Source organism: Lytechinus variegatus, chromosome 18, assembly GCF_018143015.1.
Source record: "Lytechinus variegatus isolate NC3 chromosome 18, Lvar_3.0, whole genome shotgun sequence".
Lineage (NCBI taxonomy): Eukaryota > Metazoa > Echinodermata > Echinoidea > Temnopleuroida > Toxopneustidae > Lytechinus > Lytechinus variegatus.
The window spans coordinates 22,910,277-22,971,224 of record NC_054757.1 but is presented as its reverse complement, the minus strand read 5'-3'; the positions used below and the strand labels follow the sequence as shown (position 1 = coordinate 22,971,224).

General features: G+C 36.4%; 1 protein-coding gene across 2 annotated transcripts; it reads right to left on the bottom strand.

Annotated features, from left to right (window-relative positions):
• Positions 1–2,294: 2,294 nt before the first annotated feature.
• LOC121432037 (putative neutral ceramidase C) lies at positions 2,295–26,678 on the bottom strand. Of its 2 annotated transcripts, none has more exons than XM_041629857.1 (17): positions 26,516–26,678; positions 21,822–21,974; positions 19,928–20,104; positions 18,614–18,741; positions 17,992–18,069; positions 17,393–17,615; positions 16,518–16,604; positions 16,108–16,212; positions 15,437–15,518; positions 11,649–11,761; positions 9,929–10,063; positions 7,938–8,033; positions 7,353–7,448; positions 6,074–6,217; positions 5,054–5,113; positions 3,809–3,891; positions 2,295–2,782 (listed from the first exon to the last, which is right to left on the bottom strand). In XM_041629857.1, the coding sequence occupies exons 1-17, from the start codon at positions 26,636–26,638 to the stop codon at positions 2,584–2,586; spliced, it is 2,082 nt and encodes a 693-aa protein (XP_041485791.1). In that variant the 5' UTR covers positions 26,639–26,678; the 3' UTR covers positions 2,295–2,583. The 2 variants fall into 2 exon arrangements, with proteins under 2 accessions (XP_041485791.1, XP_041485790.1); XM_041629856.1 differs by lacking the exon at positions 15,437–15,518 and adding an exon at positions 14,690–14,771.
• Between the last annotated feature and the right edge of the window lie 34,270 nt (positions 26,679–60,948).

Below are 60,948 nucleotides of genomic sequence, written 5' to 3'. Positions count from 1 at the left end.
CAAAGAGTTACGATGGATCCGATCAACCTCAAGTATATGGAAATCCATCAATGCCATAATTTTCTCGTAAGAAAATTTGCATAATGTCCATTGAAAACAAAGAGAAGCATACTGAATTGTCAGGAAAACAGTTAATGTATGAATACACATTAAAGAAAATATTTTGAACAAATTTGTATTTTGGATGTTGACGCTGCTGGCCTTCCATAGTTGTGGTTGATGATCAATCGTAACTCTGTGTAAGACGGGGCCCTGATCAGCCTCTCCAATTGTATATGTAATATTCCAATCACACCAAAGAAATTGACTCCAGGGGCCCTGTCTAACAAAGAATTACGACTGATCCGATCAATCACAACTATGGAAAGCCAGCAGCGTCAGCATCTAAAATGCATGTTTGTTCAAAAGATTTTCGAGATATGAATGTATATCCATGAATTTATTGATTTCTTGACAATTTGGTGTGTTCTCCTTTGTTTACAAAGGACATTTCGCAAATTTCCTGTAAAAAAAATTATGATATATAACTCTATATTTCCATAGAGTTACGATTGTAACTATTTGTTAGACGGGGCCCAGATCAAATAAAGTTATTACGTTGTTTTGATTGGCATAACATTGGTCAGTTTGGAGTTGGTTTCTTTGATGTGACTGGGTCGCAGAAAAATATGATCAGATTATAAAAAGCCAGTATCAAGATCTGGGTAATCTTTTAATTTTCAAAGTTTAAAATACATCATCATATAAAATGAAAGTACACTATGTTGTGGTTCAAATGGGATTAAAAAATCTGACATTCATGGGTAAATATACAATTAAATCAAATAAATTTAAAAAGTTAGGTCACCCAAAGTGCATCCTTCCTTTAAAACCACCTCAAACATGGTTCCATGACATTTGCTCTGGCGACAATTGATCCGATGGAAAATCTGCATGTATAGCCAAATATTAAACCTAACCTCCAAAACTAAATAAACCCTAATCCTTATCTTTACATCATTTTGAACAAAAAAACTGGGAGTTCAATCCCACGTTGTGCCAAAAGATGGGAGTTGCTGCTACCCTGTTTGGCAATCAACATTTAAGGGATAGGGCATCGTCGATCTGGCACTGCACAATTTTCTACAAATTTAGTGATTGGATATAAAAACAAAAAGATTATATCCTGAAATTCTTAGCTTATTCAATGCTCTTGAGGAATTCCGAATGGTTTATTATAAGAAAGATTTTTGAAAGACAGAAAGTTTATTTGATCGGGTACCTTGTGGACAAACTTCCTGGTCCAAGACACAAACCAAACCAAACGGTAATGACTATCATTGTTTGTATGGTATGTCACTTATATCTATTTCAGGGTAAAAAATAAATTAATGTCTCACCCTATAGATAATCTGGATTTCAGGATTCATTTTTTGACATTTCAAGCATATGAGTGAAACAAAATTTCATCACAAAAACTTTTCATTTACACTTATCATCTTGTTAGCCGAATTATTCTCCAGCAGTTCATAAAATATTTTACAAAATCCACACCATTTATCCACTTCAAAAACATATTTTTATGCATTTGCACGTATTGATATATTCCATACCAAGCAGTAGTCTTAATATCAACATAAAGTAAGGTAATTAACATTTCCAAAAGTAAATGGTAAATGTTAACCATAACAAAGAAATTAGTAATAAAATACAGATTTCATTGAATCCCCTGACATAACGTACCTTGTCAAAAGTCGCGGCAGTGACTTTCACACAGAACTCCACAAGCGACCTTTCATTAAAGGACAAGTCCACCACAACAAAAAATTTGTTTTAATCAAAAGAAAAAAATCTAACAAGCAAAACACTGAAAATTTCATCAAAGTCGGATGTAAAATAAAAAAGTTATAACATTTTTAAGTTTCACTTATTTCACAAAACAATTATATGCACATCTTGGCAGCCGGTATGCAAATGAGGGAACTGATGACATCACTCACTAATAATATTTCTTTGAAATATAATTTTCTCCTCTTTGTCCCGTGGAACAAAGTCTTATTTCTCCCTGAACATGAGGAATTACCATTTTTTAACATTTTGTGGTTAAGTCAAGTTGGTCCTTATTGTAAAATCTGTAAAAATCAAAATTTTGTATTATTCAAACAATAAAAAACAAAACAAATAGTGGGCGAGGGACATCACAGATTCTCTCATTTTCATGTGACTAAATTTTGCATATAACTAGTTTTTGAAAAATAAGCAAAACTTTAAATGTCATAACTTACTTATTTTACATCGGATTTTTATGAAATTTTCAGCGTTATGCTTGTTGGATTTTTCTCTATCGATTCAAATCGTCAATTTTCTGGGGTGAACTTGACCTTTAACAATGCTCACACTACTTCATCATAGATCAAACAATAATGAATGCAAGAAAGCTGCTGTGAAAAGATGTGTTTAAAGCAGGATTCATGCTGTAAGATGCTGCATACACTTTTGACAAGTTGCCTTATAGGCTTAAAAGCGTTTCACTTTACCGAGAGCTATCTGCCAAAACTTAAGTAATTTGTTTAAAAGTGACTGAAACATTTGGCGTTTTTTTTACTATGGTCTTTCATAGTCCTTAGAAACTACTTCAAACTCTGAGGAAGCTCCCGCATAAGGTAGTACTACTGTTAAGCGTTTGAAGAATCCGGAGTGTCTTAGACGATACGTTCCTAATGGTTGGTCCTCTGGGATATCCCAATAGATGGTAGCCCGGTTTGACATCGTGGCACCGGTGTGGTCAGTTTCCCAATAGAACCTATGGACATGATGGGGGAGAAAGTAATATTACCATTTCATTATCACAATCATCATCATCATCATCGTCGTCGTCATCATCTTCATCATCATCACCATCATCTCCATCATCATCGTCATCATCATCTTCATCATCATCGTCATCATCTTCATCAATCGTCATCATCATCGTCATCATCGTCATCATCTTCATCATCATCATCACCATCATCATCACCACCACCATCACTATCATCATCATCAAAATCTCTGTCTACTGAAATCTATTATTTCATTAAAGTCTGAGCAATAACTCACTTTATACCAGTAATTTGGCACAGAATTCTTATGAAATAATACAAACATATGGGTGATCACTTGGCTTCTATTCATACTCATTAAAGGTCAAGTAAACCCAAGGAAAATGCTGACTTGAATAAATAGAGAAAAATCAAACTAGGTTAGTGCTGAAAATTTCATCAAAATCGTATGTAAAATAGGAAAGTTATAACGATTTAAAGTTCAGCTTATTTTTCGCAAAACAGTGATATGCTCAACTAGGTGACTCAGTCGATGATGTCCATCACTCACTATTTCTTTTGTTTTTTATTGTTTATATTATACAATATTTCATTTTTTATAAATTTGACAATATAGATAGGACCAACTTGACTGAACCATATCGTAAAAAACTGCTAATTCCACATGTTCAGGGAGGAATTAATCGTTGTATCACTCAACAATGAGAAAATTAGAATATTTCATATAATAAAATACAAAAGAAATAGTGAATGGATGATGTCATTGTCTCCTCATTTGCATACCAGCCAGGATGTGCAAATAACTGTTTTGTGAAATTAGTGAAACTTCAAAATGTAATAACTTTCTTATTTTACATCCGATTTTGATGAAATTTTCAGTGTTTCTTTTTATTCAAATCAACTTTTTGTTGGGGTGGACTTGCCCTTTAAGTTATTTCACTACCAAATGTGGAATTCAATTTGATTTTTTTAATATTTGGAAATGGATCAAGACAAGAAAAACCGACCTTGTTGACCAATCTGTATCAGTCAAGATAGTTCGCCATAGTCGTCCATTCGGTTCTTGAACTTCAAGGAAGGTATCCTCAAGCTGTAATGGGGAAAAAATGATAATAAAATAAAAGTAATAACGAACTGTCATTACAATCATCAGTATCAACACAACCACCACTACCATCCCACAACTACCATCATCATCATCACCATTATCACCATCATCATCATCACATCATCATCAACATCATCCTCATTATCATCAACATCATTTATTTTCAGCATCTCCATTTACACAATAACTTTTAGCATTAATAAATAGATGAGAGTAAAAAAGGTCCATTTTTGGTTAAAATGCAAACTGCAATTATGTTCAATAAAGTTCAAATTATATTTCACTTAGAATCATCATCACCATCCTCCTTCTCCTCCTCCTCATCATCATCATCACAACGACTACAACCACCACCATCACCACTACAATTGTCATTGTTGTTGTCATCATCACCATCCTCCTCCTCCTCATCATCATCATGATCACAACGACTACAACCACCACCATCACCACTACAATTGTCATTGTTGTTGTCATCATCACCATCCTCCTTCTCCTCCTCATCATCATCATGATCACAACGACTACAACCACCACCATCACCACTACAATTGTCATTGTTGTTGTCATCATCACCATCCTCCTTCTCCTCCTCATCATCATCATGATCACAACGACTACAACCACCACCATCACCACTACAATTGTCATTGTTGTCATCATCACCATCCTCCTCCTCCTCATCATCATCATGATCACAACGACTACAACCACCACCATCACCACTACAATTGTCATTGTTGTCGTCATCATCACCATCCTCCTACTCCTCCTCATCAGCATCATCACCATCATAATCACGACCACCACTACCATCACCATCATAATCACGACCACCACTACCATCACCATCATAATCACGACCACCACTACCATCACCATCATAATCACGACCACCACTACCATCACCATCATAATCACGACCACCACTACCATCACCATCATAATCACGACCACCACTACCATCACCATCATAATCACGACCACCACTACCATCACCATCATAATCACGACCACCACTACCATCACCATCATAATCACGACCACCACTACCATCACCATCATAATCACGACCACCACTACCATCACCATCATAATCACGACCACCACTACCATCACCATCATAATTTGTCAATAAGCCTACCATTCCAAGGGTGTTCTGTCTTGGGTTTCCTGCCCAGAAAACAGCTGTCACAACTGAACCCTAGCGGTATGGAATAGGTAAAGAAAGGAAATATCAATTTTATTGAAAAAGATTTAATTCACCAAGTCCTTAGATTTTCCTCTTATGAGTGCAAAAAATAGTCTCTTTTAATTTTTCAAAATGAAATAGCATTTAATAGGATTTATATCAAATGACACATGGGGATGCTGTTGGCATGTGACATTACAAATAAAAAAATTAAAAGGCCATTACTCTGTTAATCTTCAATTGGTTTTCACCAAGTTTTCCCCAATAAACTTCTTTTTTTTCTTCTTTTTTTAACTTGTATTTAAAGGTCAAGTCCACCTCAGAAAAATGTTGATTTAAATCAATAGAGAAAAATCAGACAAGCACAATGCTGAAAATTTCATCAAAATCGGATGTAAAATAAGAAAGTTATGACATTTCAAAGTTTCGCTTTTTTTAACAAAATAGTTATATGAACGAGCCAGTTACATCCAAATGAGAGAGTCGATGACGTCACTCACTCACTATTTTTGTTTTTTGTTTGAATTATACAATATTTCATTTTTTACGAATTTGATGATTAAGACCTTATTGCCTGAAGCACAAAATGTTAAAATAATGGAATTCCACATGTTCAGGGAGGAATGAAACTTCATTTCACATGACAATGACGAGAAAATACAAATATTTCATATTTCATATAATAAAATACAAAAGAAATAGTGAGTGAGTGATGTTATCAACTCTCTCATTTGGATGTAACTGGCTCGTTCATATAACTATTTTGTTGAAAATAAACGAAACTTTAAAATGCCATAACTTTTTTATTTTACATCCAATTTTTATGAAATTTTCAGTGTTATGCTAGTTGATTTTTTTTCTTTTTATTCAAATCAAGTTTTTGTTGGGGTGGACTTGTCCTTTAACAAACTTTACATCCGGATGATTGCCCCCTTTAAAAGCATTATACTTCATAACATATATTATCCTAACCTGTTTATACTTTGGATCTACATCAATGTAAACATCACCGGCACTGGTTCCGTTCGGAAAGACATCACCCCTAGTGAACACCTGAAGACCTCGTTGGACGTTCAACAGGTTTGGAGGGCTAGGTCCTGCTCCGATGTTGGTCCCCTGGAAATGAGATGCAATAATATTCTCAGGATCAACCACAGATAATGCCTGTTTGCTGTTATGTTCCATAAGAGAGCGGTGTTGGCTCAGTCGGTAACGCGTCTGCCCGTCGAACCAAAGATCGTGGGTTCGAGTCCACCCCGGGCTGATGACTGAAGCCAGTGCGTTGTGTGTAAACGTCTCTCCCATGTTTCATAGATGCAGGCTATGTAACAATGGAAAACACTCCGTCCCTCGGATAGGACGTTAAATGGAGGCCCCGTGTAGAGGAGAGTCACCACCTTTGCACGTTAAGAACCCACTGCACTATTCGTATAAGAGTAGGGGGTAACCCCGGTGTCGTGGTCCACCTGCATTCCCCCAATCAGTTATATCGGGAGGAGAGACCTGCGGGTCATAGTGATTCAGTTCGCTTTTCGCCTCCCAGGCACAGGTGACGCCAAACAAATAATAATAATAATAAGCCCCCTCTCCCTAACATTGTGTTTGTCCTTTCTAATATAATTTTGGTAAAAACATCAAGTTTTTGGTGAGATGTTGCTTGCATTATAATCAAGATTTCATTTCTTTTCATCCAATACTGTATAGATATAAATCCCTCATTAAAAATATGTACAAAAATTATGAGGGTGTGTACAATAAAATCTTTAAATAATCTTTATCAATGATATGACATTTTGTTTTAGTTCTATTCTTTAAAGACAGCTTCACGTCGGTGAATAAAACATCATTATTTCATTTGACTGCACCCTAATATTTGCTTAACAAAAACCAAATATTCTGAAAATATGACACAATAAAATCTGCCATAACTTACAATGTCCTTCAACACATGTTCCAAGTCAATATAGACACAATGGGTGATTTCAAGTCCAATGTTGGCCTTGGTGTTAGTGTTGGACTTTGGATTACTTCCCCTAGCTCCAAAACTTATTATGAGTTTGTAAAACTGATCCAGATAACATTATTGACATCTCAACAACTAGTGAGTGAATTTTCGGGACCATCTTCATTTTAGGTTTCGTGTTACAATCGTGTAAAAATTGACCTAACACCAACACCAAAAGGTCAACACTGAACTTGAAATCACCCAATGATCATATAAAAACCTTTATTAATACATAGTTTTGTTAACCTGTATCAGAGCATCTGTTAACATGCTGTATTGCTGGATGTAAGCCTGCATGGTGTTTGGACCGTAGATAGTGGAAGCACCCTCGTACCGCTGGATCTAAAGACATGGATTTAAATAATAGATATTGAATTATAAACTGAGGAATCTTCATTATGCAGTAAATGTGGTGAGTGGAGTTTGTTAAAACATTGTAAAAAATAGCAGCATTGCCATTATCATTATCGTCATCAACATCATGATTATCATCATAATCACCATTAATATTATTATCATTACCATCATCACCATCATCAAAATCATCATCATCAAAATCATCATCATCACCACCATCATCATCATCACCACCATCATCATCATCATCATCATCAACATCATCACCATCATCACCACCATCATCATCATCACCACCATCATCATTACTACCATCATCATTATCATCACCACCACCACCACCACCATCATCATCATCTCCATCATCATCATCATCATTACCACCATCACTGCCACCACCACCCCTTCTCATTATCACTTCTCATCTCCTCCAGCATCATGTTATCCGTTATCCAAATATCATTAATAACTTACTTCATACTCCTCTGGTGTAGTGATATAATGAGTGTATGTATTAGACAGTCCAGTGATTACAATCTGATTGTCAGTAATGCCGGAGTCATTCAGAACCTGACAGAAGAACAAGAAATCATGCAATTATAATTCACATTTTAACTTCACTACTTCTAAACATTACTACTTCTAATAATAGTCAGTATTTAGAGATGCATAATGTCATACGAAAAGTTTTGTTATGCCTGTAAGGTATGTTTATTGTTTTTGTAGGGCTAATATTTAAATTTACTTACGTGATTATCGACCCGTTATATTCAAGTTGTGTATTCGCTGATTATCTCTTTACTTGTACGCATAATTAAATTTTCGTAACAACATTTTCACTTTCAGTTCCTTTGTTGTTCTTTATTTACTGAGACATCTTGTATTTTTCCCCCTTCTTTCTTAGCGCTTTGAAACTTTCATATAAAGCGCTTTATAAATTTTGTATATTATTATTATTACAAGTTGGTGCCATTTTCCCAAAAGCTTTATCGCCAAAAGTCTTGGAATGTAGACATATTTTGGAGAGAAGATCTAGTGTTTGTAAACAAAGAATTTCACAGGGTTAATTGTTTCTTAATGAGATCACTGAGGTACAGGGCATTCTCATTGATGCACTGAAATAAGAGTGAAAAGAGTGAGGACTTCAAATTAGGCCCGTTTCGGGTACACGTGTACACGCACGGTCAAGTCAGTGCACGTGTACTAAATTCCATCACCGTGTACACGGTAGCATCTGCATAAAGCTTGCGTGGGACTGTAAAGTCAGTGAACAAGCTCACAGCCTCACATTAATTCTTAGTTCTCAGACACTGCACATGTTTTAATCACTAATATGTCAATATATTTCAATTAACCTAGAGTGAGTTTACTTCCAAAATCGCCGATTTAATCCACATTTATTCTGGAGACTCAAGTTTTTGTACCACACGAAATGGGTATGCTCCGGTCAGTGCAGGGCCCTAGTTAGCGCCGACGTTCGTTGGATGCGCATTTTGCATACTGTACCGTACATGCATGCACAGATCGCTGCAGAATTGAGTGTAACTGAAGTTATCGATTGATTTTCATTATTTTATTGCCAATTTGAGGAGCGTGTGTTTGTAGGCTTGTAGCACATGTGTATGAGCGTATAACACGTAACTGGAGACTCTCGAAAGCATTCTTCAATCACTTTTAAAGCCAATTTGAGAATCACCAATTGCGACAGCGATCATTGCTCCAGTTACGTGTTATACGCTCATAAACATGTGCTACAAGCCTACAAACACACGCTCCTCAAATTGGCAATAAAATAATGAAAATCAATCGATAACTTCAGTTACACTTAATTCTGCAGCGATCTGTGCATGCATGTACGGTACAGTATGCAAAATGCGCATCCAACGAACGTCGGCGCTAACTAGGGCCCTGCACTGATTTACTTTTGCATTCTTTATTAATTTAATGCGCTGCTAAGCTGAGTAAACTTTTAAATTGCACCAATTTTTGTGGATTGATACTTCTAACTTCTCAGGTAAGCTTTAAAACCGTGACTTAGGCTACATGTAGGAAACACTGAAAACATACTGTAACTCACTCTCACTCAGTGTTTACAACGTGTACACGTGTACACGACCGAAAAACACGCCGTGTACACGTGCATCAAAAATGGACTTTCAAACCGGGCCTACTTCAAACTACAAGCCTTTATCGGAGACCAATGGAGACTTTGTTGGATCAGTGTCACATGTTCAAAGTTTTATTTGAGTAAGAAGAGCATTGCAGCTGAATTTGCTCCAGCGATGTAATCGCTCCGTTGTAAATTCCACACACTAATGTAATAACCAACTTCAACCCAGGGTGTAATGCTATACCCTATCCTAAACCTAACCCTAAAGCTAACATAAAACTCTATTACAACCCTCATCCAAGTGACTGAAACTTAATGACAATGGAACCCCTGAAAAAAATTCCCTGCTACTAACCCTTCCGATGGCATTCCTGAGTCTGCGTCCCGCCATGGTGGAGAACTCTCCCGGAGCGGCCAAGATGAACAGCTCTCCAATACGAAGAATCTGGGTGTCTACTATGTCAGGATGCCACTGCCATGGGGTTGATACCTGCGGAGCATTTCATCAAACAAATAGTTGTTACAAGCTGCTGAAATTGTTGAATCTTATTGGCTGATAACAAAATTGTATGTGAAAAATCACTATTCATATCATGAAATGCCACCGCTGAAGTGAGACAAAGCTTTGATTCTAAACAAGATGGATAACTATCAGTGGTGCATCCAGCTAGATTAAACACAATACCAGTAGAGGTGTTGTGGCTCAATAGATAAGTCTTCGGACTTTGAACAAGAAGGTCCGAAGTTCAAATCCCACCGCAGCACCCACATCCCTTGGCAAGGCGTTAATCTACATTGCCACTCTCGACCCAGGTATAGTAAATGGGTACCCGGTAGGAAGGAATTCCTTGAATGCTCGGTGCACCCGATCAGGATAGCCATTCTAAAACCGGGGTTATAGTATGCAGGCTTACAAACATTTGTATTAAGCGCTATATAAATGTTGCATAATATTATTATTATTGTACAACGCCTACTTAGCTTGTTGTACGCGATCAAATGGGAGGCTGAATGTCACACATTCGTACCGTTGCACACAAGACGTACCATCCAAAATGTACCGTCCAAAATGTACCATTGCACGGCTTTAGGAGGTGACGTCACAATGCGATTTCATTGAATAAGGTAACAATGCGCGTACAGCCCGCTGGCTAAATGCGCAATGCTGTCCAAGATCATGTGCGCTTGTGGGCCCGGCTTGTGGGATTTTGCTTTTCGCTTTCAATATTTTTGCTCCCTTTTCATAGATTACTGGAGGGAAAAACTTTTTTTTCATATTTTCGCTAGATTCCGAGGCGTTGTACAACACAAATAGCGAATATTCTAATTCGTGCAATGGTGCGAGATTTCGCATTCGGTGAAAGAAAGAAATGCTCTATTCAACTCGGCTAACGCCTCGTTGAATAGAGCATCTTTCTTTCACCTCATGCGAAATCTCGCACCATCGCACTCATGCCTATTCGCTATTTGTATATTACCATTTCAGGGGTCATATTATTTTTACATAAAAGTTGGCCTCTCAAAACTATTGGGTCTAGTCCGGCTGGACCCGCGCCTGACATCTCCTCTATCAGCAAATCAGATACAAGGATTTCATTAGCTTATAAAAGTTATCATTCTTCTTTCTTTATTTTGACCTCTTCCACTCTCTCTTTCTTTTCCTTGTTTCTTTCTTTCATTTCTTTCCTTCCTTCCTTCCTTCCTTCTTTTCTTTCTTTCTTTCTCCCTCTACACTTCTTGAACTATTAACAATTCCCCAAATTCATCATCTATTCAATCCATAATGACAAATACCTTATCACTAATCTTTATTAATGCTCATGAAAACTCAGACAGGACTTATCACTTTGCTCATGTTGCCCACAAATATCCAGGGGGCCATTTCATAAAGCTGTTTGTAAGTTAAGAGCAACTTAAAGAACGACTGGTGATCCCTTCTTACGTGCTAAACCATCGCCAATGAATATACCATTTACAACAAGGGATCTTCAGTCGTTCTTAAAGGCACTCTTAACTTATGAACAGCTTTATGAAACACCCACCAGGTAAGTACAAACTTGAATAATTTCATTCACCTCTCCAGTAGGAAGTAGAACAGGTTTAGGCTGATGGCATTCAATCATTTCTTGAGACGGTTCCTTGATCAAATCCCTCACAAAATCCCAAACAAGACTCCCATCGGTGTCACCTACACATATCAAAACATAGAAAATAAAATGAGAATTATTACTCATAACAGTTTAGCAACAAATCGATATGAAGCGGACATTTAATGATTGATTGCAAACCATTGAATCAAAGGATTATTTGTTGAAAAACTTACCTCTCAACAGAATTTTTTTTTCAAAAATTCTTCTTTGACATTATCTGAAGGACAGACATGTACACTCCGCCAAAATCAAAATGTTGATTCTTTTAAATGTTCAAAACTCTTCATAATGTCAATAAATATTCTTAAAAATTTTTGAAGATAAAGAAAATATAACGAAGCAATGATGCTCCCCCTTCAATCTCTAACAATCTTAGTTTTTTTCCATGAATTGATGTTACATTTACTACATAATATTTGAATGGCAAGATGAATATGTTTACATTATCTTCTCAAAGACTCATTTTGTATAAAATAATTATACTCATTCATGCACAGAAGTTAACTCATAAAGGAATACTTTACTGTCAGTATTTTTCACGTATCAACCCATTCAATCCTATATTCTGTGATTCCCATGCAAAGTTCCATTATGCTATGGGTTATTTGTATTTGTATTATTTTGAAGAATGAAAAATAAATTGAACTGAACCCATAGACAGCTGAATTCTGGAATATCCATACACTTTGTACAGGTACCTCCAAGTTCCTGTAATCAATTGGTTAACCAGTTGACTACTGACATTTGTAATTCCAATAGGTTTTATACAGGGCATACTTGCCTCCAGTAGGCACTTGGTTAAATGGTAAATGAGTACTCACTCTGTATGAAGGGCTGTAACATGATGGTTTGTTGAAGTATGATAGAAACATGAAGGCACAAATATGAGCTGAACATTCACATTATGATGATCTGTACAAACAAAGCATGGCATTGATTTAAGAACGAGAACAATTACATGTTTTACATTCAATGTGGCAGTTTTACAAGATCTAAGTTCATTTAAGCACATAACACTTTAAAGAGAAATGCCAGTAGTTGCAGTAAACACTGATTTCATGAAACAGTCTGTAAAACCAGGCTTAATTGTCAGTTTATCATCGAGGATCTACATCTGGTACAGTTACATAAACTGGACTTTGCGAAATCTTGAAATCAACGCTGAAAAATGTTCACACTGAAGATCACCAACACAGATAGGCACACGTGGGACAGTGTGTTATTATTGCTGGAATAAAGACCCGACGGAAGTGACCGAATCCGCACTTATTTTGCTTATTTCTCAGCAGTTACACAATTTCTTCCAGAATCCTTTGGCACATATTTTTTATTCATACAAACAGACACTTGCGTGGTCATTATATTAGATTCTGTAAAAAGTCATTTTGAGATCGTTACCAGAACTGGAATTTATCTTTAAACAAGTGTTAACTAGTCTTTATTTTTTAATGTTTTATATTGTGAAAATAAAAAAATTGCTTCAGGTCTGGAGTGAACCTCTAAACAGATAATAATAATAGGCATTTATATAGTGCCATCTATCTGGAAATAATCCATTTTGAGGCGCAGTGTTTGTTATTATTACCCCCGTTACCCCGGCTTTATCTCGAGCTGCCTTTCAGTGCTCAGTGCATTCAAGGAATTAATCCTGTCGGGTACCCAGTCACCTCACCCGGGTTGAGTGCAGCACAATGTGGATAAATTTCTTGCCGAAGGAACTTACGCCATGGCTGGGATTCAAACCCACGACCCTATGTTTCAAAGTCAGAAGACAAATCCACTGGGACACAACGCTCCAAAGATATTTAGCTTAAACCACAGTGGTTTAACTTGGGGCAGCTAAACCTCTATTTATGCTGAAATAATCTCTTTTTGCACCGGACTTAGCTTCCATGATGACGAATTGCAATAATCATTCCCTGAAAACCTCTAATTGTTCGAATACCAAAAATTCTGAAAAAAATTCATCTTCTCTGATATTTATCAATCAGATTGCCCAGATGAATTTGATGCACCTATTAGAAATATTGATGTATTGAGTGCTATACAAAAGTGGAATATTTGATTCAAATAATTTATTTGAATTAAACCTCTGATTGTTATACAGCCAAGGGCATTTAAGTGACATAATTACCAGTCATAATATGAAATGTAATTAAAATAACATAGAGCAACTTTTGTTACGACTGTGACATAAGTTGGTGATGCATTATGGGATATGGTTGTTGACAATATGTTAACAACATGTGGCAGTATGTGCATTGAATTGCTAGATGAATGTACAAAACAATACTTTATTAGACATGAATATCGTACAATAAAAGCACATGGCATAATAAATGATGACAAGATTCAACCAATACTGATTTTCTTTTAATTAATTAAATTCAATTCTGTTCAATTTTATTTAATTACTAAAAGACATCATTTTGGTAAACAAAATACTTTGAAGAAAAACATTTCATTCCTTTGTTTTGATATACAATTTGTAAACATTATGTTACGCATTGCATTATTCATTCCCTAAAATTAATCCCAAACGTTAGAAATATCAGTTGTTCTCAAGACAAAAGCTTTCGAAAGCTACAAATAAACCCCTATTCAAAGTCACTTTCCTTGAATGTCTCCTAATATATTCCAGATGTATGTATGCTTTGTAATCATTATCAGTCACATCATCATAAGCTTAATTGAGTTAATTTCTCTTCATGGCAAACACTTTTAATACAACCTGACAAAATCTTACTAGAGTGAACCTGCATATAATGAACACCCAAGGAAGACAAGAAAAGTGTTCTTTCTGAGCAGATTGTCTTTGTGGAATAGTTCCTTTAATAAATGTTTCAATGGAGAATATTATTCAATGGAAACCAAACTTGTGGTCCTTATTAACAGGTGGTTCTTCTATAAAGGTAGTCATTAAAGCAAGTTTGATTGTATTTGACATGATATGAATAATGGGGTACCTTGATTAAATGTGAAGAATCCCGGCCCATCTATCGTACCCCCAGCAAAGCTGTACCCCATGGCCGGGGAACAAGTTTTAACCTACATAATGAGAATGAACAAACACACAGATGAAACATATTCATGATCAGCCCTAGGTTTCATCTTATAAATATTGTGATTGATCCAAGTCACTCAACTATGGTAGGCCAACAGAGTCACCTGGTAGTGGTTCAGTGGTTATTTCTCTAGACTATAGATCACAAGCACTGTGGTTCAAATCCAGCTGAGGCCGTAGTTTATTTGTTTTTTTTTACACCTTTGAGCTACATTTGCCACTCTCAATCCAGGTGAGAATAAATGTATACCTGGCAGGAACAAATTCCTTGAAATGCTAAAGCTTACATTTGGCAGCTACCAGTATGGTAAATTTGGGGAAATGATTATGGAGTGTCAAAGGTGGGTGATTTCAAGTTCAGTGTTGACATTTTGGTGTTGGTGTTAGGTCAATTTTTACACGATTATAACACCAAATATAAAATAATGATGGTCCCGAAAAGTCACTCACTAGTTGTTGAGATGTCAATAATGTGATCTTGATCAGTTTTACAATTCTGGATAATTTCTGGCGCTAGGGGAAGCAATCCAAATTTCAACACCATCATAATTATTCATTATGGCTTAGTTGGCTTTCCATAGTTGAGCTTAATTTGAAATCAATTTCAATTCTTTGAAAGCTGAGTGAATGCACAAAGATAACAGTGTACCTTGGGTGAAAGTAAAAAATCCTGTTCCATCCGTACATCCGGACGCAAAGCTATAGCCAAGGGCTGGCGAACAAGTCTTTATCTATTCAACATTATCATTATTAGAGAATGATGATAGGTAGTATCAAGATAAGAAATTTAGTATTGATAAATATTGTTATTAGAAATTTGTAGGTATGAGAACATAAATAGGCTCTTTCATGAATTCCTCTTTGGCAATTGCTCTTGCAATTTTACTAGGATTTTATGCCCTTATTCTGAATTCTGGTTTAATGTAAGCCAAAGACTAAATGCAGTGCAAGGCTTATTGGAATAAGAACACTGAATAAAACTTCTTGTATAGAAGCGTTGCCAATTGTCGTAAATGCATATTAAGAATCCATAGCACTTGAATTGTATAGGATACAAGGAAAAGTTATCAAGCTTCATTAACAAACCAAGCTAACAGAAATCGCAACGTCCTCTAGAAACAAATGGAATAATTAGTGAGTGATATTATAAACATCCCATCAAACAAAATAGTTTAATTCATCTATTGTCATTAAGATATAAAACATTTAAAGTGCTATATAAATCATGCAACTTATCATTATTATCATTATCTATTCTACATATGGGATTTCACACAAAAATAAAACAGAAAGGATAGCGAAAAACAAGTGAACTCTTACTGTAGTATTGTCTTCTAGCATAACTTGGTAGTTTGACATATCAACAAACTGGTGAATCGAGGATATAGTTGATGACATCATCATGGTAGATGAATTATATAATTCCTGTTTGAATAAAAACATATATGATAATGCCTGATTAGAAACTAGAATAAATCTGGGATATCATGATATGAAGTTGTAAAAGAACAATTTGTTTTGTTTTATTGGGATCGGTAAACACTTTTTTTTATGGGGGGGGGGGGGGATTCGAAAATTCCATTTCTCTTTTCTTGTCTTTATAAAAAGTATATATCAAGTGTAAAATATACAGGGAGCAATTCTTTCAATCCCTTAAAATTGAAATAACAACATATCAAAAGCAATTATTCAGTTCAGTCATGTTATAAAGATATAAAAAGTTGATATACTTTAGCTTTAGTGTACTGTCTCTCTCCAATTATCCGAGTGCTTTCAAACATGTCCTTCCCTGGTCCGCTAGCATAACACAGCTGAGCCTGAAACGATAGATTCAAGATAAAAAAGAATGCATAAACTTGTTATGAAAATGCATATTACATAATCATATCACAATGACAAATGTTGATGATAATGTAATTATAATAAAAACATCAATTACTATACGTACCTAATTAATATTTCATCAAGAGACGGTCAGACGTTTGGGAGTGGACGGAAGTGTCCTCTCCTTATGACATATGGGCAATTATCCATTTATCTATTCATCATTTTTATCAACTTTTTTCAAAAACACAAAGTAGAAAATATTATAAAAATTAGGATTGATTGGTAACTACATTTTTTTATTTATTTGTTTTTTCAGGGTTTATTTTTTGGGGGGAGTCAAATTTTAATTGAATAGAATAAATTTCATCACATTTTAAGAGGGTTGGTTGGTATCAGTTATGAAAATATTGACTTTGATTGGTTAATGATGGGGCGAGGCGGTGGCTGAGAATGCATAAAAGAAATAACATTTGACAAATGGAAAGAGAGCAACAGAGAGAGAGAGGTAAAGAAAGGGAGGGTGAGGGTTTTGGTAAGGCACATCCACATTTCTATCAATCACAAGCCTGTATCAGCCTTTTTTTTGTGGGGGGGGGGGGGGTCACCTCACTTTCTAAAAAAAAATCAGGTTTCTGTCATCAAAACAGTTAAACACAAAGCTAGCATGTGCCAGATATATCATCACATACAAAAATTGTCAATATTTTCTTACGGTTTAGTATGAAGCGGTTCACATTAACACCCAGAATCCCCCTAGTTGTAGGAGTGCAGTACTTACTCTTCCATTACAGGTACTCGTCTCCATCTCACACGGCTCTCCGGTGTCAACGCACTTGGGTCCGTTCAGATTAGGAGAAACGTCTCCCTGGTTGCTATTCGGAAACGCGGCCACAAAGCCAGATCCAAACTCCTTCTCAGCAAGGTAAGAGGCATAGCCTTTATTATCACTGCTGATCAGATGATTGGTGTTGTTCATACTCACCGGATGAACAGCAAACCAGCTGGATTATACGAATGGAAAAATGGAAAGGGGTATCAAAGTTGTGAACACACTCCCTTAGACTACTGATCAAACAATTCTGTCAAACAAACATTCTCACTACTTATATAACTTTATCACACTAAAGAAATCATTTTCACTGACTATATGCCTGCAAGTACAACAAAAAGATTAATTACCATCCTTTTCACTAAATTCTTTCAATGCATTAATTATTTTATCAAATGTTTGTTGCTATGGCAGGCAGCCAATGAAAACAAAGTTTCAATGAAATTAAAGAATGCAAGCTTTAAATGAAAGCAACATTTTGAGAGTTTGTTACATTTTCATGCTAAATGTTAAGATAAATAAATGAATTCAATTATTTGATTACTCACCTTATGAGTCCCAAGTCATTGTCATTTTCATCAACAAACTTAGCTACAGTCATTCTGGTATCTGTGTTGTTCATGTATCTGTCATAACAAAAAGGCAAAAACATCAGAACATTAAATCCAAACTCCCAAGTAGTAGCAGTAAGCAAAATTTAAATCATGAAAGTTATCAATAAGCTGTCTTGGCTATCATCTTGTCTGAGCTATTGTCTTGACTCGAGGTCCGATTCAGGCATACAGTGACCATTCAGGTGTTTGTATTAATGTCCTTCTAGCACCTAACACAAAATATAGAATGAATTAACTTTCTTGCTCTTCCTATCTTCTGAATTATTGAGGCCTTGGTGGTTTGGCTTCTACAGATGTTACTAAAAGACTGATTGTAGCTTAAAAGGCGTTACCTACATGCATTAATGCCCTTCTAGCACCAAATTGGCAAAATGTCTAAGAGGGTTATTCCCTTCTTCTCCTCATCTTCCGGATTAATAAGGTAAGCAGGGGCTTATATTGATATTAAAAGAACTTTTTAAAGTCAAAAAGATGTTAACTAGATGTGCTACACACTATTTTAACATCCTTTTAGCCCCAAACAGATAAAATATAAAATACAGGTACATGTACTTACTCGTCCTTCTCTTCTTCAGGATTATTAAGATATGCGGTAGGACTTCTGTTGATGTTACTAGAGAATAGATCACCTCTGTTAACATACACATTGCCTGGTACCATGTTGTCATGTGCATTTGCAATACTCTAAAACAAAAAATAAGAAATAATACTTATAGGCAACTCGAGTGACTCATTTCAGATGCTTCTGGGGGTTGGTAGTCTAGATAAACCAGTTTGCACATATAACCTGATCAAATAAAGGTCATTTATTCTCAAATCTACAACCCTCCAGCGTGAAAATCTTAGTGGGTTTCCTGACATAGCAGCACTTGATTCATGCAAAATAGCAAACTGAAGTTCAATCATCAAACATAATTGATTGCGAAATAAATTGTGAATAAATTAGCTGAAATTAGAATGCCCTATAATAATAATAATAATATAGAGTATTTCTAAAGTGCCAAATCCACATTGATTATGTGCTCAAGGCACTGAGAAGAGGATATAAGAAATATTACATGGAGCAGAAAAAGACAAAGGATAAAAGAAACACATTTATGACAATGAGAGGAAACTACTTGAAGGCAATTTTAAACAAATGGGTTTTTTAGAGCGATCCTCCCCCCATGACTTCTTGAATTTAGGAACTGCAAGCTATTGTTCATCCACTGTTTTCAATAATACAGACAAATAAGAAAAAATGGGTGCAAATCAAGTTGAGATAGAGGTGGCATGGCTCAATGGACAAGTCTCCTAGCTTTGAACCACAAGCCCCAGGGTTCAAATCCCATCTCAGCACTCACGTCCTTTGGCGAGGTGTTTATTTACATTTGCCACCCTTCATCCAGGGGAGTGTTTCATCAATATTTTCATTCGACAAGTTGTCAGATCTGACATCTTTCCATGATTTTGATTGGCTTAGAGGCACTGTTCCTATGGTAACTGTCGGATAAAACGTCCGACAAGTCCTTTCATGAAACGCCTCCCAGGTGTAGTAAATGGGTGTCCCGGTAGGACAAAATTTCTTGTCCACAATATCCTTGCAAAAGCCAGGGTAATAGTATTCAGTACGTGTGTTGCGTGCTATATAAATATTGCATTTTATCGTTATTACTATTATTGGCAGAAAGAAGCTGCTGAAAACTGCTTATCTAATAAAAGAGAGCCAATGGAGTATATTAGAGAGTCAAAAGGGGCCTAAGCTTTCGATCCTAGCAGAATCTTCGTTGGAGGCAAAATGACCATCTTGAACAATTATTACTATTATTGTAATTATCATTACCATTATTGTAATTATTATTACTATTATTGAACAATCTTCCTGACTCACCTGAACGACCCCGGTAACGATGGCATCATGGCTGTCATTGACGAATCCCAGTGAGGTGAATGTAAAGGTCAGGTACTGTAGGTAGCCACCAGGACCAGAATGAGTGTGTGTCCCACTCAGTACAACATTCTTCTCATTGTAACGCTCACCGTACAGACCCCTCAGCTGCTCAAATACCTACAACATTTGAAAGAGGCTAATTCTGGTAAATATGATGGATGGACAAGTTGTCATTTAGCAACGATTCCTGTATTTCATTTTTTTAATTGGTCTTTGATTGATTGTTTATCAATTGCGAACAATTGAAACATTATTTCATATGAATAATCAAAGTCCAAATCATAACATCAAGCAAAAAATTGCCCTTCAAATGCCTGAAGCTTGTCATCATTGTTATAAGGTCATTCCAAGGAATGCATTGAATTATGCAAAATTCACACACAAAACCTGCATTACTGAAATGTTGATATTATCTCACCTTTATTAAAGGTAAAGTCCACCTCAGCAAAAATTTGTTTTGAATCAACGCATAAAAATCAGACAAGCATAATGCCGAAAATTTCATCAAAATCGGATGCAAAATAAGAAAGTTATGACATTTTGAAATTTCGCTTATTTTTCACATATAGTTATATGCACAATTTAGTCACATGCATATGAGAGAATCGATGATGTCCCTCACTCACTATTTCTTTTGTTGTTTATTGTTTGAATTATACAATATCTCAATTTTTACAGATTTGACAATAAGGACCAACTTGACTGAACCATATAATGTTAAGCAATGGTAACTCCACATGTTCAGTGAGAAATGAAAATTTGTTTCACAGGACAATGAGGAGAAAATTAGAATATTTCAAATAATAAAATACAAAAGAAAAGGTGAGTGAGTGATTTCATCAGTTCCCTCATTTGCATACTGACCAGGATGTGCATATAACTATTAAGTGAAATTAAGCAAAACTTGAAAATGTCTTCTAAATCCAATTTTGATAAAATTTTCAGTGTTATGCTTGTTGGATTTTTCTCTATTTTTTCAAATAAACTATTTGTTGGGGTGGACTTGTCCTTTAATTACAACAACAAAAATGATTTAATATTGTGGTATTTTGTTGAGCAGTATACAATCACGCAGGTTATAACCACTTGTTCACTGCAACCATCCTGCCTGTGGTGAATCTACAGGTAGGACTATGGTATGCCAATGTTGTACAGAGCACACACTTTAAAAAATCATTAAAATGTCACTTTTGTGACCAAAATTACTAATTTTCATACAGTTGCAATTCATTTTTCATTAGTAACTTGGGAATAATTTTTGTATTCACCAGAGCGCTCAAAAACTTGAATTTTGGGCATATTTTTGTGTACGCCCTCTATTGGTGGAAAGTAATATGGCAAGAAAATTTTCATTTTTTTATCTCTATTTTTAATTAAGAAAAAAATGATTTAATGAATCAAATTGAAATAAGAGCCAAGTAGTATGAATAATAGGTGTAATAAAAACTGTCAGTGTAAAAAAATCAAGCATTTGCCCCAAAGAAAAAGAGAAAATAAGCCAAACATTGCCACCCTTATTTTGCCACACATGGAGATATAACTGAGAACAAGGTTATATTATAACCTTGTTCATTGAATGAGTGGTTATAACCAGATTGTATTTAGACGGTGGTGGCGGGCAGCAGAGGACCAAGAATTGAGGTATATTTTCGATAAAATCTGGCGATGTTATATCGTTTTACAACCCAACCCTCTTTTTTTCATACTTGTTTCTTTTGGATCATTTAAAATACAATGGGGCAGGGGGAAGATGGCTAATTCCCCTCCACCACCCCCCCCCCCCCGTCACCTCCCTCCCCCTGAAACATATCTATATCAGCAAAGTAAAACTTACATCAAGATTGATAGCAGTACATCCCATGGCGATGTCTGCGCTGACAAACACATTGCAATTGTCTGGGTCAGCATTCTCGCAGGTTATGAATGCTCTACTGTAAAGACGAGTGTGGATCCCTGATGTTCTCTGATCTGGGTGGGCATAACCCATCTAAGGTAAAAAGTACAAAAACAAAGACTAGTGATTACAAATCAAGTATACAAATGTAGAAATTAAAACAAAAAATTCTTCAAAGCTAATTATTATGAATAATGTGAGAACTTTAATACATCTGTATGTAAAAAGACTGGAAGTCCATTCATGAAAAAAAAGTTATTTTGTATCGAAACTTTAGAATATTCAATGGACCATGTGACCTTAAAATGTTCCTCATTCATTTTTTATGAGAACAACATTACTCCTTGGATTAATAGTAAACATTAACAATTTTGTTCACAATGTGTAAGGAAGAAGCTATATTAAATTAATAATGTGAGAACTTATTTACATGTGTATGTAAAAAGACTGGAAGTCTATTCCTGAAGAAAAAGTTATTTTGTATGGAAACTTTAGGATATAAATTAAAAATCAATTGACCATGTGATGTTGAAATATCCCTCCTTTATTCTTTATCAGGACAACATTACTCCTTGGATTAATAGTACGTTAATATATTAACGATTTTGTTCACAAAGGAAAAAGCTATAATAGATTAAGTAAAACATTGTAAATGGAGATAAACTGGTTTCATTTGTATGTGAGGTTAACATTTCTATCTGATTACTGACTAAGGATGTACATGTACATGTACCTGTAAATCAGTTTCAAATTAGACACCATAAACCCCTCAAAACAAGGTTCTGCAACTCAAGTTTGAAGGGATATAAATTTGTTAGTGTGCTATCATCTGTGAATATGGTATCATTCGAAAGCATGATTATTCCAGTTTGTCATTTGTAATGCTAATGTTATCATGGAATGCACAGACTTAACAAATAAGCAGTTATTGTCATAAATAAAATGATGCAAATTTGTTGTTTACAATCGTGAATTTCCAATTGATTTGAGGATGGACTGAATTTGAATTTGAATTATATTGATGTACTAATACGTGAAAATCCACACATGGTGTATTCTCATGGTAACAGATTGAATGTGTTTGGAATAATGTTGAACCCTGTCATTTCAAAAAACTTTAAGATGTTGAATTCACAAAAGATGAACGTATTGGTTTTATAACTTTCATTGTTGCTGAACATTATAAATTTATAAAAGCTTTCACTTCAAGCAAACACTTAATCATGCAAACAGTTGATACACATATCTTATCTTTAATAACACAAACCACTCCTTTCAACCTTAATAACACACTAATGAAGACACCCAAACATTCACTGTCACCTGCATCCTGGGCAGAACACTAAAGACATAGAGACTGCTTAGAAAACAATGCATTTTGCAACATTTCACTTCTGACTTTGCCCTTTATTCAGGGTATTTGTACATTTCATGATTACAGAATCAGTTAATCACAATAAATGGAAAATCATTGTAAAGAGGAATAATGAAGCTTTCCAATGATACCAGTTTCAATATATCATCCCTGAAACTTGATTTGCAGAGCTTTTTGAGGGGTTTACATATCAATATTATATCATAACGACGCAACATTACAAATTAATTGCAAATTTAACAAAAAGTACTATTCAGCGTCATTCCCAAACCATCAAAAACTCTGGCAACTTTTATAAACAAGAAAATTCTAGTTACTACACATTCTATTTCCATTCTAATTATCTACAGGAACTGATAAATAAAGTAACTAATTTCAACAGATTCCTTGAGTATTTGTAAACACAAGCATAAGGGTGGAGTGACTCTCTTAATTACTGTTTGGATACAAAGGTCTATTAATACAAAACTACCCCTTTTTAATAGTTTGAGACACACCGGCCTCCAATTTGATTAGCACACACTAGTAAGCTAGAAAGTAGAAACCTTCATTTTCATATTGAAAAAATAAATCACCAAAGATGATTGAAAAATTAAGTAACAACTAATTGCTATGCATGTATTGAGAAAGAAAAGGGGCCAATTTGCTACAAAAGTACAATTTTGGCAAGAAGATACATTATACAAAATGCAAATTTGCTGACTTACATAATTATCTAAACTTTCTTACTTTCTAACTTCCAACTAAATTTCCTTCAAACTTTCACTAACACACCAATCTCCTAACTCATGTTATTTAGCTTCAGATTTAACCAATCTCCTACATTCCTTTAAACTGTTACTCCCAGTGTTCAATATCTTATCTATTTGTTTGCTTAAACTTAATAATGGGTGCCAAAGTTCAGTGTTTATCAGATTAAGAGGCAATCACCATTTTAATTATTCTTTCAATGATGAAGATCAAATGTAACATGTTTAGATAAAGCTACAGACTACTGCAGATACAGACATTCAATATGCACCATCATCACAAAAGGTGGATTACAAAACATGTCTGGTATTTTAGCAATGTGATATAATTCAATATTGTTCAGAGATAATTGGCTCATGCATTTCTTTTCGCTCCAGTACACGTACATGTACATGTATGTTATTTCAACTTCAAATAAGGTTAATTAATCAAAAAATTTTATTTTCAATCTAAATAGGACATCTATCACAATGTGTTACATATTGTTTACCACAAAAGAGTAGGCTAAAATACACTATCGAAGAAATGAAAGTCTAAACGGAGGTATGATATACCGACTAGGAATTTCATTTCTTTAGATTCAACATTCATTATTTTTTATATAATCTGTAGGAAAAGAAACAATGGACTGTTTGTATGTTAAAATGATGTGAAATAGGCGGATTGTATTGATAAAGCATTACTGTAAATAATTTGTCAAATTGATCAACAATAAATACTTGGTTGATTATTGAATTCCAGGGGAGATCCATATAAATAGAAACCATGGATGGAGGAAGTTTGGGGTTCACTGAATGAGATGCTGCATGTTGAGGATCTGTTGAAACTCTCATTACCGGTACTCATTACTCTGGTATTAAAGCGGGGGAAGTATATTTCACTTTTTCTCCAATGTGTACAAAATTGTAAAATCGTAAAATTTTATTATGATTTTTGCATGGTCATTGAAAGGTTATCGACATGACAGGACAATTATAAGTTTTTTCTTTATTCTTTATTTATATATAAACTTGTTTGTCTTGTTTAGTTTATTTAATTACAAAATCTGAAAATCATATATTTATTTACAAGTCTGATACTGGTAGTAAAAATCCATATTCTTGTGGTGGGTATAACAAATGAGAAAGCAGTTAACTAAGATGAATAGTAGTACAAATAAACTCTATCCGCCTCCTTTTTCTTTCCTTTATTTTTTCCTCCTCTCTACATGTAGAGTCTTACTCTCACTCTCTCAGTCTCAGAATACTGTTATCTTGATCCAAATATTTTAGCCTCTATCAAATCGTTGCCACATCGATACAGATTACACTTAACCGGGTTAATGCAGGGGGTGGGGACTAATAGCAAAGATACTACAAAATGAATATATTTCAGAGGTTTCTGAGTGATAAAAGGTGTAATTATTCCCATGCACCGCCCTTGTGCCCTCTCTCATTTCCCCTATGTTTTATACACAGCAGCATGCCGATTAGACCAAAAGCTTCGGTCTCTGTTATGTTGGTTATTCAGCTGAACTTCGTTGGCTTCACTCACCAAATACAGAGACCGAAGTTCTAGCGCAATCTGTACAGGGGATTCAATGACCATATGTTTATGTACTAAGTTCGGATAAAACTGGGAGGTGAAGTTGTGCGACAGCCAAGGTAAGTCACTGTTTTTGTTTCTTTTAACTTGATTTTTCCCCAATTTTTGGCAAAATTTTAATGCCAAGAGGGAATATTAATTTGCACTTCGGTTGCGTCAATTTTCAAAAATTTGATTCATTAAAGACAAAAATTGAAGAGCCCTGACGGTGGGATTTTGCATTGTAAGTCCCCTAATGGTGGCTGCGTAATAGAGAGCCGTCTGTGTACGAGGAGAAATTTAAAAATAAAAAAACTCCTCGAAACAGACAGCTGCCAGCTGTCTACATGCCGATGAGCAAAGGTTTACTTCCTCAACACTAGTGGACCCCCTTCCCCATGAGCATAAATCAAGCATTTTAAGAAAATCACTAAACTAAGTGACCAATCTTCCCTTTATAGTATCTTCACTAACAGTTACATTTTAACTGACATATTGTTATGAAACCTGCACGGCCATGAGAATGTTTGTTTGGCTGGGCCCTGGGGTGCTGAAGTATATTTGACAAATGACAAGAAAAAAAAGTTTTCACTCCAAATAAAAAATGTCCAAAATTAAATTCATTTTGAAATTTGACAAGAAAAAAAAAGAATTAAAAAAAAGTTTCACTAAAATGAACATGATGAAGGTCACTTGTGTGGTCCCGAGAAATTCAACAAGCACCCCCGCTTCCCAGGGCCATGGAAACCTGTGCAACAAGTTCACGATAGAAGTTAATAAACTTAAAGCTGGAAGTGGAACCGCGCCGCGACACGGCAGTCAATACCAAGAACGGGGAAATTGGGCGGTACAAGGCGTACCCACGCCAGAGTTCCGGCACACAAATATCGACACCGAACCGTACGAACACTTCTGTTTTTCGTCAAGAAATGATCACGTATCTTACCATATTTACATCAGCTGCGGGGCCAGTTATATCAGCCTTTCCTACACCGATCATAAATTGAGGGTCTGCTGCAAAAGCAGCCCAGAACGGGACAACCATTAATACGAAAAATAACTCCTTCATCTTTCTTGCTTGGTTTCACTGAAAAATTCCACACCAAGTTTGAGCAAACCAAAACAAAGCAAGGTATGGAAAGCCAAATGCTGATGAAATGTACGACAAGCCATCATTCAAATCAGATTGAAAGGTAATACTAGTAAATCACTCCAGTGTCCTGTATAGTATACCATTTTGTAGGTTCAAAATGATACATTTCTCTGGGGAACACAGAAAATATCATTTGATTTATTTGATCATACTGTCTCAGACCTCTATGGTTTTGCTCCTATTCTCGTCTCTCTATTCATGCTAAAGATATTACCCGGATATTACCCAATTCTCCCCTTAAGTTAAACCCTAAATTCAAGTTTTGTTTATGGCGTAGGAATTCATCTCTACATTTGGGTTTTGGTCCCTCGTTTTGGCCCTAAGTAAAAACCGCTGAATGTGTAATTAAAACCGAGTACCCATTCAACACCTTGGCAGAGTCGAGTGGCAAAATGTGGGTTGCTAAGGACGCTCCTGTCGCAGAGGGATTCGGAAACACACTGCAAAAACTCCGGTGTTGATTTAACACCATCCTGGAAACTACATCTGTCCACACCAGAGAAGTATTGAAATAACACCAGTTTGGCATTAAACCGATGCTGTTTTAATACGAATTGGTGTTGCATAAACACATATCTGGTGTTAGACCAAAACCAAGCTGGTGTTGTTTAACACTTCTCTGGTGTGGACAGATAGATTCCGTGCCACACACACATGCAATTTTGCTCCAAAAACTCCTGTATCTGTTTTGGGCTACTTTTTCTGTATTTCACATATCTATGTTTGGATAATGTCTTGCTTATGTCATGTATGTTGGGGTCTAACCCTAACCCCTGGACATGATTGAAGCGACAATTGCGATCTTCTTGTTGAATTTTATGATGCTTTTCTTCTACAAGTTTTGCTCCATCATGTCTATGCTCCATGTTATCTGTTATCTTAACAGTATATGTGAAATCAATACCATTTCTGTGTTTTTGTATTGTATTTAAGTGTAAATCTTGTAAATTTGTATGTATGAATTGTATCTTTTTATCGAATGGAATGAATAAATCTTGAATCTTGAATCACATCACCATGCATATTCTACCCCTGATATGAGTTGCTTTGATTATGCTAATTGAGGATTTTCATAAGCAGGATACAGTGAACAATAGATGTGGATTAGTTAACCGGACACAGTCATTGAAATGGTCCCAGCTCCTCGCGATGAGATGTAACGCCACCAAACAATTAGGCCTACCCTTTAATATGTACTCTGCTTTGAAGGACAACAGTCCACTACTTGTTATAGACAGGCTTGGAGGTTCTCACATTCGCAAATCTAAGTACGTACTTTTTTGCAGCGCTTCGTAACCGAAAGGGAAAGGCGCTATATAAAAAATGAATTTTTGTTTGGATCGACCGTTCATTTTCGTCCTGCAAGTTTTCTTGATTCTGATTGGCTGAGAAGCTGCTGAGAAGCAAAGTTCCTAAGGTAAAGAAATAAAGTGACTGCTTTCACTACATCTATCACTTATCTTTTGATAAGCTGTACTTTTTCAAATATAAACTAATAACGTGTATGCTGCTTTATATATATTTTTTTTTCAAATTACTTGTATTGTTTTCATGTGATTTGTTACACAAAATCATGAAAATCCAATAAAAACTAAAAAAAAAAGTTCCTCAGGTAACTGTCAGATTATCTCAGATAAAACAGGGGCCCGTTTCATGCACAAAGCTGTTCGTAAGTTACGAATGACTTTACGCGCTACTGGTGACCTTATCTTGTGCTACATGATATATCCCTATATGTAGCTAACTTGTGTATGAGAAAATGTTCCAGTCGTTCGTAAAGTTGTGCGTAACTTTACAAACAGCTTTATAAAACACCACCCAGGACTTATCGGGGATAAAATGACTGAACTGAGTCTCCCTTTTGAAAAGCTTCCCAGAACCGCTACAGTAACACCACGACACTTCCACCCTGTATTATATGGATTGGTTCTCAGATGGGAGGGACTGCGGGGGCTTTTAATAGGCCATGACCCCCCCCCCCCAAAAAAAAAAAAAAAAAAAAAAACTGAAAAAAAATATGGTGTCATTTTCCATGTTTTCTGAAAACTATATATTGAAAAAATAAATCACAAAATCATATTTTGTCGCAGCTTCTAAAACTTTTCACCATACGCCATCTCTGGCTCTCTCAAAATGTTTTGCTAACGTTCAGATCTGATAAATAAAGATTAGCATGAATCCACGATGCAGTCCGGGGGGGGGGGGGTATAGGTCTACGCTCATTTTTTCTAAATGTAAGGTTACTGCTCAACTTGCATATTATATACCAAGATGTTTCTAAGTCTGAATATTCAAACAAGGTTCTGTTTGATAATCCGAACATTCATGGCAATATTCCTAAGTCTCAATGAAGCCAGTGAGAAAACTGCTATTCCGAATGTTCGTAAATAAAAAAGTAAAACATGGTTTGTTATTTCGAACTTAAGGATCGATAGTCCGAAAATAAGGTTCGTTGTACACAGTCATGAACTCAGAAACTTACTTCATTCAGCTAGACTATCGGTGGAACGAACTATATGGTGGTGGAGGTGCCGTGGCCGAGTGGTCTAAGGCGCCTGGCTATACATGGAAAGTCCGGGGTTCGATCCCGGCCGCGGCACCTATGCCCGTGAGCAAGGCATTTAATCTACAATGCTCTTTTATCCTGCTTTCAAATAAATGGAAATGCTATATGCATTACGGTATACTGGTAACTAGGTGTGCACTTGTTAAAAAAAATCTAAATTTTGGACTATTGAACTGTAGGAAGAAGCAAGCAGAGGCGTCGATCCTGGGGGCAGGGGGGGATCACCCTACCAATGAAAATATTGGAGGGCAAACACATTGTGTTAAATAATCCCACATGTGCAAAAATAAAATAAGATTGTAAAGTTATCAGCAAGCGAGACTGAGATACAAAACTCGTTCTTTATTTAAAATCGTGCTCAAAATGTCCGCTTTTTTCAGATTGGAATATACAAATTTTCAGCTCGCGCTTCGCGCTCGCATTATTTCGGTAGCAAAAACCCGCACTTTTCATGATTAAAGAATGTCCCATTTTTAGTTCTAAACCTCAAAAGAACACCCGCTTCGATTTGCAATAATCTTTTGTTGGATATATCTTGTTCTTTATTTAAAACATCTATTTAACTCATTTTTTTCAGATCGAAATATCAAAATTTTCGGCTCGCGCTTCGCGCTCGCATTAATCTGTTGGTGAGATATGTGTCTCTTTCTCATGAGTGACATACATAAAGGCCTATATATATATATAGGTCTATGTATATGTGTGTGGGTTTCTTCGTTTTGTGTAATCGAGCGCCTATCGAACGTTGATTCACTTCATGATTTTGCTCCCCCTCCCCCATCTGAAAAATGGATCGACGCCCCTGGAAGCAAGTATTTTTTTTCTCTCCGATCAATTGTCCTTCTGATCAACTAAATAATATAGATAATATAGGATTTGTACAGCGCACGTATCCATGTGCACCTTGCTAGGTGCTCAAGACGCTCCTATATTACCCCGGCTAGTCTACCGATTCTGGGGAGCACATCTTTTTGAAGAATTACTTCCTGCCGGTACCCAGTTACCTCACCTGGGTTGAATGCAGCACAATGTAAAGGAAAAACATGCCATGGCTTTGAATCAAACCCACGTCCTTCAGATTGAAAGAAGAGAGTTTTAACCACTACACCACGACTCCCCCAAAACTAACCTGAGGAATTATATAGAACATTGAATTAAAAAGCTGTAACCATGGTAACTGGATGAATTGGTATGTAGGCAGGTGACTGGTGTCGCAGGCCTATCATTGAACATTTTTATTAGAACATAAAAACATTAAAGAGTTCCTTTCTTGAAAATAAAAAATAGCATAGGGTTTCAATTAAGTTTCCTCCACTGCAACTGTTCCTTTGCTCTTATGCTGCATAGTTGGTGTTTGCTCTTTCGGGGAATATCTCTACTATCATTCATTTTTTTCTTAAATTTGTTTATTTTTTAAAGTCATTCTAAAATAAGAACAGAATAAGTGACTTGTATGTAAGTTTATTTCACTAACTTTGTTTGAAATGCAAAGACAGTACCCCTCTCTGCTTGAGACATTAAATAGGCCTTATACTTTCAGTCATTTTTTTCTTTTACATTGGTGTTGAAACTCCAGGGGGCGCAAGCTCAAAACAAAATCTGAGCGACTTTCGTTGACCCCGTCCGCTAGCTCGCGCGCGCCTTTCAAGCGCAAGATAACCGTACTTCGTTGACGTCGCGTATACCGTCTGAGCCGCTGCAGGCGAATGCGTCGTATAGGGTTCACTTTCCTAAGCCAGATAATGACTCTCGCTTGGCGCGAATCACGAAAAGAATGGTTATCAAAATAGAGAGACTCCTTTCCTTTTTATCCTCTGAAGTGCGATTAAAAAGGAAACACCCTTTTCACCTCCACTCGTTCGAGGATTAAACCTCACTACCCGGTATCATCTTTTTACTCTCGGTATCAATACGATATAAGGAAGAAAAGAAGTCGTGGATGCGGAGAGGGTCTCGTTGCAGCCGACAGCGTAGCCGAGGAATAGAGGGGCATACGTCCCATGTGGTAATCTTAATTAAGGTGCCCGGATCTTCAGGGGCGGCTTTTAGCTGTATTCTCAGTTAATTCATAGAGCTTTCTTAATCTTGGGGATTAGCTGCGCTCATTCGGAGGACAAGAAATTGCTAGCATGTGCATGCTTCTCTTGTATTTAACTTTGACTGCCAATATACTTGCCGGTGACGAGAGTGGTAGGGTGACACCAAAATTAAGATCGCCAAATTATGTTGGTAGCTAAAAGCGAAAGTGCTATCTTAATTATAACATTAACGGCCAAGCACTCGCTAATTATTGACATAAGAGTTAAAACGGAAGAGCAGTTGCCTGTGGAGATTTGGATATACCATGTATTAGAAAATGAACTTCACCAAGACATACAAGACCAGCTATTTTTACATGGAACTACAATGAGTTAGGACAGACTGAAGTTTGATCAGTTTGGTCACGATTTTGAAGAGGTATTGCTCAAGAGGTGTTTTGAAGAGGTGTTGCAAAAGATGACGGATAATACATGATCCCCGAGATAGGTAAAGGGAAACAATATTTCAGGAAAAGGGTAAAAAACAAAAAAAAAACAATGCAGGTTATTACAAACCTAGTGTACACTTTAAAAATTCTACCAATACCTCGGTCACATTTGCTCTACGCGGAGGCCGTATACGGCAAGTCGAAAACATCCGTTTTAACTTTTTTTTTCTACCAGCTACATACATAGGTGGTTTGAATAGAAATGAATAAAACGGCTGTTTTCTACTCGCCTACGGCCGCAGTAGAGCAAATGTGACCGAGGTATTAAACTTATAGGATGCCTGATAGGAGTATACTGAATTCCTGTTTACAAATTAAAAATTTTATCTTCATTAGAGACAAGTTTGACGAAAACCCTTTATTTGTTTAAATAAAAAACTTCATATCAAGTGCCCCTTTGATAACAAGGGCCCGTATTCTGAAGTCGGGTTTAACTTAAACTCAGGTTTAAAGTTGTGGTTTAAGTATGGATAGCTAATTATTACATAAATCACTAACAGTAGAGATATCATATTTCAGCTCATTTGGCTCTCAAATAATTTATAATGGTCTAGGAAATACGAATAGATGATTGTCTTCACCATTGAAGAATCAGGAAAGAGCACCGTAAACATAAGAAACATATACAACTTAATAAAAAATTGAACACTTTTGGCTTCCCATAATTTTAGCACAGAGTTAGACCATGGTCTATGTTAAACCTGACTTTAGAATACGGGCCATTATGTCTACTTTTCAATATGCATGTAGACTGATTTTAGAGTGCATGGTCTGCGGAAGTTACGGATCATTCGGCTTCAGTCTGTAGTTTGGTATCAATGTTATTGAAGGGATAACAACCAAAATGTAAACGTGACCCCAAGTCAACGTCAATTTAATAGATTTTGATAGGACCAATGTTGCTGAAGTACACAACAGATTTATATTAATAACATGCCTAAATTATACATTCATCAACTCTATCCGAAAAAAAAACAGAGAACGTAGGTCGCGGAGGGCCTTCGTTATACAGATAGAATATGAAATTTGGCGCATTTAAAAATGAAAGTGTTTATGGTATTGAAAGAAAGGATGTCATTTTTTTAATTAGAAAAAGTTAGTAGTAGGTCTATCACCCCCAAGAAAAATATAAAAATGGAAAGAAACAAAATATGAATGAGTGAAGACAAAACGGACACAGGACAGGGAAAATGTATGAAAAAATGGAAATGGAAAGAAAGAAAAAGAGAGAGAGAAAAAATTAATCATCTACATATAACAACACCCCTCCCTATGCGACTTTGGCATCATTAACCCCCGTGGTATATCAAAACAAAGTTGAGAAGCCTATGTATGGATCCAGGCACTCCATGAACTTGAACTCAAAGTGATTGCCGACACCGTCTTAATTGAATCAAAACCCCAAAGGCTCCCAATCTCAAAGGTTACGTCAACGGTGACATCATCGATATCATCATCATCACATGCACCCGACAAGCATAACATAACTCCATAAAAAAAAAAACGCGCAAGTTTATAATGTTACACGTGTGGTTTGTGAGGCTATGCAAATTTGTGTTCACTGGTGTGTGTGTAAGGGATACGGAAAGTGTCGGTTACATGTCATCGTGAAGGGTACACAGTCTTCCATCCAGATTGGAAGTGTCGATGGGTCTATTATGAAAGGCAAGACCTTAAGATGAAATATTATTTTTAGAGGTGTAATGGAAAATGAAATCGAGATGAAACGGTTTGACACGGAGATAAAGGGCGACGATGTCGATATTTTATTTCTGCGATTGTTTTTTTTTTTTTGGGGGGGGGCTGGTCGATTGATTTTCCCCTGCATGGGGTGAATCAATGAAAATCAAAATACTTTGAAAGATGAATGAAGGCATAATGCTGATCGATGTTACGGATTGGAATCATTAGCCGTGTAGACTGACTATCATCGCTCATCGTTGTAGCAATGGCTATACGCTGATTTTTTTTCCGGGGGGGGGGGGGGGAAGGGGCATAAACTTTTAAGGAGAAATTCAAAAGTGAGGGAGCGAAGGGGGGGGGCACTTTTGCAGTTTCAATAAGGAAAACTGAAGGATTTCGCGCTCACTTTTTAAAAGAATTTTGTGAAAATTTTTATTACGAAAAATTGTAAAATTCAAAAGTGTCGGGGGAGGGAATAACTACCCCTTCGCCCCCACTTCGTAAGGCCACAGGTGAAGCCCTTTTTAAAATCTAACATATTAAAACATGGGTGGAAATGAAAACCAAAATTTATATCTACTTCAAAAGTAATTCTTATTGGAAGAAATTTGGCTCATATCTTGAAGATGTAAATATGAAACAAGAAGAAACAGAAATAAACTTTCAAAATAGTGATGACGTCAACAAGTCGCAGCAATGTTGGACCAATGAAATCAATATTAATCAAGATACTAACAAATTCAATACCAAATGGATATCACTTCATCCTTTATTTACTTGAGAGAAATGTGAAGTATTATTGTTTGGGTTCATCCATTGATTGTGTAATGTTTGCTTGCGTATTTTTTTATATCATTTGACTCAAGAAAAAGGCCTATGGAGGGCTAAAAAGTTGACCAAAAACTGATTCATTATAAAAGGTCAATTTATTGATTCTATGTGAGGAGCTTAGCATGTAACGTCGGAAAGTTCAAATATAAAACAAATAATGTTGCACAGGAAAACTGTGATGTTGATGGGTGTACCTAGATGACTAAACTAGTAAGTTTACTCCGGTGTAAATGTTTTGGTGTAAGTTCAACACGTACATGTATGTGGGTGTTATTACAACACCTTTGCTTGTTATTTTTACACTCTTTGGTGTTATGCTCCATATCTAGGGTGTAATTTAACACCCTAATGTATGGTCATCGAGGAATACCAATTGGTGTCAATTTTAACACCCTAGTTTTACAGTGTTTGTGACATTCACCTGTTGGCTATTATACCTTTAGACTCTTTGGTGTTGCGTTCAATCCCTTGGGGGTAATGTTAACACCTCAATGTGTGGTTATCAAGGGACACCATTCTGTTGTCAGTTTCAACACCATAGTCATACAGTGTCTTGTTCTGATATTTTTGCCTTAAACTGTCATTAACTTGTATCTCTCAAAATTTTCATATTAAAACCAAAGTGACTTCACCGACTTTCCCTTTAAGAGTAGATTGAAAAATGGACTCTGATTGTGGAGTGTTATAATTGATAACGTCCGTAAACAAAGAAACCAAGATGATGAGGAATGAAAAAGAAAACCATCGTCAGAATAATTGTCGTCGCTTGGTGACCATCTGTCACGTTTTGGAACGCTCGTCTAGACTAAAATGAAATCTGAAAGTGTGCGAGGGTGCGGGAATTGAATCCAAGCCGCGACGACGGATGAAGGAGTATTAAAGGGCTCCACCTTGCGACGAAGAAAAGTTGTTCAAAGGATGGGACGGTAAGGAGACTATAGAACCCAAAATGTGTCTGCAAAATATGTCTGTCATTTACATATTGGCACAATATGATGATCACTGATTTTCCATGACGTCTGGCCTATAATAATCATCAGAAACTAAATGATTGTCAAAATAATGAAGTTTAGAGGTCAATGAACGACATATTTTCGTCGCAAAATAATGTTTGTTCCGTCCGTCTCGAGAATGCACTGCAAAAACTCCGGTGTTGATTTAACAACAGCCCGGAATCTATATATGTCCACACCAGAGAAGTCTTAAACAACACCAGATTCATTTTGGTCTAACACCAGATAGGTGTTATACATCATTAATTAGTATTAAAATAGCATCTGTTTGATTCCAAACTGGCGTTGTTTCAATACTTCTCTGGTGTAGACATATGCATGTAGAGATTCCGGGCTGGTGTTAAATCAACACCGGATTTTTACAGTGTGGCCTATATGATTTTTAGTTGGCGAGGGGGAAGTCTACTCTCGGCTCAGTCCGTCATGTGTACGGAATGTCACACTTCTTATCATCATTGGCTGTGATATCAGAAAAGAAAAAAAAATAGAGAGAAAACTCCCGGAAAAACAATGAAATTCCCGGTGGCACGTGTATGGAGAATTCCGACAAAGCCTTTGATTAATAATTCAACAACCAGTCATTTCTCAAAATAACACCACATTCCATTCCACAAAACGATCGAAAATAAACAAAACCAGAAGCGAACAAAGATTTCAACTTCCAGCTGCATATTTATAGACAAACAAGAAGATTTAGAAATCAATCAAACATTCTAACAGAGCCTATAACAATGCAGGTACAGTATCGAATATTCATTTTCACTGGACACTAACCCTAAATCAATCAAAAACTAGGGCCACGCGACCTAACAAAGGAATTTATCATTTATTCATAACATTGATTTTTTGAAATGCCCACAGAACCTTAATTTATTGATCAATACCAACTTTAAAAAGTGTAGATATTGTCTCAAGAGTAAAGACCTACGCTGTTTTGGTCCATTTTAAATTGATTTTCAAAACTAATGATCAATCTTTACCCCATTGTATCTGTCTTATCTATGGTGCACCAGCTAACTTTGTCGCTCTTTTGGTTGAAAACATCCTTGGCTATTGTTGGGTGTGACCAGCACGGAAATCGATATCCGCACGCGACCGTGATCGATATCCCGACGTTCTCTGTCGTTGGTTCAGCAGGTGAATACCTTTTGATCTTCAGACTCCGCCCCATCCTGTCCCTCTCTCTCTTTCCCTCCCTCCCCCTCTATTCCCCTCTCTCCATCTTTCTCACACCACCAGCTGGAATATGTCCACACCAGAGAAGTATTGAAACAACACCAGTTTGGAATCAAACTGATGCTGTTTTAATACTAATTGGTGTTGTATAATCACCTTTCTGGTGTTAGACCAAAACGAAACTGGTGGTGTTTAACACTTCTCTGCAGGCGCGGATCCAGGAGGGGGCCGAGCCGGCCCCCCTATTTATTACAACCTGCAGAAAAAAGTGCACTCTTTAACTTTAGAGAAACTACGAAAAACAGAAAGAAAAGTATATAAGAAAGAGGTATTATACCCCGGATGTGTAATTTACAGCCTAGTGACGGCCGGCCCGACCCCGAGAAGAAACCAGTAAAGGGGAGGGGAAGAATTGGAAAATAGTTATATGAAAATTTTCGCTCGCGCTTCGCGCTCGCATTGCCTGTGTAATGAATCCCATTCAATAGGTTTAAAAGACACTTAATATATCCAATTCTGAAATCAATTTGCACACAATATTTTAGCTTGCACATCAAGCTTTCATCATTTTGTTTGATTTACAATTTGTTATATCAAATGCGCGCTCGCATTGTTTGATTTGTAAGATACCTATCTTCTTTGGAAATTCTTTCCAAAATTTGTCAAAATGCTCCTTTATCATGTCAGTATATCAAAAAATAAAGCTCATGCTTCGCGCTCGCATTTAATTGTTTCAGATACACAGTTTTTTCTTTATTTAAATAAAAACGCGCTTAGACTGTCCAGTTTTCAGGTCAGAATATCAAATTTTTTGAGCTCGCGCTTCGCACTCTCATTATTTAATTGGTGATACTTGTATCCTCTTCATCAATTACTAAAAACAGTCCTAATTGAGTTCCTTTTCACGTTACTAAAATAAAATTTAGGAAAAATGTTTCACCCCCCATTGGCGAAAGCTGGATCCGCCCCTGTCTCTGGTGTGGACATCCGGGCTATCGGCTCATCTCATCAGTAAAACATCATGTCTGGAAAAGGAACACCGGAGTTTTTGCAGTGTTCCTCTTTCCCTTTCTTTTAATTGTTAACATATATTTTGTCGAATTTGATCCGATTGTACTAAATTTAACATTTTTAGTTTCTTACGTATTACTTTCAGGCTTCCAAATCGACGATGTTGTCTAGCTCCTTTGTTTTTCATCAAAATAAGAATTGCCGTCTAACTTGTTGGATCTCTAAAGCCAATAAATACGACCAATTATTAATCTCAATATCGTATAGGCCATATGGGAGCGAACGTTACGCATGTTATATTCGATAAATTCTGTATCATCTGACTGTTACCATAGTAACAGTCAGACACATGTGCCTCTCAGTCAATCAATCAATCAAATGAAAAATGTCAGCTGTGATAACTTGTCAGACAAAAAAGACACTCTTGTAGAGCTCAATCCATATTTAATATGCAATTCTTCATTTTTATAAGTCGGGTTTAACTTAAACCCAGGTTTAAAGTTGTGGTTTAAGTATGGATAGCCAATTGTTACATAAATCACTAACAGTAGAGATATAAATTTTCGCGGCTCTTTTGCATCTCAAGTCATTCATAATTGTCTAGGAAGTATAAAAAAAGATGACTGTCTTCACCATCGATGAATCAGGAAAGAGCACAGTAAACATAAGAAAATACAACTTAATAAAAAATTTGGCACTTTTGGCTTCCCATAATTTTAGCACAGAGTTAGACCATGGTCCAAGTTAAACCTGACTTCAGAATACGGGCCAAATTGAGGGTATTTTCTACGGTAAATAAATCCAAACCAATCCAAATACATTTACACGAACTTTCCTGTGAAATTTATGATTTGGTGCATTTGCTAGGCACCCATTTCTGCCTTTTATTGAGTGTGGACGTTAAACGTCAAATTGAATTTGGGAAGATAGTCATTATTATATCCTCTTGGGGGTATATTGATGCTTATTTAAGGATATAATCAGTGAATAATGAAGGGATTACAAGAGCCGAGAGTGTACAAGAGTGAACATAAAAGAAAAGTGGAAGAAATTGAATGAAATTTCGAATCCCGTCGGCTACTTCTTAACTCTTGTCATTTCTACTGAATGGGTTGAATTAGAACGGTCTGTGGGCGAAAGATGGAGGTGGGATATCAGATCAGCCTCGGGCTAGGCTCGGCCTGGCGTTGGACGAGTGACCGCTGTCCGAATCACGAGATATTCTCATTTATTATATGATAGTATTAAACTTCTTGTGTGAGATATCGTTATTAACTAACACAGATGGGTCACCGAGCATGCAGTTATATCTAATGAAATTTCAATTTTAGGCATCTGTTCTTGTTTCTGATATGACTGCAGTTACCCGCCTATAAAGAATTTTCCAAGATGTGAAATGTTAATAATTATCAAAATTGCTCCTAAAGGCAAACTGGAAAGGTAACATTGAAATTTAAAGTTCAAGAAAATGCGCAGAAAGTAAAAAAAAAATTGCCTACGTTTTACAAACGAAAAAAGGAGAAATTTATGAATCTTATTAATAAATGCACAAACAAACACATTCATTCGGAATATCACAAAGCATGATGAATTATCGCGAGCTTAATCTGGAATCTAAAATCTTAAGATCAATTTTTTTTATGTATTTGAACTTCTGAAGAGATTTCCAACATATAAAACAAAATGATAGCAATAATAAATAAAGCAATCCGTCTTCCTTTCACTCTTTCTTCACTCTCTCATCTCTCTTCTTTCCCTTCCAATTTTCTCTCCACCCTCCTCTCCCACCACCTTTCTCTCTGTCACTTTTTCCCCTGTCTATGAAGCCGATGAACATAGTTTTGATACAAAAAACTCTTTGTTGGCATACAATGTCGAACAATCTCATTGTTCACAGCTTCTGGATTATCAGATTATCCCAATCGAAATGAAGAAAAGTATTGATTAGGTTAAGTCGCGATCGATATACACGCGCGTGCCATCTCATTTTCTCTTTTCTATTATTATCTGTTCTCGTTCATATCGATTTTCAGAGAATGCTATTCAAAATTGTTGCCCGTTACAAGATTCGTCAGTGATAGACACCCAAACTAAAAGTTAAACCCCATTTACATGTTGGTTAGTTCACCTTTGCTTCTTATTCGTTCTTCTTATACGTTTTGGTTTTTCAATTTTGAAAGACTGCGCCATAGATGGCATGATTTCAACTTACAGGTGCATTTAAAAAGAGTAAATCCAAACAACAAGCATCATCAAAATTATCTTGAAATATGATAAAGTTATGGGATTTTTGCTTTGTGTTGTGAAGTGGTATGGTGGTGTCAATCTATCTCAGTTTTTTGCTTAAAGCAACCAAGTTATTAATATTTCTGCCGGCCTTAGTGGTCATTTCTTTATGAAATTAACTTGAATACTTTTAAACTTCCGTCATGATGCACTCCGATGTTGTATTTTGATGATGATTCTCCAGCTTTGAGCTCTGTACACTGTTAAAAACCCTGATTTTACAGAAAAAAAAGCAATAACAGAATCATTCTGTAAATTAATAAAACAGGAATTTGTATGCAATTTAACAGAACAAGTCTGTTTAAAATGGGGAAAGGGGGGTTACCTTAAAGGAAATGTGTAAGGTTCCATAGACCAAATACCAATGTCCTGTAAGACTACGCAATCCGGTAAGATCACAGGTGTTCTCGAGACTCTGCTGTAGGAACTTCTTTTATTTTAAGGATAGATTTTTTAACAGTGTAGATGCAGATAATGGCACCTTAATAATACCCACGTCACACCAACGAAACAGACTCCAGAATCCCGTAACACAAAGCTTAGAATTGATCGTAGAGCTATTTTCTACGATTGATTGTATTGAACACAATGTATATACAATATCAAGGGTACGATCAATCGCTACACACTAAATTCCAAGGATCCAATAAATCCAGATCGGTTGTGAATTGTGACCAGAATAATTTTGAATTTATTTTCAATCTTAAGGATTAAAATTTAAATCTCATTGTATTCGTAAAAAATGGCATGACTAACTGAATTTTTAGTATTTTCGAAGGCAAATTGGGCAAAATACAAGAAACTATTTTTTTTATCAAATGGCTATTGTAGAATAAACCAATCTGTTGGGGCGTGGCTTAAACAAACTGATAGTGTAGGGCATAGCAAATCTTGGTTAATTTAGATAATACGATATGCTTATTTCTTTCTATTTTTATAATTATGACCCCACGATGTTAGTAATCACCCCGGACTATCATCGGTACATGTCAAACAGTGTACAACACGTGTACCGTCAGGGAGAACAGCAATTACGGAGTAATTTTACGAGTAATTGTTCGATCTTGTTCACGGCCTACTTTATTCTTCGGCAGGGATGCGGACGCGCATAGAAGGACAGTTCTGTCTTTGCCTAAAGTTCTTATTGGACACTCTGCGCTCAATTTTCTGAAAGAAAGGAATTATTTCTGTGTATTTTGGGGAGCTTAATGATGTGTATCTGCCTCGCTGTGATGTCAAATTGGCTGACATAATGCCGTGCACTTTGATATTAAGTAGGTCTCTCTCCGATTTGGGTTTGACTCAATAGACCACCAGCTAGCACAACAAGTTAACAAATTTGTTAAGAGAAATTTGTTCCTTGCTTCACAATCGGTTACGTGGAAGGGAAACATTGTTTGGATTTTGCTCTTTATGGTTAAAAGTTTTTCATACATTATAATAAACAAATTAATGCGTTATTACAATGTAGGCATTTCATGGGATTTTAAAGAGTTAATGATGATGATAAGAAGAAAATAATGTTAATGGTGCGGAGGGGTGCTGCGATTCCATGATAATACCAAGTGCTGTGAACATAGCATTGAACAAGCAGGGGCGTTATTAAGTTATTTTGATAAGGGAGCGATGGGGGGGGGGGCAAGACAACCTTGATTTGTCGTCATATTCTCTTCACTCTAAATTACAGGGATTTAAAATAAGTCCAGATGGACTGTAGTTAGGGACCAATCGATTTCTGGATTTAGCTTTAAACCTAAAGACTTAAATTTAAATCTCAAATGATTTAAATTTAAATCTTTCGAGATTTAAAAATAAATCTTGGATTCAAACTAAGTCCGGAATTCGATTGGTCCCTAACTACAGTCCATGTTGACTTATTTTAAATCCCTGTAATTTAGAGTGTTCATAATTCAATTATAGGCGTATTACACTCTAAAAAAGTTGTGTAAGAAATTACCCAATATTGTAAGAGATGAACATGCATGTTTGTTGACTAAAATTCATTATGCAAATTACACATTTTATGGGTAAATTTCAACGAAACATTGGGTAGGTTTTACACAATATTTGGTTTCATTTTGCACAACAAACATGCATGTTCCTTGATTACCCAGTTATGGATAAACTGTATTAAGAGTGTATAGAGTTACATAGTCTTGATGCATGGTTCAGACTTCTTATTTTCATACTCTTCTTCCTTCATTCTTCCCCCTTTCTCCCTCATCCCCTCTCCTCATTATTCACTACTTGAAAAATCGTAAGAGGCGTCGTTCCCTACCCCCTGTGACACCGCACCTAGGTCATGTAGACCTTCCCGTTTAATTACACATTTTTTATTCAGAAATAATCGAAGTACATTATAAAAGAATCATTTTGAAGACTATATAGTATCAGAGAGAGGTTGCTGTTGGTATTTGCTGGGTTGGTGATGATGTCGGTGAATGGAGAAGAAGCGATGATGACAACGACGAGGGCGATGATTACGGTTGTAATCGTCATGGTGGTCATGATGGTGGTCGTGGTGGTAGTAGTTGTGCTTGTGACGGGGATGATGAATCTGACCACGCTGATGATGATGATGAAAACGATGTTCACTGTGATCATGGCCTCGGTGATGGTTATGATGGTGACGATAAAGATGATTACAATGATGATGGTGGATGTGGTAGTGGGGTCAGTGGTGGTAATGGTGGTCATGATGGTGATGGTGGAGGTAGTGGTGATGGTTACGACAACAATGAAATATGGATTTCCATTTTTCATTTTCATAAACAGACCACCGATGATGGTCGAAACAAAGATGTAAAGGGGGTCGGGGATAGCCTCATCATCGCTCCTTAACATTACATCGAACCTAGAACCTCTCAGTTCTAGGAATATACAACTTTACCAATTAACATTGGTTACCGAGTCTTCTTGCCCCCCCGGGTGGACGGCGACAGAATTTAGTGCGTTATTGTACTTGAAAGCAAACTTTCTTTTGTTCGGTATGAATGTCGATCCATCATTATTAGCGCTTCTTCAATCTCTCGTACGTCATCTTTCTTTGAAACGGTCTACCCTCTCCTAGATACCACGATCAATCTTACAGATGTCTCCAAATATGGCATCATTTTGACCTAAATATCATCATGATGGACGGGATGAGATAGTTGAGAAGGATCAGAAAGTAGGATATACGTGTAGACAGATAGATAGATGGATGGATGGATGGATAGATAGATAGATATAGAGAGGTGGATGGATGGATGGATAGATACATAGATAGGTAGAGGGAATATTGAAAGGGGTAGAGAAAAGGAAAAGAGGTGAAAGGAACAAAGTTTTTTGAAATCACAGAACTCGACAAAACACATGTCAGTTGACCACTTTAAATCAAGTTTTTAAAATGTTAATATTGGTGTCTATGTTATCTACGTCATCACTATAATAGAAGACAAGAAAAAAAGGAAAAGAACGTAATCAAATACTCTGCACTCTCGGTATTATTTTCTGAACCTGATTATCGAAATATTATTTTATATCACTCCATTTCCGCCTTGTTATTTTCATTGTGGTCAGGTGGATATTATTTGGTAAAGTTAAGTAGAATGCTGTGATAATCTTGAGGATTGTTGTGTGAATACAGACCCATTAAATATATTTTTTCATCTAATACCATGCCCAGCAAAGAAAGAAATTCCCCCTTTTTAAAAACCAATATTGGGACAATTTCCACCCAACACTTTTAAAGTCTACTTGACTGGAAGCTCTAGCTCGAGGGATAATCAACATGATACCCCCCTTGTGCCTTTAGGAATCGCATATACATATAACACATACCCCATCGCGGTAAAGCCACTGTGGTATTTTATGTGGCATGGATATCATAACATACACGTTAATATGCATTTAGCAATACATTTATGATAAATCAATTATAGAGGAGAAGAGAAGAAAAACCGAAAGCGACAGAAAAAATGTAAAGATGAAGGGAAGTATTAGTTTTACGCATTGTTATGTGAATATTTACACTGCAAAACCACCGGTGTTGATTTAACACCAACCCGGTATCTATATACGTCCACACTAGAGAAGGTTTAAACAACACCAGTTTGGTTTTGGTCTAACACCAATTAGGTGTTTATTCAACATCAATATGTATTGAAACAGCATTGGTTTGATTCAAAACTGGTGTTGTTTCAATACTTCTGTGGTGTGGACATACATATATTCCGGGCTGGTGTTAAATGAACACCGGAGTTTTTGAAGTGTACCTTTTATACAATATTTTTTTTCTTACATCGTACCCAACAAAGAAGCTTTCCTCCCCTTCAAACAGAAATCCCTTATTGGGTCAATTTCAACTCAAGCCTTTAGAGAAATCACAGGTATACCTTTACGATTCGCATACCTGTCCCGTCGCGGTTCACATGTGGTAAGCAATATGATCTCGTTCGCGTGCCTCGTGGTGAAGCCGAGAAATAGATATGTTTATCATTGAATCCCATGTTTACCCAATTGATTATCCGCTGGTATGGTAGCCATTGATCCCTTCATCCACTTAGAGGTCAATCCTTCTTTCATCAAACTGAAATGTGCCCTGGAAAACGGGGAAAAGAAGTAAAAGACCAAGTCCACCACCCCAGCATGATTGTAAAGGGAGAAAACCCAGTGTTTGATTTTACTCACCTGTTACGATGTAAAATTGCTGGACAAAATGAAAGTGTAATTATTCTCACATTGTAAATCCAGAATGTAATTATGATCATTTCTATTTTAAAATTTGATAATGAAATAAATAAGGAAAAGTTAAAACGGTATCAATTCATTTATTGGTTTAAACTTAGGCAACACCACAGGAGTGTAAGGGGGAGGAGGTGGCCTGTATATTAATCTTTTAAAATCTTGAAAAAAGAGGGTCCGCTCGCGATACTCCTTTCATTCCATTGAGAAACGCCATCAGCTACGTATAGATCGCCTTGCCCCTCTCAAAGCATCCTGGCACTACCATTGGGTAGCCTACATGCCATGTTGTTGGAGTTTTTCTGTAAAATTCCATACCTTTCTTATCAGAAACTGTTTGAATGGATTTTTAAACTCGTTTGATGCTCTCCATTCAGTCATCCTATAATAAACTGATTCATTCTATTTGCTAAAATTTTATAGACACGATGCAGAGAGAGCAATTTTAGGTGAAGCTAACCTTAATGATAAAAACAGTATACCTTATTTTCTTATGAATATCAAACATAATATCGATGAAAGTGTGTATTTGGCCTTTAAAAGTGAGATGAAACTAGTTAAGAGTAGACTATTCGACCGGTCAGGTGAAGGCATAATGAGTGAGTTAGGCTTTGGACGATGTCATCGTTTCATTCTCTGAGAGGGATTTTGAGATTTGGTGGCTTGAGATTCGAAAACCTAACAAGATTTTTTTATTCGAGATATTTGAGAATGGATTGAGGTGTTTGAGGAATGAGATGGGAGGGGGTAGACGTTGCCATGGTAACTAGGGTCGTGGTCAAGGGCTTATAACATACCTATATCAGGGTCAAAGAACGGAATGAAATAGGGACAAGAGAGTTAAAGGTTGGAGTTTAAAATTTTCATTTATCATTTGTTTGCAAACAAAAGAAGTTGTTTTGGTCTCACATTGGAATTAATACCAGCGTATACACAGCAAAAACTGTGGTGTTAACAGGTGTACATAGAGGACCACACCAGTTATTTTACACCGGTGTTAAATTAATGGTGTTAGTTTTACACCTATAGGTGTTATTACAACACCTTTTGTTGTTACATCTACAATCTTTGGTATTATGTTTAATCTCTAGGGTGAAATTTTAATACCTCAGGGTGTGGTCCTCTATTAACACCAATTGGTGTCAGTTTTAACACCACAGTTTTTACAGTGTAGGATAACAATGGGAGGATGTATGCTATAGATATTGTGAGACGGGGGAAAGAGAATCTAAAAATGAAATACAATTATTTCATTAGAGAAAGTTGGGAAGGATATTGAACGTTAGAAAGGGAGATGGAGAAAAGACAGGCAAAGAGATAGAGTGAGAGGGAGAGAGGGAGAGAGAGAGAAGGAGAGAGAGGGAGAGAGATAGAGCGGGAGGGAAAACAGAAATGTAGAGAGGAAGATATATAGAGCGAAAGGTAAGTGGTATAGAGTTAAGTGATTTTAAGAAAATAACTATTTAAAAGTAAAGTAAACCGGGGTTAGATTGATTTAGTAAATTGATATAAAATTGTGATATATAAAAATAGAAAACGAGACAGAAATAACGGTGAGAAGTTAGAGGAAGACAGGAAGATATGGATAGAAGGGAAGGGATGGGAGAGAAAGAGAAAAAGACGGAATCGGAAACAGGAGGTGTCGAAGTAGGAGAAAATTAGAATGAACATCACCCCCTTCAATTGGTGGTGACGAAATCCACACAAAGAAATCATGCTATTTTCTAAACCCTAAATATTGAAATATAAATTTGCTCAATAAGACCGTTTATGGAGCCACTCAAGCGAGTTACTTTCCACTGAAGTGAATCTCAACAGCCCACTTTGCTATGATGAGCGATTCTGTCTCTCTCATACTCTGATACCGGTCTCTATTGTATTGATCACGGAGTATAAATAGAACGGATATGTAACCGGCATCTTAAAAAGAAGCGCTTGTACTCCGAGAAACAGCTCCCATATATACATGGCGTGTCAGCAAAATAACCCCAACAATGCCAGTGTTTGGTGTCATTGAACTTATTATTTTATACTCTAGAGTGATCAATAATTGTTACATCAAAGCATTTTACCTATTTAAAATAAAAACAACAACAATAAAACATCACCTTTTCGCCTGCCTGTTACAAAAATGGATTCTCAAAAACATACATATTTTGTCCATTGAGGTAATGGTGAAGTCCTTATTTTGTGTTATTTCGGAGTAGTCCTTATATTTTCTTTTCCCAGTGCCACTCACTTTTAAAGAATAACACATTAAAACTTTGGTATCAATAAAAACCTTCAATGAAGAACTTAACACCAAAATAATGTTGAAATAACAACAAAACAGCAGTCTATTCCGACATTAATGCATATTAAAAAGAGAAGTGCTTTATGCTTGTATGTCGTATTACTTGAAGTTGAAAAAAAAACTTGCTGAACTACATTATTGTGTTTATACACAATAGCAAACCGCAAATCAGTATCAACTATCCCTGTTAGAAAAATTATCCTTAAAATAAAAAAGTTCCTGCAGCAGAGTCTCGAGAACACCTGTTATCTTACCAGATTGCGTATATAATCTAACCAAGGATTCTTGATCTTACAGAAAATTGGTATTTGATGTACGTCATCTTACAAATTTTTTAAATAAAACACCCTTTTCCCCTTTTTAAACAGACCTGTTCTGTTAAATTGCAGGAAAATTCTTTTTTTTTATGAATTTGCAGAATGGTTCTGTAATTGCTTTCTGCAAATCTATTTTCCCTTTAAATCACGGTTTTTTAACAGTGTTTATCCCAGATATGCCAGAGAAAAAAGGAACAGACCCGAAATTATTAAATTTTCTAAAATGCTTTGATTTTTTTTGATACACCATGTAGTCCAGCTTTCCTTTGACATCCATGCGATATGACATGGTGACACACCAATAAATGGCCTAATTGCGTTGGTTAATTTCTAATCAGTGTCCCAATATACGGTATATCCTTACATATTCCCAGATTAAATCCCCTTATTCGAATGGAAAGCATGTATTCGCCAGCAATGGTTGAAAGCTAAAATAAAGATCTTTTATTGCAGGCGATATTTTTTACCAACACCCTCGTTGCTCGGAGGGAAATTCCCAATATGGCGGGAAAATATCAACATATCAAGGATGATTTGTCCGTCTGCGCACCCAAGTGTGATCTAGTTATATATTCCCATGCACACGATGGGTTTTTACTTTGCCCTTTGCTCCTTTTGAATCGCCATAACTTCTGTACTTTCTCTGCACTTTTTATGTGACTGCTTGATCGCACTTTGATAAATATAAGAGTTTACACCACCTACCGGTATGAGAAGATAAAAACTTGCTTTAAAACTCTAATAAAAACTATATATACACTCTAAAAAAGGATTGGTCAAAATGACCAATCTGTTGGTTAATATGTGTCCGACCGATAAAATTGGTCAAAAGCAACCAAATTATTGGTTCAAATCGACCAAAATTTTGGTTGATATTGACAATTTTTTTCGGTCGGACACATATTAACCAACAGATTGGTCATTTTGACCAATCCTTTTTTAAGAGTGTAGGGTTTGTTTTATCTTTACCGGTTCTTGCGTATATCGGTATTAATATACTTATCAAATGATAGGCCTATGAGCGTCCGTTCAAACGAACTCTAAACTCATTTGATGAATGACTCAAAATCTATTCCTTATTATATTGCACAATTATTTATCTCTCTCATCACACACTCTATAATATTTCGCAATTCTCGTTCCATATTATCTCTCTCCTTTCCTCCCTCTCTCCACCCCTCACTGTAAATGATATACCATTCTTTCATATATACATTTAAAATGCAATCCTCTTTTTATCAACTTTATCCAGGTAGAAATTCTCTGCATGCTCCAGCTATACAAGCCTCCAAAGAATTTCTGTTTATTGAAACATAAAGCATAAACGAGATGTTTCACGAACAAACGAATTAAGAAAAAACCTTTCGTTGATTGATTAAAATAGGAAGTGGCGTAATGCGCCAAAATTTTTAAGGGAGCATATCGGGGGAAATAAAAAAAAGGGGGGGGGGGGTGAGCGAAGAGAGCGACTAAAGTTTTCAACATTTTTTATTGCAAAGATCAAAGTTTGTGATAGATTTTGACATAATATTCAGAAAATGATATGATATTTTACCCTTCTCTCATTCCTTTTATCTCATTTTCTCCTTTTTCCCCCTTGGTCTTGATTTTTGTTGGGGGTGGGGGGCAAACGCCCCCATCTTTACGCCACTGCTCAAAGGTAAATTGTGACATTTCGAAACGTCTTTTATATTTTTATTTTACTCTTTGTTTTCTGCAATATCAATATACAAGTTCTTATGCCTTCATTATGATGATTTTCTTCTCATTGGTTCTCCTTTTCTCTGTCCTCGCTCCTCTCTTTAAATTTTGTCCAAACCGTTTTTTTTTTTTTGTCTTCTTCTTCAAGAATCCAGACCAAATAATATCTAACACATGCTTGGCACATTAAGAGAAATTAAGAAACAAGAAAATGGAAAGGAGATTAACAAAGCAATGATAAATTAAAAAGAAAGGGGTCCGAAATCCTACTGCTTAGAGTACAGCAGACCTTAGCGGGTTAGCGGGCATATAGCCACGGGGGCATAGCGGGCGGCGAACGGACAACGCACCCGGACTTCAGCTGCGTGCCCACAACCCCGTGTTGTGTACGTGATTGCGTGTTGAAGCGTGAATTTGGTATGGGGGTTCTTTTGCCTTCGCTTTCCCGTAGCATTCAGCGGTGCGTAGGGGTTCTAATCCCCCCGCCGGCTACGGCTGCGAACTCGATGCTATCATCGTAACCTGTCTTTGCCCGTATGACGAGATGGGATGGGGGGGGGGTATTCCCTCTCTACTCTTCTTCTAAGGAGTTCCATTTCCAGGACTGCAGGATGGATTTCCTTTTTTTATCAATTAAAAAATGCATGTTAGCGTGAACCGATAAAAGGGGGCCGGGAAAAGAAGGATAATTTTGTGGATGGGGCCGGGGGATGGGGTCAGGCACTTAAGGCTTATTTTTTAGCCTATAGTGGTTAAAAATTAGAAGTCGTTTTCAAGGAATCTTATTTACCAATAAATACATCGATTTCTACCCGTGATATATTTAAAAACCACTCAATTCTAGTAATGGAATTCTTGCAATAGTGCCACCGTAATTAGCAATATATGAGAAGATACGTGCATGAACCCCCATGTCTGTCAAAGGCCGGGGGGGGGGCCACTTACATTGACGAGTGGATACCATGCGCGACCAAAAAAACACGTAAAAAGGATGTCTTTTTCACGATAGGGCACGTTACGTACGTAACGTGATAAGGGTGTCAAAAACACAAAAATAATGAAAAAAGGGTATCTATTTCGCTAGGAGAATTACGTGTTTAGGGTCGAATTTGCGGGGATGATAAAACAAAATTAAAATGTTTTATAAAGGATGTCCTTTTTGCCCCAACACTACGTGTTTAGAGTCCTATTTGCGCGAGGTGTAGAAGGTGGGTTCGTACTAAACCAAATAAGGTAAAGCCGACGACCGAAGGACCCGTAACAATAAAACATTCCTGTACTTGTTTAGGGGTCCATTTCAGGGAATATTTGCCAAGAGTATCGTTTTGTTTCCAATACTTGTAAAGGGTAAGGTTTCACACGCCAATACTTGTTAAGGGGTGCATTTTCAGAATATGGAAATTACGTGTTTAGGGTGCTTTTTGAGACCCCATGGTCGCGCATGGTATCCACTCGTGAATGGAAGTGGCCCCCCCCCGGGGTCAAAGGCCCTACGGTGGCGCTCCATACTAGTTCTAACTTCTAATCATGCTGAGGAATAATAGGGTGACAACCTTATTATTGATGTAATACATAAAATTACCCCGCAAAAATCACAATTGTAGGAATACATTTACACTGAAAAGTCTCGCATAGAGGTGTTCCAACGCACAGGTGCATCTGTAAAGGTGCTCCCAGTTGCACCTATTCAAGTTTTTTTATGTGCAAAGTTGAAAAAAAGTTTGTAACCGATGTCCATCATTGTCCATTCACATGAAGTGCTTTTTAGGCAATTCTCTTTTTTTGCACGATAGCTTCATTTATAGTATAATTATGTAAATAAAAACTATATCTCCGAGTAATTTTTTCACATCATACATTTCAAAGGCCATCACAGACATGACCGCTATTGGTGTTAAAAAGCACCCTCCACTCATTGAAGAAATTTGGTAGAATAACTCTGTGTGTGTTTGTTTTCAAATCATTAATTTTATATCGTCTGTTAATAACCTTCTTGTAGTACTCGTTGTACTTATTACATTTATTTTATTTATTTATTTATTAAAATATCTTTACACAGGATAGCAGGCTCAGATTAACTGTTTTTCAGCCTGGTCCTGTTAACATAAAATAACAATATATACATAATAGATAAAAAAGTATCATTAGGTTCTGTAATGATTGAGTTCAATAACATTTAAAATTAGAATTATTACAAATACAAAATTGTTCAAAGATAACATACACTACCAGTCACAATTCCCAGACTTACCACTACCCGCCTCAGCCAAAATCCAGCCGAAACAGGCAATAGTGAAACATGAAACATGAAAATATAATAGTTTTAAAATTGAATATTACTTGAATCCGTTCATATTTTCCGGTCATTTTCGCTCCCACTTTTTCTTTGTTCCTTCCAGCCCATTCATTCCATCTTTACTTATTATATTCTCATCCCAAAGATTTTATCCTTTAATTCAGAAACCCAAGCATATATTATATATTTCATAATCACCATCACCACGTGTCCAGCTCCGAAATGACTGCTCAGAGTCATTTACATTATACACATCCCTGAGTCTATATCCCAGCTGAATTCAAGTAAATTGCGGATTTATTGAGCCCCCGTTTGGACGCTTGGCCAAAGGGCAAGGGTCATTTAAGATGATTAGCTACCAATTAGTCCAATTCTTTCTCTGATAGCCACTGGACATACACATGTAGGATTATCAAAGTCAATTTCAGAATTGTAAAAAGGGAAGTCCTATATAGTACAAATCTGGAATTTAAACTGATCCCAATAACCAACATCAAGCGCGATTGCGAATTTCGTGACTGTTGACATTATGACATTTTTATATAGCTAAAACATGTTAACAGGCACTGGCAAACTCTAATTTTGTGTTCTTTGGTATCAAATTGTATCAAACTATTGGTACCAAATTTATATTGATTCGATATTCGTCGGGAAAAACAATGAACCTCGCAAAAAGAAACGTTTCAATACAATTGTCTGATTTATTGCTACTTTACCTCATTAAAAAATATTTAGATTTGCTTGAATATACGTGCTGAAAAAAATCTCTCTTATACATGGTTTGAAAATATGCTACACGACAAGAACACGTGCAAGCTGATCAACTTTACTGAGAGTCACAAAGTCGAATCTGAAAAATTGTAAAAATTCTATGTTCTTCTTTGGTGGATTTTATTTGTCTAATTTTTTTGTTATCATCATTTATATTGAAAATAATTTGACGTGATTATGAACTTTTTCAGAAGATCGTTAATGCGCTGGTGTGATGATCTAAATATTGAACGCACCAATTCATCTGAAGAACATTGGAACAAGTACTCCTTTGCAACATTAGGGGTGACGTTGCCTCGAGAGCGCAAAGAAGATTACTCGACCAGTATCCATGGATTACTCGGTTCGGATTGCCCGCGGATATCGGCGCGAAATAGCCGTCAAGATCTCGGACGTTGATCCGTTCCGACGAGTCGCAATTACCACGCTTTTCTAGGCCACTGTTGTTGTTTCTTGGTCGATGATGACGGGTGATCCGTGTCGCTCACGGCATCGACGTCACTGTCGCTTATGAGGATTTAAAGACACTAATGGTCCGAGGATGTCATTTTATGATCCTTGGCAGTTGGTTGGGTACTGCTCCAATTTATAATGGCCTTTTAATTGATGATTAATTTTGGTGCACAGTGATAAAAGAAGATGACGAGAAAACAAAATTAATAATAGGAAGAAAGAAGAAGAAAGGGAGGAGTTATATAGGGCAGCGGAAGATGTCTGGCCAGACGGAGTTCAACCAATAAATGCAAAGAATGCCCTGACCATTCTGATACCCATGGGCCTGTATTCTGGGGGCCGTTTCATAAAGCTGTTCGTAAGTTAAGAGCGACTTTAAGAACGACTGGTGAACCTTTCTTACGCGCTAAACCATCGCCAGTGAATGTACCATTTGCCACTAGAAAGGATCACCAGTCGCTCTTAACTTACGAACAGCTTTATGAAACACCCACCAGAAGTCAGGTTTAACTTAGATCATGGTCTAACTCTGTGCTAAAATTATGGAAAGCCAAACATGTCAAAATTTTCCTTACATTGCATGTTTCTTATGCTTACTGTGCTCTTTCCTAACTCGTTAATGGTGAAGAAAGTTATCTTATTTATCTTTCCGAAACAGTTAAGAATGATTTTAGCGAAAAATGAGCTGATACATTTATATTGTATTTTTAGAGATGTATGCAAGTCCGTAGTTAAACCACAACTTTAAACCAGAGTTTAAATCAAACCCGAGTTCAGAATACGGGCCATTCATTCTAAAAAGATTCATCAAAATAACCAAACAATTGGCGAAGACGTGTCCGACCCCTCCCCAAACAATCACGCTAACTATTATAACTGAATTGTTGGTCGAAATACATGAAATATACCAAAATTGGTTGACATGGGGCATTTTTAGGAGGGCGATGGGGACACACAAAATCTATGGTTATTTTCCTCATCTATTTCTTTTTCTATAGGCTTCACTTTTGGAATAAGTCTATACAATCAATTATCTATACGTGGGCTACATGTTCTTTTGGGTTGGAAAACCTTATTAACTAGACGATGCAAACTGCCATGAAAATACAATGGTCTTTAAGGGTTTTTAAAGAACTTGCTCCTCAATATTTAAAAGTATTTTTTCCAACATACCAGTAGCAAATATAATTATTTCCTCAGGACCCATGAAAATGTAATATTTGCAAAACCTAGAACAAATTATTGTGGACGTTCATTCACGTACAATTTATCCTTAAAATGAAAGAAGTTCCTGCAGCAGAGTCTCGAGAACACCTGTAATCTTACCAGATTGTATAATCTTACATTATATCATGTAACATTACAGGAAATTTTGGTGTATGGAACCTTACCAATTTCCTTTCATAAAACACCCTTTTCCCCCTTTTAAACAGACCTCTTCATGTTTTATGAATTTACAGAATGATTTTGTTATTGCTTTCTGCAATTCTTTCCCTGTAAAATCAGGGTTTTTTAACAGTGTACAGATCTGCTTCACAGATCAATAACCGCCCTGGAAATTTATAGGTCCCTTGTGTAGTCTCAAAGTCTTCTTACATAAATGCAATGCCTTCCTCCCTGATACATGAAGTATTTTGAATTTGATACTGGATTCCCCCTCCCCCATACCCCAAATCCCCCCCTTTGTTCCAAGACATTTTTGTAAACCTTTTCTTTTATCAATCATTGGACGCCATGGAAAAACAGTCTATGGGCAGAGCTGAACTGGATGTCCTTAATTCCAATTTCACTATCCTCATGTCTCTACATATAGATTTTTTTTAATGTTTGTTTCTTACTAATCATTACATATCTTGCTTTTATATGTTCATATGTACACTTATGTTTTTATTGTGAATTCCGGAGAATAAATAAATACAAAAATAAACACTTGTATGTGCCCTTTCTCTCTTTCTCTCTCCTTTTTTATCCTTCTCTCTCTTTCTTGACCATTCACATAATCACTCCAATTTCTCTTCCAATTTGTCAAACTAAAACTTGACTTAAATGCCCTATTTTCATGTATGATCTATTCCTTGTGTTGCCCTCTTGTATCACTCCCATCTCCCCTGTCGTGTTTCAATTATAGAAATTATATTAAAGTCATTATCTACACACCTTTTGTAAATATTCATCCCCTTATCATCATCGATGATTTATTCTTCTGGCACCTTTCGACCTTTTAATATATCTGGTTGACCGATTTGTTTAAAAAGTCATGCTGTAACGTATTTATTATTCTTGGCTACAAAAGTCTCAATCAGATAAATAATTTTCGCTAAAACCACCCGGTTTATTCTAGATCGTGTAGATACCCGTGACACAGGCTCGTAAACCCATTTTAGTTTGTTCCAAGTATAGAATAATCAGAGTAGATATAATTATCAAGGTATATCTTAGATCTACCGACCGATTGTGTTTTCAATCCAGTTAAAATAGATTCCCATAGTCGGGTATGAAAGATGATTGGTGATCGTGGTATTGGTGCTGGAGGTTTTGGTGGTGGTGGTGGCGGCTGTGGTCATGGTGGTGGAGGTACGGGTGATGATAATGGTAGTGGTGGCTGTGCGGGTCACGGTCGTAGTGGTGGTGATAGTAATAGATATGGCTGTGGTTTTTGTGGTGGTTGTGGTCATGGTGGTGATTATATTGGTAGTGGTGGTGATAATGGCAGTGGTGGTGGTTGTGGTCATGGTGGTGATTATATTGGTAGTGGTGGTGATAGTGGCAGTGGTGGTGGTTGTGGTCATGGTGGTGATTATATTGGTAGTGGTGGTGATTATATTGGTAGTGGTGGTGATAGTGGCGGTGGTGGTGGTTGTGGTCATGGTGGTGATTATATTGGTAGTGGTGGTGATAGTGGCGGTGGTGGTGGTTGTGGTCATGGTGGTGATTATATTGGTAGTGGTGGTGATAGTGGCGGTAGTTGTGGTTGTGGTCATGGTGTTGATTATATTGGTAGTGGTGGTGATAGTGGCGGTGGTGGTGGCTGTGGTCATGGTGGTAGTGGTGGTGGAGGAGTTGGGTAGGGAGAGGGGTAAATGTGACATAGGGTGGGTGCAACACTTCTGCAAACTAATAGCGAAATATTTTGAAGGTGTGAAAAAAAAATCCTCTCTCTCATCTCTCTTCGCCTCTATCTCCCCCTCTCTCTCTTCCTCTTTCGTTTTATTTACTTTTATCTCCTCACCTCTCCATTTCTTTATATCCATTTTTTTAAAATAATGTATCCATGTATTTCTCAAACCCATAATCGCTCCCTCTATCTTTATTATATTCTATTTATTTCAGTTTTTATCGTTGAATTGTTTCAAAAGAAAAACAAAATATTGATTGATTGATTGATTTTATTTATTTCTGCATTCAAGATAATATATGCAACATAACAATAAGGTGATACAATTCAGTTTCACAAAGTAATAAAGCAATAGTCATAATAAAGTAATGAAAATAAATATCAACAAGAAGCAATATTCAATCGAAAGAAAATAACAGTTTAAATGAATGCAGGAGACCGCTATCGTGAGTAATTAGACGCAAAATAATTCATTTGCAATCCGTACTTATCAGTGTGCCTCAAATTGCGATAATATTTCACTCTTGACCGACCTGCATGTTTTTTAGATTATGATTAAACTCAGAAAAAATAAATCGATTACGGATAATAAAATGGTTACACTTCGTAATTCCGAAACACGTAAATTGCCTATACCTCGATGTTCGTTTATCCGAAAACGTAAAAGGGTTCGTTAATCCGAACATTTGTGGCGTTATTCCGAAGGATCGTTATTCCGAAGGTTCGATAATCCGAAAACGAAATAAGGTTCGATTATCCGAAGGTTCGTTAGTCCGAAAACGAAATAAGGTTCGTTAATCATTTCGTTTTCGGACTAACGAATCTTCGGAATTACGAAAATCATATCGTTTTTGGATTAACGAACCTTCGGAATTACGAACCTTTGGAATATCCGAACCTTCGGAATAACGAAGCTTCGGAATTACGAATGTATGCGAATAAAACAAATATTAATCCATTTCACTCATTGACGTTCGCGCTAGGTTTACCCAATATTGGGTAAAGATTTGACATGCATGTTTGTTGGGTAAAATGATACCAAATACCGTGAACATTTTACCCAATGTTGTTTCGAAATTGTACAAATAAATCATGTATGCTACCTAACATGGAACAAAATCTTACCCAAAACACAGGCTTCTTTACCTAATGTTGGGTAATTTTTTACTCAATCTTTTTTAGAGTGCATATCATATTAAAAAGTTAACCTATTTCAAAATATATATTTACTCTAACCACAATCTTTGATGTACATTTATTTGATATCGATAAATTTCATATATAAAAATATCAGTCTTACTTTTGATACGCCCTTGTTAAACAAAGAACCTTTCAAGTCGATTCGAATAAAGCCTTTTATATCTCTTAGGAATATATTTTGATTGGCGCGACGATAGCAATGAGTTATTGAAATTCAAATATAAAAGAGAATCTCTTGAAAAGGATATATTTTACACATTTTAGTCATGGGTATAAGAGATGTAGGCTGGCACCAACTTTTATCTGTCTGGCTTTAATCTCCCCTATTTTCCCTCGCCTCATAGTTTCATTATTGAAAGAAAAGAGCGTGAAATTTCAAAAAGAAAATATTATCAAACTGGTGATACGGGAGGTGGTTCCAGACAATGGTAAAGTGTGCCATCCGTCATACCGATCGGTCAATATCAATGGCCTTAAAAATTGGTGATTGTTGTCCATTTTTGCCGACAATGTCGAAAAGAAAACAAGGTTTGAAAAAAAATTCTGGGTGACGAGTAGAGATAGAAAGGAACTTTCGTTCATTATATTGGGTGCTGTGCTTCGCAACACCATCATCAAACAGAGTGCTGTGCTTAGAGGATAGAGATACCGCCACTCAGGGTGCTATTGAGTTCCAATGATTCAAATGTTGCTCGGTAAGACACCAATGGGACACGCTCATTGGCGGCACCAGGATTTTTAAAATAGGAGGATAGCGGGGGGACATTTTTATGGGGGAGGGTCAGACGTGCATTCGGGAGGGGGCAACGCCCCTGACGAGGGTGAGGGAAATGCCACCATGCCTCCTAGGTGCCGCCACTGGACATGCTCGATAGAGAGACGGCAAAAGTTCTACCGCAAAGATTTGCATATTTAAAAGATTCTTAAGCTGTATCTTTTTCTCAACAAAAAGAAAATATATATAAAAGAAAAATCAGAGAAACAAACAAAAACAACAACCAGAAACAACAAGAATTGACAAAACCAATACCGCAGAATCTTACAACGATTTATGAACAAAATGAAACGAATAAAAATTAAGAATATCATCAATTTCATTATGATATCAGAACTTTAGAAGATTTTTGTTAGCCCTCCCGTCAAAGAATTCATCATCATTGCCGTAATGGCTACGAGGTCAGAGTGGTTTTAGTGGTTTATGGAGCCATTTTACCCGGCGGTTGAGGGTGCATGTTCGTTAGTAACCAAATGACGGATGGCTTTAGGTCCCCTCCAAGGGACATGGTAATGAGAATTAATACCATATAGGTCAAACCAACCCCAGTGACAAACTGACTTGAATAAATCAAAGAAATATCGCACTGGAGATTTAAACAAAATCGTATATAAAATTATATTGTAATGAAATTGTTAAATATCTGCTTTATCACTTAAAGAAAGTTTGAGCAAAACCATGTCAAATTCTGTGTGGAAAGGGACTTGTAGATTTGTTGGGTAACGGAAATCACATTTCATGGGTAATTTTACACAACATTATCCCCCCCAAAACCCCGTTAACCCAATATTGTATAAACGTTTTAAACGCTCACATTTATATTGAAACCGTAATTTTGATCGGTTGCAATGCTTAATTTACGATCGATGTCAGAGCTACCATTGTCCGCAATCTTTTGTGCAACGAGCTCCAGGTCAGTCTTTCAGCGCGGACCTGGGAGCTCCACATTACTGACTGACTAAATGTGCCAGAAAAACCCGGTGAAAATCATATCTTCTGATTCAATCTTCGGCGATATGGCCTTGTACTCCATAAAAGCTTTTCTCCGACTCAGATTTGTTTGTTTATGCTTGGATCCTATGCACCTATTCATGAGGATAAATCACGACAAATTGAACAATTCCAATCGCTACATTAGGTAGTCAAACCAGTGTGATGTTTAGGGATCATTAACTAATCGCAAGAGATCTTAATTAATTCCATGTTCTCGTCACCCCTTCAGAACGAAAGCGTGTCTTAGATTTTATCGGTCTCCCCTCAAACTTCCAAGTTCTGAATCGAACTGTCTCATCAATCCTTGTAACATTGTGGGGCTTCGTTAATTCAAACTGAACTTGATATTAGAAAAGAAATGTGGAAATACGTCATCGTCATCCCACAAATGTCTGTTATTATTCTAAAGTCAATCCTTCAAGACAGTTTATCAAACAGGAACATGTCAGGCTAATTGCTTCATCAATTCTTGTAAAAAATAAATCAAATTTTGAATAAAATACGTTAAGGAAGGAATTGCCATTGATTAATAGTCAGGGAGGGTGACGACCCCTCTATTACAGCCGCAGACTGAAATTTAAATAGTTTTTAAAGCAACCGCGTTGAACAATGTCCCAATTGTACTCAATACGAATTACATCGACGCTACTAGATTATACTTACCAAACTTTTTATAGCGAAATTACAAGATGCCATTGCCTCAAGTGTTGTTATATCAATCAGTCTATTTGATGATCACTATGCGAGTGATTACAGGGCCATTATCAATAAAATAGATATCGATTGGAAATGAAATTGGCAGAATGGTAATTTTGTTAAAGCAATAATTATACTTCACTATGAATACCAGGTAGATAGTTTAACCCGTTATGGTCCATGTATCAATGATTCAGGTCAGAGATAATGAAATTGTGGAGCGTTGTGGCCCAGTGGATTAGTCTTCGGACTTTGAAACAGAGGGTCGTGGGTTCGAATCCCAGCCATGGCGTAATTTCCTTCAGCAAGAAATTGATCCACAATGTGCTGCACTCAACCCAGGTGAGGTAAATGGGTACCGGTAGGAAGTAATTCCTTAAAAAGCTGTGTGCGCTATGAACGCCTAGCTTAGTCGGGTAATGTAGGAGCGCCTTGAGCACCTAACAAGGTGGATATGTGCGCAATATAAATACCCTATATTATTATTAAATTCAATTTTACAACCATTTTGCTCTAAAAGATTAATGATAAATCATAAAATAGATTGATGCATTGGTTATCATTGATTATAACCAACTCTTGGTCTCTTTCGCTTTTTATTTGAAGCCCCCCCCCCCCCGATATACAAAAATAAAGAATTGTCAAGAAACATACACACTCTTGTGACTTTGACATTTTGTTAAAAGCTATTGAAATAATTTCTGAATTAGCAAGGTGTGATTTGAGTGATAAATTCTATACCACTTATGTGTATGAGTTTGTGGTATTAGTATAGGCTAGTTTTGGGGCGGTATGCTGGCTGTTTGCTTATTTCTTTTTGATAAATATAAGTATAGGTAGTACTTTGATGAACGTTGACTAAAGTTGATATAATATTTCACTTAGCAGTCCTTTGTTTGTATAACATCTATCAAAATTTAAAATTAATTATTAACAATTTAACATCAATCAAAATGTGATTGATCAGTTCGAGAGAGTAATTATTTTATTGGCGTTCATTTTTTGAAGTCAGAACAGGAGACGAGCACGTGGCAGAAATGGTCAAGATATTTCAGATAAGATTCTTTTAAAACAAGATCTTTGACGGATGTCAGCAAACTCGCGCAAAACCAACAAACAACGCACAAATCGTGATCTTGTGAATGGTGTTACAAAAGAAGGCGCGCATCGGGAAGCGTTTGAGGACTACAAAAACAGGAAGAAAATCTCTCTTAGAATTGAAGAAAATAATCGCGACAGCACCATCCACCTGTCTTTAGCTCCCATCATCCAGTAAATACACCAGACCTTCTGTTACCAAGAATTGATGGATAAACTGGTGTCAGAAATGAGTAAAAAACAAAATCACAATTCAAATTTGCCCCTTTTTTCTTAACTACACGCGGGTAACAGACATGGAGTTCTGTGTCTTTTTTTATGAATGGCGCTCGCGTAGATCAGCTGATTGGGAGGACTGAATAGAAAGATGATTTTGAGATGAGACTGATAAATGATGACTCGAGATGGATATCTTATGACACACATATGGTGATGGGAGAAATGACATGATAAGAAGATCAATCAAAATCTGGGAGGAGAGAAAAAAAATTGTTCTCTTCCTGTCTACTTCGTGACGAATCTTTTTTTTTCACTCCGTTTAAACACCGAACATATATTATATTATATATATTATATTATTATATATACAAATATTATATTATATTATTATATATTATTATATTATATATATATTATATTATTATATATACAAATGTTTTAATACAAAAATAACAAAATTATATATTTTGTCAAAACTGTT

Bases quoted from the DNA above. Each gene is read 5' to 3' on its own strand.
- LOC121432037 (XM_041629857.1), bottom strand. From the start codon at position 26,638: ATGAAGGAGTTATTTTTCGTATTAATGGTTGTCCCGTTCTGGGCTGCT. The intron at 3,892-5,053 runs GTAGGCTTATTG...TCCCCATTACAG, and splicing joins GACAGAACACCCTTGGAATG to CTTGAGGATACCTTCCTTGA. The intron at 2,783-3,808 runs GTCGGTTTTTCT...TCATGTCCATAG, and splicing joins GATACAGATTGGTCAACAAG to GTTCTATTGGGAAACTGACC.